The 69,344-nt window shown below is 33.9% G+C and overlaps 10 protein-coding genes and 1 long non-coding RNA gene across 15 annotated transcripts; 3 read left to right on the top strand and 8 right to left on the bottom strand.

Moving 5' to 3' along the window:
* Window positions 1-9,609: 9,609 nt before the first annotated feature.
* On the bottom strand, window positions 9,610-18,718 carry LOC132708562 (dihydropyrimidinase). Its single transcript, XM_060680933.1, has 9 exons — window positions 18,532-18,718; window positions 14,962-15,241; window positions 14,739-14,903; window positions 14,430-14,680; window positions 12,601-12,833; window positions 11,200-11,536; window positions 10,298-10,513; window positions 10,114-10,240; window positions 9,610-9,748 (listed from the first exon to the last, which is right to left on the bottom strand). The coding sequence occupies exons 1-9, from the start codon at window positions 18,568-18,570 to the stop codon at window positions 9,672-9,674; spliced, it is 1,725 nt and encodes a 574-aa protein (XP_060536916.1). The 5' UTR covers window positions 18,571-18,718; the 3' UTR covers window positions 9,610-9,671.
* A 526-nt stretch (window positions 18,719-19,244) lies between these two features.
* Window positions 19,245-21,129, top strand: LOC132708563 (UDP-xylose and UDP-N-acetylglucosamine transporter-like). The gene is made up of 5 exons (XM_060680935.1): window positions 19,245-19,636; window positions 19,712-19,928; window positions 19,990-20,127; window positions 20,180-20,380; window positions 20,460-21,129. Exons 1-5 carry the CDS (start codon window positions 19,554-19,556, stop codon window positions 20,856-20,858), a joined length of 1,038 nt encoding a protein of 345 aa, XP_060536918.1. The 5' UTR covers window positions 19,245-19,553; the 3' UTR covers window positions 20,859-21,129.
* Window positions 21,130-21,315: 186 nt separating this feature from the next.
* On the top strand, window positions 21,316-22,160 carry LOC132708564 (plasminogen receptor (KT)). Its single transcript, XM_060680936.1, has 4 exons — window positions 21,316-21,512; window positions 21,561-21,691; window positions 21,815-21,924; window positions 21,993-22,160. The coding sequence occupies exons 1-4, from the start codon at window positions 21,429-21,431 to the stop codon at window positions 22,130-22,132; spliced, it is 465 nt and encodes a 154-aa protein (XP_060536919.1). The 5' UTR covers window positions 21,316-21,428; the 3' UTR covers window positions 22,133-22,160.
* A 2,473-nt stretch (window positions 22,161-24,633) lies between these two features.
* LOC132695688 (striatin-interacting protein 1) lies at window positions 24,634-28,393 on the bottom strand. 2 transcript variants are annotated; one of them, XM_060660104.1, is made up of 12 exons: window positions 28,147-28,280; window positions 27,728-27,847; window positions 27,392-27,675; window positions 27,164-27,339; window positions 26,794-27,107; window positions 26,354-26,731; window positions 26,058-26,302; window positions 25,683-25,910; window positions 25,452-25,623; window positions 25,191-25,395; window positions 25,042-25,136; window positions 24,634-24,982 (listed from the first exon to the last, which is right to left on the bottom strand). In XM_060660104.1, the coding sequence occupies exons 1-12, from the start codon at window positions 28,147-28,149 to the stop codon at window positions 24,824-24,826; spliced, it is 2,379 nt and encodes a 792-aa protein (XP_060516087.1). In that variant the 5' UTR covers window positions 28,150-28,280; the 3' UTR covers window positions 24,634-24,823. The 2 variants fall into 2 exon arrangements, with proteins under 2 accessions (XP_060516087.1, XP_060516086.1); XM_060660103.1 differs by having other exon boundaries at window positions 24,635-24,982; window positions 28,169-28,393.
* Window positions 28,394-28,788: 395 nt separating this feature from the next.
* On the bottom strand, window positions 28,789-32,021 carry LOC132695488 (protein MEMO1). Of its 2 annotated transcripts, none has more exons than XM_060659764.1 (6): window positions 31,841-32,021; window positions 31,676-31,775; window positions 30,984-31,277; window positions 30,620-30,839; window positions 30,453-30,557; window positions 28,789-30,396 (listed from the first exon to the last, which is right to left on the bottom strand). In XM_060659764.1, exons 1-6 carry the CDS (start codon window positions 31,887-31,889, stop codon window positions 30,259-30,261), a joined length of 906 nt encoding a protein of 301 aa, XP_060515747.1. In that variant the 5' UTR covers window positions 31,890-32,021; the 3' UTR covers window positions 28,789-30,258. The 2 variants fall into 2 exon arrangements, with proteins under 2 accessions (XP_060515747.1, XP_060515748.1); XM_060659765.1 differs by having other exon boundaries at window positions 31,676-31,757; window positions 31,841-32,020.
* A 145-nt stretch (window positions 32,022-32,166) lies between these two features.
* On the bottom strand, window positions 32,167-34,194 carry LOC132695487 (exonuclease 1). The gene is made up of 3 exons (XM_060659763.1): window positions 33,222-34,194; window positions 32,885-33,169; window positions 32,167-32,832 (listed from the first exon to the last, which is right to left on the bottom strand). The coding sequence occupies exons 1-3, from the start codon at window positions 33,978-33,980 to the stop codon at window positions 32,167-32,169; spliced, it is 1,710 nt and encodes a 569-aa protein (XP_060515746.1). The 5' UTR covers window positions 33,981-34,194.
* A 259-nt stretch (window positions 34,195-34,453) lies between these two features.
* LOC132695490 (uncharacterized) lies at window positions 34,454-37,375 on the top strand. The gene is made up of 3 exons (XR_009617842.1): window positions 34,454-34,550; window positions 34,607-34,730; window positions 36,977-37,375. It is a non-coding gene; the product is annotated as an uncharacterized LOC132695490 (long non-coding RNA).
* Window positions 34,527-35,601, bottom strand: LOC132695489 (RNA pseudouridylate synthase domain-containing protein 1-like). Its single transcript, XM_060659766.1, has 4 exons — window positions 35,395-35,601; window positions 35,099-35,342; window positions 34,770-35,046; window positions 34,527-34,714 (listed from the first exon to the last, which is right to left on the bottom strand). Exons 1-4 carry the CDS (start codon window positions 35,560-35,562, stop codon window positions 34,567-34,569), a joined length of 837 nt encoding a protein of 278 aa, XP_060515749.1. The 5' UTR covers window positions 35,563-35,601; the 3' UTR covers window positions 34,527-34,566.
* On the bottom strand, window positions 35,803-36,646 carry LOC132695673 (uncharacterized). Of its 2 annotated transcripts, none has more exons than XM_060660078.1 (2): window positions 36,442-36,646; window positions 35,803-36,347 (listed from the first exon to the last, which is right to left on the bottom strand). In XM_060660078.1, exons 1-2 carry the CDS (start codon window positions 36,577-36,579, stop codon window positions 36,165-36,167), a joined length of 321 nt encoding a protein of 106 aa, XP_060516061.1. In that variant the 5' UTR covers window positions 36,580-36,646; the 3' UTR covers window positions 35,803-36,164. The 2 variants fall into 2 exon arrangements, with proteins under 2 accessions (XP_060516061.1, XP_060516062.1); XM_060660079.1 differs by having other exon boundaries at window positions 36,472-36,646.
* A 3,722-nt stretch (window positions 37,376-41,097) lies between the features above and the next one.
* LOC132695853 (carboxypeptidase N subunit 2-like) lies at window positions 41,098-54,494 on the bottom strand. 2 transcript variants are annotated; one of them, XM_060660388.1, is made up of 4 exons: window positions 54,364-54,494; window positions 45,128-45,455; window positions 43,275-43,344; window positions 41,098-43,201 (listed from the first exon to the last, which is right to left on the bottom strand). In XM_060660388.1, exons 2-4 carry the CDS (start codon window positions 45,444-45,446, stop codon window positions 41,347-41,349), a joined length of 2,244 nt encoding a protein of 747 aa, XP_060516371.1. In that variant the 5' UTR covers window positions 45,447-45,455; window positions 54,364-54,494; the 3' UTR covers window positions 41,098-41,346. The 2 variants fall into 2 exon arrangements, with proteins under 2 accessions (XP_060516371.1, XP_060516369.1); XM_060660386.1 differs by lacking the exon at window positions 54,364-54,494 and adding an exon at window positions 54,015-54,235.
* A 940-nt stretch (window positions 54,495-55,434) lies between these two features.
* Window positions 55,435-58,471, bottom strand: LOC132708536 (insulin-like growth factor-binding protein complex acid labile subunit; the record flags this gene model as incomplete). Its single annotated transcript, XM_060680884.1, has 1 exon — window positions 55,435-58,471. A coding segment is annotated over one exon (1,719 nt), but the record flags the coding sequence as incomplete, so codon positions are not given.
* Window positions 58,472-69,344: the final 10,873 nt, after the last annotated feature.

Genomic DNA, 69,344 nt, shown 5'->3' with positions numbered 1-69,344 from the left:
ATAACACATATATGGGTATATTAAGCACGTCACATCACATTAAAATACAGTGTTTAAACAATACATTTAAAAAAAAATCATCTACTGAGTAAAGACATCTAACAGTTAAAAAGGTCTTAATTCTTTTCTTAAACACAGATTAACTATCAGTTTCTTCAAAGCATTTACAGAAATTTAAAGCTATGTTATATACTTTCAAATACCTTGGGTTTTGTTGCCCGATATGCAGTCTAGAGAATGGAACGTCCAAGTAATCTCTTTGCCGTGTGTCATGTTCGTGCGAGTCACATCTCCTATTCCATCTTATCATGTTACTTTTGACGTAAATCAAAACGGAATAAATATATAATGATGGACGTGTCATGATCTGAAGTTCCTTAAATAATGTTGAATGTTGTTTTTAAAAATAAAATAAAAATAGGTACGATTTTTGACTTTTTTAAGGCCTGTGGATACTCGCCCCGGAGGAAGCTCAAATTGACTAAATATGATAGAATAGGAGCTATAATATCTTTAATAGAGATTAACCAAGTGCCCGGTATTTTATCGATTCCAAATGATTTCTTACGGCATACTTTTCTAATTACTTGTCTTATCTCTACTCTTGTAGTAGGGTAGAGTAACATCGAGCTTGAGTGTATTTTAAAATCAGGCGTTAGATTTTGAGGCTGCTTGCTATTGTTAGCAAGATCAGCAAAATATTTGTTAAAAATTTCACAGATTTTGTATCCGCCTTGTAGTGTTTCACCACCAACGATTATGCTGGTTATAGAAGAGGATTTACTTTTATGGTTGCTATTTTCGCTGACTATTGCCCAACTTTCCCTACTTATGTTATCAGATTTCATTAACCTTAAATTGCGGTGAGTTTTCTTTGCGTATTTAAGTTTTTTGTTGTAATGGGATTTAAGTCCTTTGTATTTTTTATTATATAGATCATTTTTTATTCTTTTGTTTACTTGATGCATCTCGTGTACCGCACGACTCAGCTCTCTTAATTCTCTATTAAACCAATAGGTTTTCTTCCTGTTCGAGACTTTTCCTCTTTTTGTAAATGGAAAACTTGATATAAATATTTGTGTCAGTTTTTCGTAAAAAGTGTTAAAATTTTTATCTAATTCGTCAGATTGAATATTGTAGAGAAAATTATTCCAATCTGTGTTGGATACCAAATCTATAAAAGAATTTACATTATTTTCGCAAAACTTTCTGAAAAATCGTTCTGTGCAATTATTATGACAGAACTCCTCAAAAATGAAGAGCTGAAACGTGTGGTCAGAGATACATGCGAGCTCATCATCTGATTTAATAATAAGAGATTAAGGAATGATATTACAGTCCTTATTCTACAAATTTATATCAGGTGTTAATATACCGTTACTGCAAAAATGCTTCAAAAAATCTTTGCCAATTAGTTTATCATCAATCAATCAATGTATTGTTTCTAAGTACAATTGTTCCTATAACAAGGTTCTCTAAAGGATAATGGTATAAGATTATCCAGTTTTTTTCCACAAAAACTTCAAATCTTTAAAGAGAATAGTTCTAAATAGTTTTAACCTTGTTATAACAGAGACATCTAATCAGTACATGCAATAAAGTTTAAATTTTCGTAGAGTTTACATCCAGTGGAAAGTTCAGTATGGTTGAATTTATACGTGAATTTGGCTGCAGCATTCTCATATAACTTCTTTATAATAATTAGAGAATGTTATTAATGGAGAAATAAGTGTTAGAGATACAGCGTGTTCCATTTAAAATAAGCTCCATATCTGCGTTTTTATTTTTTCGTTTAATTCGGACAAAAATTTACAATTATGAAAAACATAAGCAAAATGTTGAACCAACTAAACTGTTAAAATGTGACACTTTATAGATGAACGCCCAGTATTATCCGTTACCCTTTATGCAAACAAAATTTTTAGACTGTGGAACAACACATAGGAGTAAAAACAACTTCGCAGCTGCTGATGACGATAAGATAAATCAATCACGAATATTAATAAAATTACATTTTATTTGGGCGTATTTTTCGTTTTAACGATGTTTTAATCAAGCGCGGGATAGAACCGTATTGCTTCCCTTAATTACTATACTTCTAGGGTGCCTTAAAAATAACTGTCATCTGCAGCATCTTCATATTATATATGAAGTTGTTATGGCGGGGAAAACCAAAATAACCTGGAAAGAATAACCCCGTAAGAGGGTTTTGATACCGTTTAGAAATCTAATCTTTTTCATTATGGTTCGGGAACTTCAAAAAATCGATTCGTAAATATATCTCGACCCGGATATGCTTCAAATTATTAGCGATACACACAGAACGCACTGAAGATGTTGCAATACGAACGTTTTGAGAACACAATGAAAGCGTTATATCGATTTCTGTCAACAAAAAAATCAGAAGTAGTTGAAGGTAGTTTGTAAATAATTAAACGCATTTGGTAACTTTGGAGGCACAATGCTTGAAAACTCGAGCTTAATTTAAAATAAATTATGGCGCAAATCGTCCAGCTAATAAATTATTCTTTTCAAAAAATACGATAATTATCCATTCGTGTGTTTTACGCGACATTATATTATGACATTATGACATCCATCCCTTAAGTTTATGGCTAGTAACGGCGTTCCCCGGATTACTTATTTTTGATTTTATTAATGACGTACTTGCTAACATTAATGTTCAAATTTTGCTCTTTGTTGTTGATGTGAAACTGTTTTGAATAAGGAACTATACTTTAAAATTGAGTTGGAAGTTATTGCTTCTTCAAATTTTACTGGTGCTGTAACATTTGATTAAAGTATTATTAAGATTTTAAAGACCTGCGTGTAAACTTTGACACAAAACTGTACCTTAGAACCACATTCATCAAACCCATAGAGAGACATGGTGAAAAATTCAAGAAATTTTTCTACACACTTTCCTATAACATACTCCTTAATACAGATAAATACCTCGCAATGTCGTTTTCAAATACCATAAGATTCTGTTATTTTTTTACTTAAAATTTCTAAGATTTTAAAACTAGACTTTTTAAATTTTTTTAAGCATATTATTCATCCATCTTACTATAAAAATTTATAAATATATATAAAATTATTAAAAATATAAATATTAAATATACAAAATTATATTATACAAGACATAAAAAATCATAGTTAAAACACAGGGACTCATTATTTCTGAGTGACTGTAAGGCTTTGTTTCAACTAGCAACCCCAAAAGCAATAATCAAAGATCTTCTCTATCAGTTGATAAAATTATTTAATGGTATTGATTAGTCGCTCACAGTTTACAGTGAATATAGTGTACTATATGCTCTTACAATTATTTTACTGGAGAGAATTGTAGTTGAATATTGTATGAATGTTAAGATGAAATTGTCTTCTAGGTGGATGTTAATACGCTTCATCAATTATTATAAAATATATAGTTATTCGAATTGGCTTGTGCCCAATAGATATAAAAATGATCAATTTTGGCGTTTTGTGCAATTCCGTCGAGATTATTATCATTCGCGTCATAAAACAATTTCTATAGCCGAAACACATGCGTGTCAATTTTATTCGAAACTTGATTGCGAACGTTCCTGACCCGATTGGCATAAATTAACTTAATAATAATTCGTTTTTACTCGACAGTTTTTTGCTCATATTTCCCAAATCCATTAGTGCCTGACATACTTTGTTGTTGATATTATTTTTGAATGCGACCAAAAATCGTTTTGCAACGAAACACTTTCACCTTTTTTTAATAATTTTACGGCAATAAGGGGCACGCTTAAGCCACGCACATTTTTTTGTCAAACACAAATCAAAGTCTTCTACAAAAATGGATTAACCGAGGGACACATTCGACAAAGGGAACGGCTGGCGGATTTTAGAAATTTACCCCGTTTCCCTTAAAATTCTTGTTTATTTTATTTGTGCATTTGTTAGGACTCCACCCCAAATGCCGCGTGTGCCGTCAGGGGCTAAAATCAATTTAATCTCTTTCCGTTGCCATTTTGAAGGATTTTACAAAAGATTGAACCATTATTACAATGGACTTGTTTGTGGAATGACAGATATAATAAAAGACCTTAGGCCGTACACAAAGCGATTGTTCTCTCGCGTGCCTATTTTACAGAAATCTGAAAAAAAAAGATTAAAACCGTACGTCGACCTGTTTCTTTTCAATTGATATTTGTCACCGGGCTACCCCTTTTGCCGGATTTTCCCCTTTTACGTAAAATCTAACCCTCACTTTGCAATAATTACGTATTTTGATGCCATATCTAACAGCTGGCGAGATTTTGTACAATAACAGGAGAGATTAAAGAAAAACATGTCACCCGGAGTTTGTCACCTTTCTTTCGGGGAAATTAACACACACACACACACGTACAGCGTGTCTCATTGCATAACGCTAGGGTGGAAAAAAATAAAACTAAATCCGCATCATTAACCCAGTTATTCGTGGGTTATTTTCATTTATTTATTTATTGAAGTGGAGATACGTACAAGCTATACACCAAATAAAATTTGTAAAAAAGGTGATAAGGAAAATCCGCTATCGTCTTTTGTTTTCAAGCTGTATCAAAAAGTTCATTTTTCGATTCATCTCTACACATTTTTTTATATGTTTGTTACATGTTATATTTTTACTGTTTAAGTTTAAGTGCGGACACGTACGAGTGACATGGACGCGCGGCCTCTGAAGATGCCAAGTGATATTTTGGCGAAACGTCAGGCGAATGATCCTACTCCAGGGTCAAACAACGAACGGATGAACACCCGGATTACCACCAATACATATATATATATTTATAGTGTCATCATATATATATATATATATATATATATATATATATATATATATATATATATATATATATATATATATATATATATATATATATATATATATATATATATATATATATATATATATATATATATATATATATATATATATATATATATATATATATATATATATATATATATATATATATATATATATATATATGACACTATATTCCGGGATATCATCCGTTCGCTTGTTGAACTCCGACTGGAATCCTGCAGACGTTTCGCCAAAATCTCACTTGGCATCTTCAATGCTCGCGCTCCGAAAACACTTCGAAGTTGTAAAGAAAGTGTACTCCAAAATAAACATACGGGGAGTTTCAAAATTCAGTATCAAGATTATAGGGACATATTGAAATAAAACGTTTTTTTCAAACTAAAAATAGCAGCCAAAGTCCCTTACTTTTTTCGTAATTAATTAAAAAATGATTTTAATAGACTTCTGGATAAGGGTCGGAAATTCATTTTTTATTTTCGAATCTATCAACGGCGTATCGTAAAAAAGTTCAAAGGGAAAGAGACTGCTTAGAAACCACCAGATTTTATTTTTTATCCAACCTAGAAAAAAACTGCCGAAGTGACATGATATAACTGAGGAATAATAAGTATCTAAATAAATTACTGACAGTTTAAAGAGTGTCAAATTAGTAAGTAACAATATTTCAGTGATTTAAAGCACCCTTTAAATGTAGGGAATATTTTGTGGCACAAAATTTCTTCATTCAATACAACGCAGTAAAATTTGCAATATAAATTTGAGCTGAATGTTTTTGAAATAATTTGAATTTGCTAAAAAATACTTTTTGGTTGAAAACATTAAAATAAAATTGACAAATTAATAAAATTAACTCACTTTCATGTAGAGTCCATTAACAAATAAACCTCCTTACTTTAAAAGTCAAAAATGTAAAAGTACTGCTGTTGTAGTGTTTTAAATCTACCGATCGCTTCCAACCCATGACTGAAGTGGGTTCTGACGGTAAAGCAGGCTTTTTAAATTGACACTTGTGTATTTTAGAGTAGGTTGTAAAGAATTAATTAAATATATTTTCTTAAGTTTACAATGCAACGCTGTACAAGATTCTGACTTCAGAAAACGCCATTTGTTTAGAATAAGTTGTTAAAAACAGTATTTGCGCAGCATTTTTTTTTATAAAAACCCCTTTTGATTTCAGATATAAAAAAAGAAAATTCAGCTCCCAGGTGGAGTTCAGCAGGCTCAAAAAAATACAAATTAAATTTGGTCCCGACTTTAAGGCGAAAACGTTCGCTTTGACAAAATATTTTTTCTCTAATATATCGCTAATTTTGTAGCTCCCGTTTGCATTTTTTTTTTCTCTGGAAGAGAGACAAAAAACACTGGAAATAATAAAACATTTATTACGACTTTTGAAACATACAAAATTGCAATAGAAGAGAAATAATTGATATAGGTGGAAAACGTCAGATATTAAAGAAAGCACGTGTTTACCAAGTTTTAATTGCAATTTTTAAAGTACAATATAACAAACCATTATTTTTAAAAATAAACAAAAAATATGAATACATCTAACATTAAGACATACAACACCGAATAGATTTGTAACAAATTTGGCTAACTTATTTCATATTAAAATAAAAAAACGTCAACAAACTGGTAATTAATCAAAAATGTTTAATAAACGCAGCAGTTTTTTTTTAATTTTGCTTGAGATTCAAAAGATCTGGAGAATATTTCAATTATCGAAGCACGAATTTTAATGTTACGTTTAAAAACTTGCATAGTAAAAACTAACCAAAACTGCAAAAAAGGAGACGCACAGTTTAGACATAAGTATTCTTACCAATCAACAACATTAAGCGGTAAACATTTTGATTTTACTTAGGTAATTTGTACTACTCATATTATAAAAAGTTTCTAGGCAGTATTTTCCAAAAATTTTTAGATAATGTACGTGGAGATTCCGGTTAGACGTCAATTCGAAACTTTTTTTTTGCTTAAACATATTTTGTTGGCCTTTATAATTTGGAACAGTTGAAAAACATCTTGTGATATCAGGAAACACCATATATGTATATATGTATGCAAGTTTTCATTGGAAAAAAATAAATTGGGTCCTTTCTTTTGATTGCTATTTTATTATATATTAATAACAAATGTTCCAATAAAACGCTGATTTTGGTGGTGATACTGTGATATTACCGAAATCTCCCAGTACTTATTCTATGCCCGGTCCTCTATGAAATGTATTAAAAATTGGCAAATTGATGGAAGAGTGTTTCAAAATGACTCGGTCATTTAATGAAAAATGTAGGATTTAGAAACTTCAGGCTAGTAACTGGGTTTCTCAACCTATTTATTGTCAGAAAAACAAAAAATATTGCGGCTTTTTGAGCGTTCCCGACAAACTTCCACCAACAATTTGAAAAAAATTCCGGTTTTTGGATGATAAAAAAGATTAAAATAGTTCTCTAATGTGACTCATGAAAATCAAAAATCAAAATAATTAAAAATTTCTAATTACGCTGCAACCATAATTGAGTTTTCACGTTTTTTAAATACTTTTGATATAAGGCTATACACGATTACCTACCACAGTCAGGTTAAGAAACCAGCTACTAGGCTAAATCTCTCGGTGATTACCTAATAAACCAGCCCAATTAGGCCCCAATAGAGGCGATTTTCATAGAAATTGCCACTTGGTATCAAACGGGAGAATAGATAAGTACAATGGGCAAATATTTTGTTTATTAAAGATCAAGGATTAAAAAAAAAGTTTTTTTTTACTTATAGCTCAAGCTATATTATAAAGCGAGCTGCGGTTTGTTTAAATCGGTAAATAAACAAAAAAGTTATGGAAAAAAAAAACTCTAAAATGGCTGCTTTTTTAATTGAACAGCCCCATAATAAAAGCCCTGAGAAATAAAAATATTCAATATTTTTTACAGAATTAATTTGTGAATAACTTCTTAGTTAGAATAGAATAACTCATCTGAAATTGATAGCTGATATATTTTCACGGGATCGTATATACAAGTTTTTTTTTTTCAAAAAATCGCTGTAGCTTGGTTTACGAACGTTGAGAAATTATTTTGAAACTTTCATGACCAAAAATTTCCAATCATTTTTTTTTAAATATATAATATTATATAATATTCTCATGACATTAATGTTTATAAGTTTACAAATTAATATTTCCTTTTTATATGTGTCGAGAGTTTTAACTAATTTCTTCAGTTTTTCACAACTATTGAATTAAAACTGTCATTTATAAGCTACATATAAACGAGCAAAGAATTTAAGCATTGATATAACTGATAATTTAATGATATGAGCGATGATCTTATGAAGGTAAGTGATGAGTCTGAAGCTAACCCGATAGAAAATTTAGATATTTACGAACCGAGCCATGAAAGTACCAGTAACGATGATGATGACGATGGTTGTGACAGTTATAATGACGTTGATGGTTGTGGTGGTTGTGTTGATGTCGATAGTGACGATGATGATTATTGTGATGATGTTGACGATGACGATGGTTGTGATGATGTTGATAGTTATGACTGTTCTGATGTTTATTGTTGTTATAGTTGTGATGATGTTGGCTATGACAATGGTTGTGATAGTTGTGTTGATGGTGACGATGATGATTGTTGTGATGATGTTGAAGGTGATAATGATAATAACAATACCATCCAGGAGAGAATTATGTTAATATGGAAAACACGGCCCAAGGCTGTAGGTTGCTCGCAGACAACGCATACCTAGGACGTTACAATAAAATGACTAACTCATCCACCAACAGAATGATATTCTTCAGGCATGCCCACCATACTACAACATTGTCATCAATGGCAAAGAGAAGAGAATTCACAGTGCTGAAGCAGAGAAAGTCACTAAATATGAAAATTTGGCAGCAAACTAAGGTAAGGACTATTCCACTGGTGATATCGGATGAATGAATTATTTGGAAGTGTTCCAGGGAAACTTCAGGAAATTGGACTATCATAGGACACGTGCAGAACGCAATTATACTTCAGACGTGCCTAACAGTTCGTAAGTTTCTGAACGGAATCTAAGTGAAAGAAGCGTTGTTACAGCGATTAAAAAAAACTCTTCGTTCCATTGATCTTACCCAGGCCATCTTTTCAATTCATCAAAAAAACATCAGATATCACCTCCAGTTCTGGCGTTTCTATCGCATCATTTTCTGATAAGTTATTTATTTTATGTTTTAAACCATTTAAAATAGATATTTGATAATTTTCTTCTCATTATCGAGTTTTTATCTGCGCGCACGCCCATCGAGGCTTCTTTTGTTGCGTTATAAAGCTCGTCCAATATGCTCTGTTATAGCTTGTCGGCGATTAACAAAAAAGACGGTTTTTTGCGAAAACTTTTTGTTTTTAGCGGATTTGCTCAAACCGCGGTTTTTTTTTTTTTTCAAAAAAAAAAACACACCGCTTCAGCTACAAGTCAAAAAAATTTTTCTCACCTTAGCACTTCCAAAATGACATATTAGATGCTAATTGACACCAAGAGGCGGTTTCTACCAAAATCACTCCAAAGAAACCCTAATTCAATCAGCTTAAAGGCCATTTTGCTTTAAATTAGGTTACTACGCTAAACAATGAACTTTTTGTATTTATCTGCCGTCAACGAAAATATAAATAAAACAGGTACCTATAATTGCATGTATATACTATATAAAGAAAAACAAAAAAATAAATTATTCGTAAGAAGTATGTTGCTTTGGTACATTACATGAGACTAAACAGCTAAGCCAATACGGTCAAAAGCGCGAGTTATGAGGGCGAAGTCACCAATTTTGGGATCCCGTTTACCAAAACCCGGACGATTTGCCGCCCGGAGGATTCCTCACGCGAATGCACGATTTGTGCTCCACGTCCATTTCCTCTGCAATAATAAATACCAACATAAACATATTGGGATTTAATTTAGCTTAACTTGCGTAAATAGCTTTAATTATACGTCTATCCTACATGTTTATAAATATTGTAAAAAGTATATTATGTAAATGATCAGCATAAATATATCTAGGTGTTAGACAAAATATATATATTTCTAAATTTATTCTGAAATCATAATAATAATGTTATCCGGTTTATTTTTAATCATATTTGCTAAATTTGCTGTTTGAACTAGATTTGCTCCCTTAAGCATTAACATCTTTTTTTCAATATTACAGCATAAAATAATTTATTTAGAAACGCCAGTTTTGTCGAATATCAATTCCTAAAAAAAAACCAGACGATTCTTACCGCTTATTGAGAAGGTAGAGTCTTGAATATTTCTTTGTCCTTCGGGCCGGGCCCCTCTGCAAGACGGAGTGGTAACAACTGACTCGGGCAATGTCGGTGTAGGGCACGCTTTCTCGGCTAGATGTATCTGAAAAGCAATAAAACCGGTCGTTTAACTCGAAACGAACAGTAAAATGGTGATCACCTTTCTAATTTCTTGGATATTTTCGATTTCTTCATCCACAGTTCCGTTTTTCTGTGGCTTTAGCTCGGCGACTTTATCAGGCGCGTAAACGTAAGGCGGGAAGACGTGAGTGTCGATATATTTTCCGAAGCCTTGGACTGCCCGCAACTGACTTTCATCAACACAGACTCTACCGTTCACGATTACGTACTCAGGTACCCCATGACACACCATCCCCTGCGTGGGACATGTTTTTAGATATCAAAATAGGAAAAAAGTTCGTACTAAAGGGACTAAAAGATACAGTGTGTTAAAGTTGGTCGATTTATGTTGAGAAATTTTCCAAAGGAAAGCGACCATGATAACTACCTCTAAAAAATACGTATTTTTCTATTCTATTCTTCAATTGATTTCCTCGATATAAAATTCTTTTTTATGTCATTCCTTTTTATTTATAAAGTAAAAAAAGAAACATTAATTGTTGTATTACACAGGTCGATCCTTAATGAATGCGTCAAAAGGCAATCCTAGATGCCTTAATACTCTAGTGAGATATAGGTTAAAATTTGGTAATCGCAATAGTTATTTCTCTATGGGCCAAGCAGTTTTTGAAAGATCGATATGAAAAGTTGGTTTCAGATTCATCCTACTTATCACATATGGAGAGAGAGCCAGTTGCATTCCATGACCTCGCTATTTTGTTAGCGCCGTTTCGTTACTTTTTGTTAAAAATTCAAAGGTCTTATCCAACAACGCTGGTACACTTAACTACGTTTTAAATCTAAATATTTATTTACTGAAACCTACGGCAACCAAAACTTATGGACGCTACAGCTAGATCGAAAACTTCAACGTCGACATCAAAAAGACGTCTTACTGAGGACCGAACTGGCGAAGATTTAGATATAGAATTTATTATTTACCTCAAAAATATTAAAATCGACTGCTTGATGGTGTGTCTTCGCTGAAATAGTTCTGGTCGCGTTAGGATTCCAAACGACAATGTCGGCATCAGATCCCACAGCTATAATTCCTTTCCTGGGGTACAAGTTAAATATTTTTGCAGCGTTCGTACTAGTAATTGCCACAAATCTTTTCGGATCTATTAGACCAGAATGCACACCTTTCTCCCAGACAACTGACATTCGATCTTCGACCCCATTAACTCCGTTCGGGATCTTACTGAAATTGTCTTTCCCGAGTTCTTTTTGGGCCTTGTTGAACGTGCAGTTGTCACTTCCTACTACTTGCAACACACCCCTGGGTAATAGGGTAGTTATTAATATACGTGCACGTACAACATAGAGCAAAAACTCGACTCGAACGTCAAGAAAAGTTCAAAAACACCCACCGGCTACAATACGTTTCCTCGGAGTGCAGAGTAAAAAATATGTATCAATCAATCAATCAGTCAATAGCTTATAGATAAAAATAAAAGACACAATTAAAAATTATTTTCAAATGTACAGAGTGATTCGTAAATAAGTGAGAAAGCAAACTTTTTAAAAGTCTACAGAGACGAATTAACTATAATTCTTTCAAATAATATTCGTCACATGTAAATACAGATTGTAATGATGCGGAAATAATTTATTAAATCCGAGATTTAAAGAAAAATGAAATTATGAACTGGGCAACTTTGACAAAAACAATTTAAACAATATTTTACGCTAGGGATAATATTAAAAATGCAATATTAATATTGCTAAAGGTTCCAGAAAAATCACTTAAAAATTAAGAACAAAACTGAAAACTGGGCGTTCCACTTAAAAAAATAGAAGTTTGATTTTCCACATATTTACGGACCACTCTGTATGTTCGAACATGATTTTAAAATGTCACACCATGGCGGTATGCAACTGTGGAACATTTCAAGAAAACAGGAGCTTGCTCTATGTCACAAAACTTAGCGAATAACATCGAAGCATAATGAAAGCAAAACATTTGATCGGTTAATAAACACACACTTACAAGGACAAGTATTGCAAAAGCTGATTAGGCGTATTAGGGTTAGATCTGATAGGTGGCGACGTAACCAGTTTGTGATTATTCGGATCTCCTATTAGGCCGACAGAAGCGACCTCTACTTCCCCTAAGATTAGTTGACCTTTAGACTGGTTTTCCGCAATAATATCACCCGCTGTTCCCGATGATACGCGCACAAAATATATCGGTATATTCACCTGGATCCAAACAACGACAGTTTAGAACAATTTACAAGTTATTTTCAGACACCATTGTTAGTTATCCATGCACAACAAATACTGATAAAATAGAAACGAAGCCAGAAGAAAAACGAAAAAATAAACCAAAAGAAAACTTACTGTGCTAAGAAGTTCACTAAAGCAAGCGACGTAGTAGGGTCTGACCTTAAGGGAGGGCTAAGTATGTGACCGGCCGAATGTTCGAAACACGCGTGTTTACATTGTGAACCATCAGAACCAATGGCAGCTACTAAAGTTTCACCATACACTTGAGTGCCAAGTTCACGTGCTTGGTTTAAAGCCTTGCCAGCCAGTTTACTCATCACATGCACTACATATAAAGGACAGTCTACCTATAATAATACTATTTTGATTCAATCAGAGCAGTTACGTTACGTATAGTTATTAGTTATATGATAATAATAATAAAGTTTATTCGGAGAACATTAATAACAGAAAATATATTTGTATAAATTATATACAATAACCCGCAAAAAGGGACTGAAGGCAATTTAGAACTAGGTGGATATTTTTCACAAACTAGGAAATATTTGTAATAAAAGGGAGAATTATATGACAGCTTAACAATACCTTATCCAAATTTATTTGATCAGCCCCTGTAGCTCGCGATTTGATTTCAAATAAAAGTTTTTTTACAGTTTCTTCAGCAACGGCATAAAAAGTAGACAATGAAATAAAATTGCTCTTGGAATTTTGTTTGTAAAATAAATTTTTATCAGGTATGTTTAATAGGCAACTGCAAAAAAATGTTAATATTATTCGGAATATTGAAGCAATCAGATAAAGAATTTTCTCCTTTTTTGAGCATATATTGAAATCTTTAAGTTTTTACAAGAGAACCTTAAAATTGTTAAAATTATTATTTATACAGTAGTTTCGCATTTATTTTCTTTATTTATAGAATATAAGTTTGATATTTAATCTATTTATAGCTTTTTCCATATATTTCGAGCTTTCGGGGATAAACTCAGTATTGTACCTATCTATTGATAATAAATAAAATCAAATAACCTTTAATTAAATTTTTCAGGATTAGTTTATTAATTGTTTGTACATGATGTTTATTAGAGTTTACGTAAAAGATCAGTTTGAGCAAAAATGTCCTCGTTTTTACGACCAGAGTGATTAGGATTAAATTCAAAATCAATTCTTATAACCTTCGGTACAAAATAAGGATCCATAAAGATAGCGTAATACGAATATTTTGTACAGGAGAAGTCAACGATTGAGTAAAGTTTTTCATATTCAATGCTACCACTAGCATCAAACCGTCCCATTAAACACTGAAGAAATTGCCTATTCTAGTCTATAAAGTTTCTGATGCTCCTCACTCTCAATTAATTCAGTTTCGAAAAATCCATACTTAGTTCATTTTTTAATTTATTGACACCGCATTAAATTTTATGAATTTATTTGCTCAGATGTCACGTAAAAATATAACAATGTCATTTTGTCATGAACAACTAATGTCAGCAATAGACAGAAAGAGGGGTAAATATTTAAAAAGTTAAATAATTGAATATTAAAAAACTATTAGGTTTAGGTATGTAGTATTAATAAAAAATGTTGAATAATTTCAAAACGAATTCAAAACAAAATTTAAATTTAGAAATTTAAAAAGGTGTGTTTTATTTATCACGATTTTTTCAGACACCCTGTATACTTTAAAATAATTTTAAATTGTGAATCCTAACAATCTTTACAAGTTTTGTATTTACCATTTTCTCATAACTTTTAAAACCAACCAACTTTACTCTATCAGCGGATATAGAGGAAAAAAATCTTAGCAAAGAAAAAGCTTATTGGAATAGGTGGAGGTTCTCAAAAGTAGCAGAATTTCTTCTCTAATCATGCACAGATGGAACAGATCATAGAAATTCAAACACTGTATAACATGCGTTTGTGAGCAAATAGAAAAAACACCCGACCTGTTTGGCAATCACGCAAGCCCTATTCACCGCTTCTGCTTCAACTTCTTCCGGTCTTGATAGTTCGTGGCCTTCAGGGCCGGTAATTCCTTTAGCTAAAAGTCTTTCTACATTTTTAACGATAATTGCGCCGTTTTCAGCGTGAACTTGTGCGATGGCCCCTAATTTCTGACAATGGTCGAAAGCGCTATACAATTCAGCATCGGTGAACATGAAACTGTAGGCCATAAACATTTTAAAAGAATTGACGCCTAAAATGCGCACAGAAAATATAAGTGTGCGGTCCAAATAAATATTTTATCCACTAACCGTGTTCTTTACAAAGAATTTCCATTTCTTTTTTTATTTGTTCAGACCAGTGAGGTAGACAGATATGAAGCGCGTAATCGCAACAGACTTTATCATCAGCCTTTTGTCGGTAATCGTAGAAACAGTCTAATATCGATTCGCCAGGTTTTGGAAATGCAAAGTCGACTAAAATTTCATCGAATTAATCCTACGCATTCGACCCAGTCGACAAAAAACAAGTTACTAATCATGGTAGTTCCGCCAGCTACGGCAGCTTTGGTCCCTTGGTAAAAATCATCAACCGTTTTGGCACCCATAAATTCGAATTCGAAATGTGTGTGGGGATCGATACCACCTGGTAAGATGTACCTCCCACGTGCATCGATCGTTCTGGTTCCCCCTGGTATAATTAAATTTCGTCCAATTTCTTTGATCACGCCGTCTTCGATATAAACATCTTCTTCCGTTATATCATCTTCGTTTACTATTTTCCCATTTTTGATAAGGAGTCGGTTCTGGGAGCTCTAGAAAATGAGATCGCGCAGGGTAGTCTATGGACGCCTTTAAGTATACGCATTCAACGATGATATGGTGTGTCTCAAAGTATGTCGCCTTGACTGGTGAAGGCAATTATCGAAATAATACTAATATATACACTAAATATATACAAATATACAAATAAGCATGTTTTTATTCGAAATCTAATGTGTTTCTCATTTAAGATTAATCGCAATAAACTCTGTTATTTTATATGCAAATGTAAAATTTTCAATTCTTAAAATGTGCAGTACTGCATTTTTCCAGAACTCCCTATGAAGAAGGTATTGATTGTTGGTTTTAACCAGTAACAATAATAATTTTTACAAAACTTCTGGATTCCTCCTGCGTCGGTTTTTGCTTAGACTGAACCAGTTTCAGTCAAGCTCTGAAGAAGTCAACAGGATGATTGGCGAAACGTCAGAAATTTCGACTCAGCAAAAACCGACGCGGCAGGAATCCACAAGTTTTGTAAAAAGTATTACAGTAGCCTGTGGAAGTTTCTTTAAAAAATTAGTAATAATAATAATTATAAAAGCTTAATAGAACAAAATGTATTAAGAATCAATCAAGTTTCTTTCAATAATTTTATGTAATTTTAAACAATTACTCAATGAATAAAAGAAAATTTATCCAATCAAGAGTTGAAAACTCAAAAACGTGAATTGTTACTCTAAAGGGGAAAAGATCGCAAGAGAGGGAAAAAAATGGACGTTATTTCTGCTTACCGTTATTGCCAAAATCGTTGTGATATAAAAGAGTACCGATTAAAATTTAGTGATTAAAAAAATTAAAAGCTTTTGAAAAATGTAATAATACCACGGCAGTTATTTTATTATCTGGTGTCCGAAAAATATAATCAGTAAAATCTACCATTGCAGTTGTACCACTAGAGCCAGTTCGAAAAACGAATTGATTAATGAAGGTTAAGCCAAAAGCCAAGATGACATACTTTGACCCACACCATACGTATCTAATGAATGAATGCACATGCACGCTAACCTATGCCACAAATAGATCAATAGCAGATAATATTTTATTTATTTAAACAAACCTCTTAGTTGTATTCTATAAATAATCAAACAATTGTGAATCTTTCCGATTAAAAGTAACAGCTGCATGTGGCATAGACGAACTAAAACTAACCAAAACAAAAGTCGCATCAAACCGAATTATTTAATTTCATCTAAGTAATTATTATTAGAAACTAGCGTATTTTTTGAAGATTCGAATCTTCAAAGGAGAACTTAAATTTTGCTTTTTATGGCCCCCTTGGTAATTTTTAATGGATCTTCTCGTGAACGCCGAGTGAGCTAAAAATATATTTAAAGATAACAAACCATTTTCTATCCTACTATCCACCCTTACAGGGTGTCCCAAATTCCAGTCGCCTCTTGTATTTTTTGCGCTTTCAAAAAATAAAACGCACCCACGCACTTATGGTAGTTGTAGTTTTGGGTTTCAGGTATCATGGCAACTATCTTTTATAAATACCTTCCGCGCCATTTTTAATATATTTCAGTTTTATTTACTTTTTTTAACTTTTGTCTTAATTGTACAGTTTAAAATAGAACGTGTTGAGTACGCTGTCACGTGTCCCTTTTAAAATGGGAAAAAGGAAACAAAATTTAAATTTTAAAAGACATAACTAGCTTAAAATGGAATCTGAAACTGTAATTTTCGCCTGAAAACTTATTCTTCTTATCGTACCAAAACAATTAAAAACATTTCAATTATCAAAAAAACATAGGTGAAGGTAAAATAATACTGACTAAAAATTAATTTATAGGAATTTTTAAATTTTGTTATATATGCCTTAAATTTATTAGTAAAAAAGAATTTTATCAAACCGAAATGTTTCTTCAGAATTGGTAATTTAAAACGAAGGTGGGCAAATGAGTTATTTGTACGCCCAATAAACTAAACAAACCGAATTATATAACGTCACATGGAACACACCTATTTTGGTGTAATTCTCATGTTTTAAAAAATGTTTAAAATTATGACACTGGTCATTCGCCTTTCCTACAGAACATCAGCATTCTAAGTCGTGCCCTGCAGAAACCTGTTTTGAAAATTTTGTTTTTAACTGGACAGCCAATCTAGAATTATTGTAAAATTTATTTCATTCATTCATTTAAGAATGGAAATGATTAATATTAGGTAATAACTAAAACATTTCGTCTGATAAGAACCATTTTAATACACACTTTCAGTTTTTTTCTGCCTTGGACTCACTGTCAACTGCATGCAATATACTTTCAACAAATCCTTAAAACACCACCATCTAATCAGTCACTTCTTGCAATGTTCGGAATTTGCAACAAGTGAACAGAAAACCGTTACTTATTTGAAAATAGGTCAACAGTTTTAAAAGAAACTGCGCTTTGACAAAAAACGCAATTACAGTTACAAACAAAGTACCTCCAATAAAGTAGATAATTAAATGTTAGAAAGAAAGAACCACATAATCATATAAAATATTTTCTAATAAGCAAACTAGGCGCATTTTGGTCAGACAGAGCTAATTGGTTGCTTGTGGTATTTATCAATTATTTAGAAACAGTTGAAAGCCTTACAAGTACCATCCAAGTGCAAAAACGGCTACTAACGAGCCGCTACTGTGTTTTTATTTAAAGTGTTGTCTATCATTACGCTGAATTAATTAGAAGAAAATTTAAATTTCATTTACATTCACCAAAGATTACCGAACGGATATCCTCATATCTATGCCCGAATACACACACTCACGTATATATTTCTGTGATCCGACTTCCTATACTTATTTAGAGTACCTATCTTTGCGAATAAAATGGGTTTATTTATTATTTTTTATGCTTGTAAGTATATTATGTCTTCTTGATAAGTAATAAAATATTAAATAATTTTGGCAAAAATTCGGAACTGAAAATAAAGCGGCGATTATCATCATAGTGATACAGCAATTTATTAACTTCAATTAGTGTATTGCTGTTATCCATACTTTTAAAAATTATAGAAAGAACCGACGCTGGTGACGCATTGAAAAAAATATTATTTACACTTAAGCTAAATTTATCCTCAGCTAGCAACTATCAATTATTAAAAATGTGACCACATTAAAAATATATAACTAAATAACATCTAAATATTTGCCTACAAAATAAATCGGTTTACGCACACACAATTAAGGAACATCCTCCAATTCTCATGACTAATTTATTAAATAGGGCTATAATTACAATTCGGCACTTCTCTTATGGTCCTTATGCAACACACCTGTTATTCCGAAGCTTACCTGTAAATGAATTGGAACCTTTTTAACAGGGGTACTCATTTCTTAGATTTTTATTGAAGGATGTCGGCCACCTTTAAATTTAAAACACCGGTATTACGTTTCTATTGACGTTGAGCTTAAAAACCAACACTGAAATGACAACTTGCTTGCCTTTAGCTTACGCTCGCGGAGCACAGAACAGCAAATGTAGACGACCTCCTCTTGCACCGATCTATTTGATGGTGTTTTCAACAGCGCCTGCGTTCAATTTTATGGGGAGCAGAAGCGCAGCGCCATTTTTTTTATTTACTAGTTTCCTTAATATATCGAATATGGTCTTGAAGTGACCTGGACTGTAAAATATATTCACGTTCTTGCATATAATTACGTCTCCCTTTTTATAACATTGGTCCACTGTAACTAATACTGGCTTCGATGTGTCTATAACATGCATAAACTATAGCTGATCTTCACTGCAAACTTTATTATTTTAAAATTTACTGCTATAATCATCATCATCATAAATTAATTTAATAATACATCCTAAAGTTACCGCATTTGCAGAAATGAACCCCAAAATTAGAAATTTGATTTCGTATTTAGTAACAATGGTTGCTTTTATTTCTTTATTAATGTCCTTTCCATAGTGACGTCATTCAACTAGATTGTAGTGGTCACAGAACAGCAAACATCGCAACAGACCAAAATCATTTGTGATAATTATAGGCCCAGATCTTTGAATATAAAAGTCCAAAGAGGTTAATTGAATATTTGCACAATTTTTTAAAAGAATGCGGTAGTGTATGTTATTATGGGTACTCTGTGTTGACCTTGTTCGATTATCTAAATATTAAACACGAAGTGATATGAGCGTAATCATGCCCTAGAGTGGTGTCGAACCTTTAGGATACTACGAAATTAGCTAAATGACTTTGAATTGTTTATGAGCATTTGTATTTACAGTAATTAGCAATAACTAAAAAAAACTGAAGTTGAATCCTTTCCTGAAGTTCCTAAAATTGCCAGTAATTAACAGCGCGAAGATGAATGCTAAGGCTGTGTCAGCAATAATTTTTGTAATGGTGGGATGCATCCTAAATAATGTTTTCCTTGAATATATAATAAAGTAAGTATAAAAGTTTAACAAAGTCATATACAATTGTTAAGAATAGGTTTTAATTGACTTGTGTTATTTTTTCAGACTGGATGCTGGCGCGGGGCACCTTATAACATTTTCCCAGTTTCTTTTTGTGGCCATTCATGGGTTTATTTTCACATCAAAATTTGGAACTGTTACTCCAAAGATAGCATTCAAACATTATATGACACTAGTAATTTTTTTTTATATGACCAGTGTCATTAATAATTGGGTATTTGACTTTAATGTTCCTGTTCCATTACACATGATTTTTCGAGCTGTAAGTAGTCTTGTATTTTAATGGCCTCTTTGAGCTTAACTTGTTTTCATTGGTGTTGCAGGGATCTCTTATTGCAAACATGATAATGGGCATTTTCTTATTAAGCAAAAAGTATACTTGGCAGAAATATTTATCTGTTTTTATGATCACAGTTGGTATAATAATTTGTACCCTATATTCCTCTGGTGAAGCAGCAAAAGTGATTACTAGTTATAGTTTTAGTATTTTTTATAATCAACCAAAATTTTTAGTCTTGCGAGAATTGCAGTGCGGGTTCAAATAAAGGCGAGGGTTCAGAGTCAACTGAAGTTCATATTGATCAACTGTTCTGGTGGATTATTGGGCTTGTCCTTTTAACATTTGCACTGTTACTTTCTGCAAGGATGGGTATTTACCAAGAGACCCTCTATAAGGAACATGGAAAACATCCTCAGGAAGCTCTCTATTATACAGTAAGTTTTCCTTTCAATTTTCAAAAATTCAAGTTTTTTATCTTGAAAGTGGTGATATAAAATGTTAAACTTTTTTCAGCACTTGTATTCACTTCCTGGGTTTATCTTCAATGCTTTAAGTATATGGGAACATTCTGTGATAGCAACTAAGAGTGAGCCATTTATAATACCCTTCACAACTATTGTAGTTCCAATTATTTGGTGGTATATTGTTGCAAATGTTCTGACACAATATTTATGTATTAGCTCTGTGTATGTGTTGACTACTGAATGCAGTTCTTTAACTGTGACCTTAGTTATCACCTTACGGAAATTTTTATCATTAATTTTTTCAATTGTGTACTTTAAAAATCCGTTCACTCCGGCACATTGGTTAGGAACGATATTAGTTTTTGGTGGTACTCTGCTTTTTGCTGAGATACCAGCAAGAGTTTCAAATGCAATAAAGAGAGTGAAGGAAAAAGAGCGAACCGATTAAAATAATTGTCATTCCAGAAATGCACACAATTTTAGTTGTTTCCTCTGATATTTCTAGTCTTATGTGTTTCTTATAGGAATTTCCATTGGCAGGCCTAGTTGCAAATTGAGACTGCGTGATTGTTGAGAAATGCTGAAGAAAATATTAACATTACCATATAATAGATCTCGAAATACAGCTTATCTGTCAAACTATTTGGTACAAGGCACATAGATTGCCAATGGAGACCCCTATTAGATTTTGATGTTTTGTTGACATGTTAGATATGTATTTTAATTTAATAAATTAATTTGAATCCATTTCTTATATTTTTTTAATAATTTCTCTTTCCAAAAGTCATTACTAAATAAATATAAGTGTTCAAAAACGTTCAAGAAGTTAAATTTGAAAAAATTGTCAATAAAATCTAATTCGAAGACCTGCGTCAATAATCTTGGTAATTTGCCCAATTATTGACGATAGAAAGAAGAGGACATTAAGGTTATAAAATTAATAAGACAATATTATTATGACATTGTTAATGGGAGTTTCTCTTTACGCTAATTGAATATACTTTGAACATTGACAGCAATGGGAATTATATTTGCATTAAACTCAAAAGAGCCAAACCTAATCAAAGATCAAGATCTAATTACAGAACTGGATAATATAAAGGTAATTGCTATCCTGTATTTATGAGTTGAGAAGTCAGTTACTCCATAGATTGAGCGGCAGCTGCAGATGAGATATCAAATGAGGCAGAGGCAAACAGCATTAGAAATTGCCAAACAACGCGAATTGTTTTATTGGTTTGGAGCTTTTTATTTAACAAGCGTTGCTGGTGCTATAGCAAGGTAAAACAAAACAATAAGACAAATACTTTTTTTGGGACACATTTAAACTGCAGCCGAAGAAAAAACAAGTAAATAAGGAGGGCGGGTTAGGACGATGACGAAAAATTAATTATATATTTTTAGTTACAGATATAAACGAAAATCTTCATTGATTTTGCCGCTGGTTCCATTAACTTTTGTCTTCGCTTATCAAGCGGATTTGGCTTATGGTACCAAGCGTCATAGGATTTTGGGTAAGTTGTATGTTGTTGCCATGTTCTTGGTTGCTTTTAAGTGTAATAAAATTTAACATAACTTGCAGTTGAAGCTGAACATATAATGCAATTTGAGGAAGATCTTCTGGAACTTCCTCTTGGGGTGCCTACACCTTCTTCTATTGATTTAAAGAGGATGCAGAATGATGAACAAAAAAAACTGCATCCTCACTTACCCCCATTATAATCTATTAAAATAACAGTTCCCCTTGTTATACTACTGTTTCACCTGCCAGTTTTACACATTTTAGTAAGCATTTTACTTCTTCAAAGGATGATATAATACTGACTGATTTACAGCTATAATATATAGCTCACCTAATAGTCAATGTTAAAAGTATCTATAGGAAATTAATTTTAACCATTTTTTATTTTTATTTTGTAGTCTAGTTTTGTTTTTCTGTTTTATATTAATATTTTTTTTATCCAGGGTGTTTTTGTTCCTGTTTTATTGATATTTAAGATTTTTGGTTGAATTCTTTTGAATGCAAAATAGGACAGACAAAGTTTGTAGTGATATTTCACTACAGTTTTAATGTGATTAAACGCAAACTACCAATAATTTTCATTCCAAAAAGCATTAATTAGCTTTTATAATACTTGAGTCTGCCTTTATACATGTTTATATGGTTATATTTGTTAGATAATTTTATTAAAGTTGATTGGAAATAAAGAGCTGAAGAAAAACTGGTTGTTGGCGTTTAGTGGCCTTAATCTTTATTATACTTACCTTCCCTTTGATAAAAGCCTTGCTTGCTGATCGCCGTCAATAATAATAGTTTTACAAAGCGGTGTTAAAAATTAGTAGTTAATTAAGACGATATTGTTAAATTATTTGTTATAAATAGCCAGTATAAAATTTAATTTATATCTGTTATACAATAAATATTTTTATATATGTATTTTTGTTATATATAAAGGCAGCTACAAACAAAATGTGTTTTTTTGAAATTTTTAAATAATTTTTTAATTAAATTAAATTTTTAAATACATCTTTATTGTATCAAACATATATGCAACTCATATTTTTTCATTACTTAGATACCTTATTAAATGGGGCACCTATGGACTAACCTTGTTTAGTAAAATGCAAAAACTACAAAGTAAAGTAGGAAGAATTTTATTTCAACTCGATCATGGAACACCAATGAATTCTCCTTGAGAGGGTTTCTGCAACTTTTTTTCGCTATAATTTTAATTTTTTCAGTTTCATTTAATGCATTAATTTCTGGATTGAGTCGAAGTAGTTCATCCTTGAAATCTGCATCCGTATAGCCTTTTTCAATTCCTGTCAGCATGAACATGGGATCTGTTGTACCTATTTCCTTGACTTTAGTATCACTTTTATCTTCTAGGGCTAATTTTAATTTGTCTTGTGTTATACTATGACTTTGCACTATTATTGCTCCACTTTTAAGGGAGATTATATTTTTAAACCCTTCTTCTACATCTTTATCCTTTATAGTTTCTTTTAGCTGTGTAATAGTAGCTTTAGGATCAGTAACATCACTCATTCTCTGTTCTTGCCTTGGAAGATGGTTTTCTTTTTCAAGCGCACCCATTCGATATGCCATTTTAGTAAGTGTTTTTAATATTTCCATTGTTGAGCACCTTATATTTTGACTAGTACCATCATCACTCACTTCGCTCTTGCTACCTATTTCCATTGCATATTCTATATTATCAATAGCTTTTAGCACCACATTGATCATTCGGTTTCCCTCACAATCTTTTCATCAACTTCATCACATAAGCTTATGTTTGTACGTGACATTGTAGTATCCTTTTACTATTTGTTCTGTCTGTTTCTGGAGTCTTGTCCGACCTGTGTCTCTTCCCTGTTGTCATCAATCCGAATCAGTATTATTTGAGACCTTAATTGGTGAGCGTGCAATTGAATTCCTTGGCTTGAAAACTTAATCTTAGTATTTCTCAAATTCCTTATTTTGTTGAAGGTGAAAGATCCCACCCCCACTGTGGTGTTCAGAGTTTTTGTTTTCTTTTCGAATCCTTGCTTTTACCTGTTGCCTGTTTTTGTCGTCTGTTCCTACTACTCGATTTATTTCCTCCCGTGATAGATTTAATTTAAATGAACCTAAAGAATTACTTCTCTTTTTTTGCTCCGATTTTGATGACACTTTTTTTCCTACCACTATTTTTTTTCCATCACATGAATCATTCATGTCACACTTTTTACTAATATTCGGTTCTCTAACAACAAACTAAAATTTACAATAACTTGAGAGCGCTACAGGGACACGTCCGTTCGCGTCAATCTTCGCTAGCTAATAATACATTTAGTATATACATAAATAGGCAAAAGCTTTTTTTGTAAATGTTTTGTTATCTATTACCTTTTAAACCGAATATTAAGTATATTTGTTAATTCAATATTACGTTATTTGTTGATTATTAAATTTTATTTTAACATAATAAACCCGACTTGTTTTAAACTACATATATTTTTAAAATCGGGAAAGACTTTCATCCTAAGTAAAAATAAAGTTATTTATATATTGTTTATCCAAGTGTTTAAAAGAATATACTCTAAAACTTTCATATAAAAACCTTTGTCGATTTTTTAACTATAAACTCAGTACATAAGAAAGACATTAACAGTTTCGCTTTAAATATAAGTGTTTGTCTTCCACCATGATAATTTTTTAGAGGTCCATTTTAAATATTAAAAAAAAGCAAACTTAATTCAATATTGTTGTATTTGATCAAAATATGAGTTCACAATTGGAGAAAAAGTACAGTCTATAAGACGTTTACATATAATGTTGTATAGTACATTAAACCGCCGCAATAATATAATAATAAAATATTAATTTTAATGTATATATAATAACTCAAAGTTACAATAAATAATTTTTTGCTACTGATTATTGAGTAACAACTTTTCCCACTCCACTGGAGTACCAAATACCTCTTGTTCAAGCCAGAGTTGATAATGTTCCTTAAAGTTTTCAGACAGCTCGTAATCTGTTCCCAAAATACTGCTGATTGAATTGTCGACCGGCTCAAATTCGTTATCCTGAATAATAAAAGAGATCCTATCATCAAAATCAAATCAAAATCAAAATTATTGCTTACATTGACAAACGTGTATCTTCTGTTATTGAATCTGTCCACTGAGCCTCTAAGCGCGCATTCTTCCGCTTGGAAATCCCAAGGCCTCGCATCCAAATCTGAAATGAACCAAATATGAAATACCCTCTTGATAGTTGGAAAAGTATAGCAACCGTTTCCATAAGCCCAATCATCGTTCAAACGATGTCTCACTTTTTGATAGATTGCACTGATGGTCTTCATGTTTGATTTTCTCCACTGCCTTCCTAAATATTTGGTCTGCATTTTCAACAGTTTCAAAACGTACAATTGCGTCATGGCATGTCTTACTTTTAAAGTGCGTTTCAGGATCGGCGCCGATTTGAACACGACCAACATCTTAAATATAAACAATTAACCATTGACATTAAGAAAATTAACAATTACTCATGTACCATTATACGTGAGTGCTTCCACTTCGTGAGTTTATTGAGAATTCTTAGCAAATTGATACAGGAAAACATGTTTCTCCATGAAAAAGGAGCAGCGTCTCCAATTTCTAAGCTGTCTGCTGTCAGTTCCGGCTGATCACCAATTACGCATGAGGGAAAATCAAGAATGGGAATACTACAATGAGGCACCTCGCTTAAACAACGTTTCCATAGCGTCGAGCTTTAAGTACATACACGTTTTTCGCGCCGACATACGCGAGGATATTCTGATTGAAGAACTTCAAAACTAGTGGAATGCAATTCGCGAATACCAAATGCTGAGACATGAATTCGAATTGATAGATGTGATTCAGTTTAAAATGCTTTAATAGCAACAGCAAAATCGCCGACACTGCCTTCACTATTATCTCTTTGTGCCGGTTCACGTCAATTCCAAGCTTCATGGATTGAAGAACGGTCATTCTACCGCAAGAAAAATAACATTTAATACCTAAATATTATTTATTACTCAATAACAAGTATGTGTAAAAAAAATATTTTTTTACCACTTATGGTGCTCTTTTTAAATTAATTTATTAATTAATTAATATTATTATTCTTATTGCTTACGGCATTTCCTCCGGTAGAACATCCGCCATAATATTGATGGAATCGGTTTTAGCTTTTGAAGTTGGAGCTGCCGCCAACAAAATTTTTAACAGGGCAATCATATATTGAGGTAAATTGGGCAACATCGCCTGGTAGAGAATTTCAGCAGGTGTTAATTCTATGGGATCCTCCTGTGTGGACAGGGGATTCCTCGCGAGTTCTTCTTCTTTTTGTATCTGGAGTTCAGCCAGAGAAATGTACACATGCTGCAATTAGCCTATAGTTTTATAAAAGTGAAATTTCTTAGGGCAAGATACCTGCTGTAAAGTTCTGACGCCCTCATGAATAGGCTCTGGTAAACCAAATAGAGTAGTAGCATCGCCAGGTAGACAATAACCCAAAAACTTTTGCCTAGCTGTATCTAAGAAAGTATCTATGTCCTTCTGTCGAACTTTGGGCTTCCAAGGTAAGCCTCTAGGTATTAAGTCATGAGGTATAGGAGGAGAAACAGGGCGATTATACATGTTGATGTGATGGTTGCCAAACATTTGTCCAGTTTCATTACTGTCAGTCGGACGCCTTTCATCATATTCACCCATGTCAGAGATATCATCCCCATTGTCATTCCCAATACTACCTTCCATCTCCATTCCAAGAGATTCTTGATCATCCAAACTACTTTGTTTCATTAAACTCTACACCACACAATTGTACATTCATAAAACTGAGATAGGATAACAAAAAACCGGAAACTCACCCTTCTAAATGGTCTGGCATTTCTCTTTTGGTTTTGTGCTTCCAACAAATCTGAGGCACTAGCTGGGGGAGAAGATGACCTGATGGTTTTTGCAATTTCCAAAGTGTCTTCATCTTGACGAGGTAAACCAGCTTTTTTTCTTTTTTCAGCTTTCATATCTCTCAAAACATTCATCCCACCAAGAGATACCAAAATTGACTTCCACAAGAGTAGGAGAACTTTCTTCATTGGAAAATGTGGTGCTGCCCCGCTACAAAATCTTGTAACCATTCCCAAAAGTTTTATTACCAATAGATCATCTCCTGTGGCACTTCCTGAAGAGAAATGAGTTATATAATTTCATAAGTAATTTAAAAGACTTAATGCCTACCAATTTCTTCACAAAATGCTTCCACATCTTCTTTAAATTCATTACATTCTGTAGCTCTTTCATTCCTAATAACTTCCATAATGGTATACAGCACAGACAGTATAACACGCAGATCATCAGAATCTGCTAAAGAAACAGCAATTTTTGTTGTTGCCACATAGGCAGCTGTTCTATCTCTGAAAACACAACAGTCTAAACTACATCCAAACTTCAGTAAGGGAGGATTACTCTATCTCAATGTTTAGTAAATCCACAAATGCACTAAATGTGCCAAGCTGATAAAGTAACATTGAATTAATTCTAGCCCACTGTTGTTGTTCTGTGTCTGATTGCATTTCTGCCCAACACCCTTGAGCTATATATAAAATACATCTTGCACTTCTCATTCTTAAAGATCTTTCACATCTTTCTAACTGGTCTAATAGTTTCAAAATTACTGATTTACGTTTTTCTACTGATAAACATTGCCAACTAGGGGGTAAACTATATGCATCCATTTGTTCTTCAAACGCCTTAAATATTAAATATGAAAAAGCTATATAATATTTTACATCCAAAAGATACCTTAACATTAAGCTGTAGTTCTGGTTGTTCTGTATAACTATAGAGCTCTGCAATTTCATTGCCATGTGTATCTGTATCATTGTATATAAATTCTAGATCTGGACACTCTGTTCCTGTACCCTGGTAAAAAATACACAGAAAAAATATAAGTACAAACAAAAAGCGAAAGCACAAACTAGAGAGTGAAAGAGAAAAAAAAACAGTTTGATCATTGTTCGTGTTATTCTTTAACAAATATTTCCATGAAATGTTGCTGAAATACTCCAGACATTAATTCAACTCTTTAAAATGCAAAAATCAGAAATTTCAGAAACAACAAAGTCTCCTGAATATTTACAATTTCTTTGAGAATATTTAAATTTACAGCAGTTGACAAAATTTTATTATTGATTTTTAGGACAGGCATTAGAAGTAAATACCATTTTAATGAGGAGCTCTTACATCAGAATCTTGCCGTTGTCTCCGGAATATTTCTCTTAGCAGAGGCAAGGTCCTCCTTACATTGCCATTTGGATCCATTGGATTTTCAAGGGCATAATTTCATATATTAATTACTAACTGATTATAACAAAAATTTTGATGCTGTCTTAGCCATTTAACAAAACATCCCTTCTGTTTGGGATTCTTTTATGACATTGACAACATACAGCGTTTGTCATCCGTAGCTGTCAGCTAGGTTAAGAGTAACTGGCATCCATAGAACACTAACTTTAGCCATCTATACAATGCCGAAACAGCAAATGTTTCATTTTCGTATACTGTGTCCACTAAACTTAAGGCGCAAAGCTATAACTTCCCGTAGTTAGCGCTGTTGTAGGAAATATTTAAAAGTCGATATTTGCCTTCTAGAATTGTTGGAAAATTTGGTTTTACCATTAACTTATATATAAGGCTATAAAATAAAAGGCGCAGTTAATGAAAATGGCACTTAGTTTCACCCACTGGCTAAGGTAAGTTTTAAAAACTTATTTTTGGGAGCTAAAAGCGTTCCAACATTTGATTTCCAGGTATAAATCAAATAAGTTTATAAAATAAATAACAACAATTAATGAAAATGGTGTTTATTATCAAAAAGTAGGTAGTATCAATCAATATTATTATTATTCAAAGTTGAGTTTTCCCATGGTCTAAAACTAGGTAATTTAGACAGCAAACAAGTGAAGCTACATTCAGTTGACGATAATATTCAATTACAAGTCTCTTGAATGTATCTTTTACAAATTGATGAAAAGGGCAAAAACGTAAATTAATTGATTAACAATTACAATCACTTTTATTACTGAATGAATTAATCCATTTTTAAGTATTGTATTTATTCAATGACTTTTTACCCTCAAATTAGTCAGAAACCCAAAATCATATTAAAGCGCACATTTATTGTATGATTTTGAGTGTTAGTATTGCGATTTTTAATCAGTAAATACATATATCACTCCGGCAGAAATCTATAAATCAATGCAAATAATGTCCCTTTAGAATTTAATTCAATATGATATGAATTAGCCCCCAATAAACTACATACTTCGCTGAACAGTTCACAGTCTCTGTTTAGATTCATGTTTATTTAATATAAACAAATCAAAATTCACAACGCTGTTTTATGACTACTTACTAACTTCACTAAAAAATTAAAGAATGAAGAACATAGTAATTATTGATGATTCTAGGATAATTCAAAAATATACCTTATGCTGCAGTTGGAATACATTAAAAAATATATATATGCCGAACCCTAACTTTAATGTTTATTCAGAATATAAAAAATATCTAAGGTTCTTGACAAACATCATTCAGATATTTTTAGCTGATTCTGCTTGCAACAAAAAAATATTATTAGGTCAAATATATGTGATGGGAAAATCAGTATGTCTTTTTGCAACCTTAAGTAAGTTTCACTTTGGTGCTAAATTGTACAACAATTTCCATAATGAACAACTTTTGATATAAACCAAAATTGTCGGCAAGTAAGTGGGTATACAAGGTGAACAATCTCAAGTTGCGACTATTGCTAAGATCAATTAAATTAGTGAAGTATTTTTACCGCCGGTTAAAGTAGTTTCGTCAATTAAATAATGATTTTAAAAAAAAGTTTTTAAAAATGGAAGAGCCTATTTCACTTTTATCTGCTGTGCCATCAAATTGTTTGTTGTTTCTCTAAACTAACCGAAACTAATTTAACTGACTTCGTAGCTTCAATAATAAAATGGTAATAATATCAACAGTTTGTTAACCCTGTATATTTAACATTAAATAATAATAAATCATAGAATAAAAGGAATTCTTAAACAATTGTTGAATAAAACTCGTGTGAACCCTGCATTAAATAATGGTAAAGAGTAAAGAGATCTGCTAATTTTCTTTAAAAATGTTTTCTATTTCTTAACCTAATAGCTAACAAGCAATAAATGCAAAAAAAACTAAAAAATAATTGCACTTAAAGAATGAAAACATAATGAGAAAATCAATTATCATAAGTCACCACAATATTTAAAAATAACATAAAAATTAATAATAGTAAGGCCCCTTTGATACTAATCAATCACTAAAGCAGCTGATGCATAACTCACCGATGAATCATTCATATTACGACATTGGCTCGATTGTGCATATTTTAAAAATTTTAAACTAGCATTTTGACTACTGTGGTTCCTGAGAAGCTCTTGTATTGCCTGAAAAATGGAATTGTTACTTTTTTTATTCTCAACGGAAACAAAGATGTCTTTACCTGAAGTAGTATTCCTATTGGATGTCTTCCACAAATTGTATTACCATATTTTTTTAAATAATTTGTGAATTCAGTTGGGTTCAAATTTTCAATTATATTCATACCCTAAATGAAATAGGCTAATTGGCTGGCTGTGATATATTTAAGAAAGAACAAATAATACTTACAACCCGATCTAATCCTTCAATTGACTGATATATGTTCCCATAGGAGCGATCATAGTACGTATATCGGAATCTGTGCCCCCAATGACAAAAATCAGAGGATATAACAAAAAGATTTTTGGGGTCGGCCAAATATGGGGCTAAAATTCTCCCATAATATGCCTCTCTATCTGGACTTAGAGAACCAACAAGAATAGGAACGATTGTAAATTGATTTTTATAACTAAAGCAAAAAAAAAAAAAATTATATACCTACAAAAAAAAGAAAATGCAATGGTAACTCCCAAAAGGGCATATCTGCATATGCACTGAATAAACTAGCAAGCAGATGTGTCCTTTTCCTGTCTTCAAGTTGGTTCTAACTCACTTTTCCATCACTTTAGCAATGTAAGGAAGGTGCATTTCTATGCTATGTTCATTTTCATCAATATCTAAGTCCATCCATTCAAACTGACCTGTTTTTTCAAGCTCATTATTAACTGATGTATCTATGTGTAAGTCATATAAAGGGGTTTTATATTTTTGTGCACTAGACAAGGCACAACCTGACAATCGGACATGATGAGAAGGACCAAGCACAAATATTCGGCGAACAACCACGGGACTTATTTGTCTGTAGGCATGTCCCCCACAAGCCCCGCAATACTGATAACCGGCGTGACTAAAATTTTTCATTGTTACATAGTTTTCAAAGGCTCTCTACTTTAAAATTCAATTTAGAGAAGTACATAAAAATCTAAAACACAAACAAAACCCCTTACACAAATAGAGCTAAAAGTTTGCATCTCTGTTCTAATTTAAACAAACAAATTATTGTCTCTAAATGGTTAGGGTAGATTCAAGGATACGACCGGAGTCAAAAACATTTTTCCTGACTGGATATTGAGGTTCATAGATTCCTCAGTCACAAGCAACTGTTGTTACACCAGTTTTAATACATTCACAAGCACTAAAGGAAGGTCTAAATAAAAAGGGAAATTTATAACTGGGCCAGACGTAGTACAACAATCACAACCAAATCCAAAACCTAGAATTTGAGCAAGGATAAACAAAACTTACGGGGCAATAATGGCCCTAGCAGGGCCATGCGTTAAATCTGCTTGATTTAACCAATATTCAAGTTGCCTCGACAATTCACCCCCTAAAAAATTATGGAAACCTCAAAAGTTGGACGAAAACCAAATTAAAAGAACAGCTGATGGCAGATACCCCAATCAACCTTACCAGAATCGGTATACCAGCTTCCAGCGTGTACTGCTCTTCTCACAGGCATGGTGTCAGTCTTTTGGGTGCAACTAAATTAGTCTAGTTGTAAAAAATAATTTATTTACGAGTTTGTTAAATAGTCAAAATTGAAAAAGATCACAAATAACACCCTAGCGCATTATGCGCTTTGACAGATCGAGCGCATGCGCTTATTTGTCCGAAAATTCGGAGATTTGGCAATTTATTAGGCAGTGTTGTCGAACTTCGCTACATGGATGGTTATTTAAATATTTTATTAACAAAAATATAAAAAAAAATCCGACAATAAAATAGTTACAAGTACGCTACTTGTTAAATGTACCAAAAAAATTATGCAATGTTTGTTGCCCTATTCGATTTTTTTGTAAACCAACAGATCTACAGGATGAAAGTTTTTTCTTCTTAGTGATATTACTGGTTACTGTATCTTCTTGCTTCTGAGAAGACTTTTCATAATGCACAGCGTCAACATCTATTATTTCAATCATACTCTCATTTGTTCTAACTTCTGTTAGAATGTCTTCCACCCTTCTTTTTTTAACAATTATTTCTGAGCACTCTTCATGTAATATTTCTTTCAAATCTTCGTCTTTCTTTGGTTCGAAGAAACGACTTTTCACGACAATATTATCGTCTGCAAATGTATTAGGGAATTTACTTAATTTTTTCTTCTTTAAAAATGGATTTTGGGATATTATTGGAGAAGTTTCTGTATCACAAGCTACATCTGGTTCATGTTTGCAATAAACTTCTTTTTCTACTTTTAAAGCCCTGGTATAGATTGACAGTTCCTTTTCAATCTGACTGTCTTCATTTATTTTTTGTTTTTCAAATTCGAGAGCGGAGGTCTTTCTAGCACTTTCATTGGTAGCGGATAAATATTTTGTGAAAGTCCATTTACTGATTTCCTTTTCTTCTTTAACTGATATTCTTTTTTTACATACTCCTGACCAAATACTGTAAGGGTGGTTCTAAAACAAATGCTAAATAGAAAAATAGAATAACCAATCAATAAAAAAATACCGGTGAAGGTATCCAGTTATCAAATTGCTCAAAGTTGTTTGGGTTAAGGTTGCCAAGAGCTATTTGGTATGCTTTCTCATTGTCAAAAAATTCTCCAGAATTTTTAAGATATTCTTCTTTTGTGCCAACTGATTCAGGACTTGAAAGATGTGTTAATGTTTTCCTATGAGGATCAAAAACAATTTGATGAAGAAATGTGGCATTGGCTGTCATAACTTTTTTTCTGTATTCATCAGTAATAACTAGATGTTTCATGTTAAGATATCTTGGCAGTTTGTCAATAAACTAAAAAATTATAAGCACAATAGATTATTGTTAATTATGACACTCCATTTACCTTCTCCGGATCTGTTTCTGCAGTGAGCTTTAAAAATGTTTCTGCTTTTTTTAGACCAATTCCATGGAGAGAATCAACATAATCACACCCAGAAAGTATGCACATGTATCTAAACTTCTCAAAAGTAAATTGATCAGGTCTCATCTTCATGGCTAAATAAATTTTCTCAGTTTCCACTAACCGTCCGTGACCATTTAAATCCAATTTATATAATACTTTTTTGCAGCCAAACAAAACTAAATCTGAATCTTCTGTTATTACTGCGTCAGCAATACCTTTTAAATTGAAAAATGCGAGCTGTGCATCAGATTCATATGGTGCTACAATACAATCAACATTCAGTTTTCTACATTCCACTATTAAGTTATAGGCCATTTTTGGAGTTATATCAATGGACTGTTTAAGAAAATTTCTGGCTTCCCCTGTTTTCCCCAAATGTATCAGTTCTTTTGCTCTTTGCTTTGCCTTTTTTCGCGAATCGCGTCGTCTAGCTTCCGTCTCAGCTTTAGCTGGAAGATTTCTGCCATCGAAAACCATTATAGGGTGTATGTTGTATGAAAGCAATAGCTTCACATACTTCAGGCAATATTTCACATACAAGGGACTATCTTCTCCTCGCGCAAGTTGTTCCACACACGCGGTCGCCCCTTTGTGAAGGAAACAGTATGAATCAATCGCTAAAGTTCCTCCTCGAAATTCCGATACATCGCAAGGTCTTGTAGCTTTTTCGAGATAGGGAAGCAATCCCTGAATACCCATTTTCTACGTTGTCACAGACTATGTACAATCAAATTAACTTATTACTTATACTGCATTATTTAAATATTTAGTTTCATTCATAGTAAGGCTACATTTATTGCAAAATTAACAAAAACGATTCAAAACCAAATCTAGGTACCTTCTCAAATGTGAGGTTAATCGTTGACAATAAATTTGTTAATCGCGCCAAAAACTGAAACAGTCACAGACAACAGCGACAACACACACCGCGCGCATTATGCATTTAACAATTAAGGAAATGATGAGTTTTTTTCGAATGCCTTCAATAATAATCGTTTCAAAAATTAGTACCACATTTAATGCAATGACATGAAATATAAACTATTCCAGGCTACGTGTGGATTAACCTTTAGTGGGAATCAAATCGGTAATGTTGGCTGCATTTTTCATGTTGGTAACTATAAAACGCGGCGAATACGAAGTCAAATTTTGATATACTGCGCCTTGTATTTGAAAAAAAAAATGGAGTTCCTTAACTTTATTTACATAATTTGTGCAAAATGATTTCTGAATTTCAAGCAATATTTTAAAACGGATGTAATAAATAATGTAAGAAAGACAAATTTCAAATCTTTGTTTCAATAAATTCATCAATTTTATTGTAGGCCGCTGATATTGTCATAAGAGTTCTAACTGAAGACCAGTTTTCAATTCCTCTGTATGGATCGTCTGTTGCAATATCTATATCTTCTATGTGATTTGGTAGTCTCAGCCTGCAAAAAGGGAAAAGTAAGTATAGCTAGTTGGAAATAAATAAAAAGTTGTTACCTAATACAGTGCAAATACATTTGAGGGGGTTTATTATCTTTCCTGTTACTATATGTAAAATCTCCAACTATTGTATGGCCTACTGAAAAGCAGTGAACTCTTATTTGATGTCTCCTTCCAGTTATGGGTCGACATAAAACTTTCGTTGCAGGATACATATCAAATAATCCTTTTTCAATGGAAATTAATACCGTCCTTGCACACCGTGATTTACTACAGAATGCTGCTTCACTTATGGTGCACATTTTTTGTATGTCTTTATATCTTATGTCCTCTCCTGTACTTAAAACTTGTTAATTCATTGCCAAAAAACAAACACAAAAGCGAACCTATTGGAATGTTAATGTCCAGTATTTCTTCAGATAGAGATCCCCGCACTATAGCAATATAGTATTTTCTAGCCACCCTAGTTGAAAACACCTGTGATACAACTTTACAAGTTTTTTTATTTGTTGGAATACATAAAATTCCACTTGTGGCATAGTCTAGCCGATGAGGGTAGTAAAATTCATGATAAAGCTTGCTATTTGCTATATTTGGATATTTCCATTTAAGAAATGTTTGAACCGTCACCTAATTATGTTTAATAAAGTATTTTGTTATTAGGCCTTCCTATATACCATACCTCTTTACTGTTGTTGCTATTTATTTTAAAATCTGTACCTTTATTCACAATTAAAAAGTTTGAACTGGAATAAATAACTTTCGTTTTCGTCCTTCTAAATTGAAAGTACGATGTTAATAATGTTCCTATTTTTATTAAGAGGTAAAGGGGAATAAATAACGCTGCCATAATGAAAGTTGGGTACCTTAAATTTTACGGTAGGTTATAACCATATAACCACAGTAAAGCTAGGCTATGCTTTGAGCCACAGCATATTCTGCGAGTTTTGTAAGAATTGAGTAAGGACAATGAAAATTCCGGGGATATTGCGGGGCCATAAATTATGTGTAAGAGACTATTTTTATTTTTTGAAATGATCACTAAATTACTGATTTTTATAAGAACATAAAAACGGTTTATATGCTTTTGTATGTTTTTATTTATAAGTATGTAGGTATTTGATCACAGGAGTTTAAGAAAAAATATAATTTAAAATTAAGTACTTCAAATAAATATTCGTGTAAGAAATGAAAATTAACAAAGGTTTTTACGATATTTATAACAACATTTTAAAATATAACATATTTGAAACTTTTTCTATTTTCCAAAAATTGTTTAATTGCGTACAAAATTTAAAGCAGGGGACTATCATACATATTTCGAATTGTGGAAGCCTTTCAGGTTTTTCAACAATGTTCACAATTGTTACAAGTTTAACGATATGTGATTTTTATTTAATAATGAGTTTGTACAATGAGTTAATCTTTAGATTTTGAAGTTTCTTAGGCAAACTAATTTTTTTGTCGAATTTCGTTATATCGGTCTTCTCTGGTGCAAAATTCTCTGTAAAAAGCATCACTGCGGACTTGAAATAATGGTTTTCCGTCTCTTGGTATTACCGGAAAACAACACCAAAGGATAAATGCGACGAACGCTACGAAAGTTCCAACTAGTAAAATAACATCTTCCACAGTCTGAAAATACATCATCGGTTAGTCTTTATATATGCTTTCGCGAACCTTTAATTATATTTGGCGTTTCTATGTAAAACTAAAAATGTGGGATTACCATGCAGTAATAACAATTATTAACAATTACCGACTCTTTTCCCCAAAAAACATTGACGAACAACCATCCCAATTCTTCTATCGGCTTGAAGAGTTCGTTAACTACGTCATAAGAATACGACCCTTCGTTCATAATCATTATCGTGATGGTGTTCTACATTTTTAAGGATGTTGTTTGAGTTCAGCGGTCGTCATCGCGAGTAACATGTGACGGCTGCGGTTATTTATGAATGAATTCCGCGGGATGGTTTCCCCAAATTATTGATTTTGAGGATTCCTATGCATTAACCTGCCATCTGGTTGCTGCCTCTCGCTCTAAAATTCTTCTAATTGTGCTTTATGTTTCCGTTACGTTCGTCGGACCAAAACTTAACAGATGGAGCCACATGGACCGCCACACAATATGTGTAAAGAAATAATTGTTTGTTTTCCATTATTTTTTTTTATTTTTTGTATTTTCTTCTCCAATTTGTGCGCTTTAAGCTTTTAAAACTAATTAATCGATTCGTGTCAGTTTATTTTTCATTTTATCGCAGGGGATTCGAGGTCATTTGGAAAATGATTTCGAAATTAATTCCGCCGGGTCACCTTATTACTGACAAACAGGAGGCCTCTACTCGACAATACATTGGTCCTTCGTCTTTGCTTGTCCGGGGAAACTTTTACACGGTGCCCCGGCCCGTAATTGCTAGTGCGAACCTGAAAAGCACTCGACGTTTCCATGCCCTCTCAGCTTCCGCCTAATTAGAAAGAGAAAGGTACGCTACTTGTTATTTTGTATCTTTCGTATTCTGTTGTCGCCCCTCGAAACTAATTAATTTGTTTTTCAAAAAAATATTTTGCTGCGATATCTTTAATAAGGCCGAAGTCGATTTGATATCGCACAAAAAAAAATCGTCCTTCCCCGTCGAGCTGCTCACACAACGAAAAAATGTACGTCGTCAAAATAAAAAATATAATACTTATTGAGTAAGAGTTTTAATTATTTATATGGTAATTCCTGAAGTCTATATGTCGCGTACATAAAGCTCCCAATCGATTATGTGCCCAACGATATACAGGGTGTGGTACTGTTGATGAAACATATATTTTTTTCTTGACGCTGCGGCTTATCGGGTTATAAATCATTTTTGATCTTGAAAAATTGACATTATTGAACCGTGCAATGTTGTGTATTCCATTCCCATTTAGTTGATCTACCTGTGTTTAAAATTAGAATTATAAGAATAAAAATAATAAATATTTTATTTGCAATGTACAATCATATCAACCAAACACTAATTTCGACCTAAATATTGACAAAAAATGAGGATGAAAATCAATATTTACAAAGATGCTAGTTCGTTCCCCTTGTTAAAAGATAACAATGAAGAAATATACATGCGTGGTAAGCAACACCATACCTTACTGTGCAACAGTAATAGTGTTGTAAAGACTATAGATGTTCTACGAAAAACATCTTCTAAAAAACATTGAATTATATGTAGGTGGAGAAATGTAGCCGCGATATCCGCATATCGGTTCGGAATTTTAGTTTTCGTGACAAATACGAGGGACGTTCGGATCGTATTATGTAGCCGAGTGTAAATTCCTTCTGTCTGCCATACAAAGCCATTTGATATGGTCCAATTTATGAGACAGAGGCTGACAACGGCGGATACCATCTAGAAATCTTAAACAAGATTTTTAGACACCCTGAATTTTGTCTGAGTCAACCTCACCCAGGTATAGGCCGTGGACTGCGTCAGCAAAACTGAAGTGACTAACCACAAGGTAATCTGTTTTTTGGATTTTTTGAGTTTTCTATAGAAGAAGTTTTTTAGATTTCCATAATCGCGTTGAAAACAGTTGTTAACGTGAGGCTGAAACATTAAAGTTGAATCAAAAACTAAATCCAAGTTGCGACATGATTGTGTATATAGAATAGCGTTAATATTTATATGTTTATTTAGGCAGTATTTCCCAAAAATTAAATAAGTCGAATTAATTAAGAGGTTATGTTTTTGCGAAAATTCAAATAATCTAATCTAATAGCGAGGTGCTCGTTTAATTTTTTTTTAAGCTTGTGTGCCTTCTGGCAGTGATTTATCGAATTAATTATATTACAAGTATTACTAGAAAAGAAAAAGTCGTTCATTGGGATAGTTACTTATGAGTTCAACTGCTGTATCCCCAAATCCAATATAGTGAAAAATTGACAAAAGTGACTTATAATTTACTCTATCAAAGGCTTTACTAAAGTCAATAAGAATCAGAATTGTTGCTTTACCTCTGTCAATCGTACGAATTATATCATTATATATGGAAAACAGCAGAATAGGCAGAATACTTATAAGTCTGAAATCATTATAGGTTACTAGATTTTACTTTTTGTTGTTGAGATTTCGATAGTCTTTCAACAGTTTCTAGAACATCACGGATCACTCCTTAAGGTGGTCTATAAAAAAAACCAACAACATAGGTCTTACCAAGAATTGTAGTTATTATTCGGCGGTCGTGTGTTTGTTAAAAAAATGACATGACACTTCAATACGAAATATAAGAATACTTCATCTTCCATCGTGTTGCTATGGATTAAACTGCAAGGAATGGGTCACATTTAAAATGCAAGACGTTGAAACGTTCTTGCAAGAGTTAATGAAGAAAGTATGTGGGAAGCTGACCATATACAAAGAAACACTGTAGAGCCCCTCATTTACCGCTATGATCGGAACACGATTAAAATTCTCAAATGAAGTTGTATCGCAAATAGTAGATTTTTTTAAATAATATTTATTACAATTTATTTATTTTCATATTATACTTACCTCCATATGTATTTATTATTTATGTATAATTTATATCTCAATTATTTGTCCGCTATAATTATTATCTTGTATAATTATCATTATATTTATTATTCTATTAAAGTATATGTAGTCTTTCTATTGTATGCAAATTAAAACCGTTCGAGTTGTGTACATCTTAAAAAATGCAATACGGAATATAACGGTACGATTTGTGATGGCATTGGTGGCAATCAAATGCCAGACAGAATAAAATAGATTGTTCATCTTGCTTTCACTTTCACTTCAGCAGAAGTTGTTCCGCCCTAAATGTCTATTTGATCAATGCAAGACAGCCGTCACTAACGATCACGATTTTATTACTTGGGAGTAAGAGAGGCAGAATAAGTTGTATTTGGTATTTATTAATTTAACTAACACACTCACACTCAGATCAGGGTGTGTTCCTTAATGATTAGCGAATATTTAAGTAGGTGAGTCTGCATGTTACAGTTGTCCGAAAACTCTGTCCATATAATAAAAATTTAAAAAATACTAAAAACATCGGAAAATTAAAAGAAACATATCATACCGTATAAAATATTTTTTCTACTCCCGTCTGTACCTAATTACACACCGATCTAGCGTGTGTGACTTTACCACGTCAGTTTTATTTCCCTAGGATCCGAGCCACTTCGGACAATTCTGATATTTTATGGCACGAGTTTGAGAGCAATCGGATGTTTTCGGAGATATTTCCAACGCCTTGAATTTTGACGTTTGTCAATTCAGACAGTCATGTCAGTGAATGTATTCGTGTTGTTTTGCGAAAATATACCCAACAACTAACAGTCGTAGAAAAAGTATAATATGCAACACGTTCGGTAAAAATTTTAAGTCACTCGTATATCAAACACTCACTCCGCTGCGCCCCGCTAGTGTCAAACTCGTGAGTCAAATGCCGTTTACCGCACTTGTTGTATAATGTACTATTCCATAGCAGAGCCAACTACCAGAAAATCATCTTTCGTCTACATTAATAACAGTGGTGGTACCGTTATATCAAGTGTGTTTTTTCCTAGTATTCTTTTATTATATTTTTTGTATGTGCTATACAACTGATCCAATTTTTTTTTGGTAGCTGTCTGGAGAGTTGCCTTCCAAACAGATACTACTGCAGTATCATCGTTCCTTGCCTCGCTTACAATATTTTCATTAAAAATATTCCGAAATTAAATATACAATGGTAAGGAGACTATCTGAAAACTTGATAGCAAATGGCAAGTTTGTTTTGTAATTTTTGACAATTTTTAATAACTCACATTTTAGATAATTTTCTGGGTAATTAAACCGCTTACTGCGCAGCCAATTGATAATTTCTTCTTTTCTTGTTGATGCATTTGGTATAGTTTCACTAAGTCTAGAGTGATATCGTGCATTATCCATAATAATTAAACACGGCCTTTCGAGTTTCGGCAATAGTTGTTCAACCCCTGTTTTGTAGTGGAAACTACTGTAATTACTCGGTAATTGGTGCTATCTCCGCCGACTGTACTACACCGGGGCGTAATGGACGAATGTAGAACACTAGCAGGAAAATGGGTGGGTTTTGCCATTCTTAGTATACGATTGGAAGCAGCTCTCTTGGTTTATCATTGCTATTTACTTGAACTTTATGATATAATCCTTAAGTTATCCACCCTGTTATTGAACATTTACATTTTATTACTCTTTCGTATTAATAAAGTCTTAAGCGAAGCAATTTTAATTTTATTTTCCTTGAAAAAATGTATACTTCATTTTTGTTCGCATTTAACGAGTTTTAGGTGCCAAACCGTTTAATGGCGGAGTGACAACAGAAAGCGCCGCGTTTAGAAATGAAACAAAGCGAGAAAACAAATTATTAATTTTTATTTTCTGCGTTGGTATACAAATTTTATTACAGCCTTTGTGCTCACGACGCTAAAAAAATAACGCAAAACAGTCTTATTATAACGACGAACTATCATAGTACTATTGGAATATTCATTAAAATACTTTGACTAATAAATAGAATATACTGATCCGTTCACGTGCCGCATACGTGCAGGGCGTCTCGCTTTACTATTTATTTTTCCACCCCGCAAATATGTTTTGTTCGTCTAATTGTTTTTATTTACGTGCCGTTCGATTCGTTTGCGTTTCGTTATTAAAAACAACACACCCACGACGGTGATGAGGGTGACGTAGACCACGCATGCGTTAATCGCAGCCGATGCCCAATTGTTCGGGCCGTGTTCGGCGATTCGTATTTTCTCTCCATCGTCGTTCGCCGCCCTCGGCGCTCTTTGCAACGTAAAATCCGGCGATGGTTCGCAACCGGACTCCCTTACGTACTTCGCCCACGTGCGATTCGTAGTCGACACCGTGCGTTGCTGCTTGAACGGTTTCCGTCCCGTCGCAGTTTTATTCATCACCAACGGCAACGGCACTTTTTCGTCGTAATTACACACCAGCAACCTCTTGCGTTTGGTTTTGCCGACGGTGACGTCGGCAGCGCCGAGAGTCGAGCCCTCCAAGACCCCCAGGTCTCCTTTTTGCATACGAGCCCAGTCCCACAGATCCGCTACGGCGCAGTCGCACTTCCACGGGTTTCCGATCAGTTTGAGTTTGATCACTTGCGGATTGAGGGACAGTTGTTTAGGCGAGAACGTGGTAAGGTTGTTGTACGTCAAGTCCAAGACTTCGAGTTTGGGCAGCAGTTCTAAAAAGCGCATGTCGGTGGGCGCGGTAAAAAAATTCCCCGCCAACGTCAAGCTCGTAATGTTCCTCGTCCAATAGAACGCTTCGGGCGGTAAGAATGTCAAATTGCAGTTGCTAAGGTCCAAAGTTTGCAGACGGGATAGTTGTTTGGGAAGGAGCGGCCCTGTTTTGGACACGCGTAGCGGGTTTCCGGCCAACTGAAGTTCCGTCAAGTTGGTGTAAGTGAGGTTGTTGAAAAACAAGGTGGCATTGAGCGGGCGGCGCAGGCCGCAGAAGTTCAGCTCCAAACTTTCCAAGCGGGTCAGATTGCCGAACAGTCCGGCCTCGAGATTGTTGAGATCGTTACCTGACAAAATCAGTCGACGCATCGACGTCATCTTCGAGAAGGACGTGGGGGCGATGTGCGACAAGTTACTGTAGCCCATGTTTAGATATTCCAAAGTTTCCAGGGGTGCTAATAATTTAACGAACGCGTCGTTCAGCGGATTGTGAGATATGTCTAACTCCTGCAAACTTTTGAATTTATGGAACGTATCCGGCAAGCGTCTCAGGCCGCAGTTGCTCAAAGATAGTTTTTGCAAGTTGGTTAAAGGCGATAGCGCAACTAATAGATCGGACGCGAACAGGGTGTTGCCCGATAAGTAGAGGCTCCTTATTTTGGTCGCGTTCGCGAACGTATCCTCCGACAACGGCACCGTGAGGTTGCAATAGGACAGGTCGAGCGTGTCCAAGTTTTGCAAATTCTTTATCGTTTCACCGACATCCAGTCCGGACAGGTCGTTTTCGGCCAGAATCAACTTCCTCAGGTAGTGGTTTTTGTCGAACATGCTCTCGGACAGGTGGTATATGTGGGAATTCCTCAAACTCAGGTATTCGAGCAGTTGCAAATGGGAGAATACCGGCGCCCATTCGGTGTGTTTCACGAAATTGTTTCCGATTAGTTCCAAGGTTTTGAGATTCTGTTGCGCCACGAACGTATCGTCCGTAATTAGCGTTAAATTGCAATGATTCATCTTGAGCGTCTCCAGGCTTGTCAAAGGTTCGAACGCGCGGCTGTTTAGCAAGTTCAGCGGGTTCTCGGATAAATCCAAAGTAGTCAGGGCCGATATATTTTCGAAGAAGTGGTCGTTCAGGTATTTCAACGTGCAGTTACTGATATCCAAGTATAACAGGGTGCTTATCGACAAGAAAGGCCCTTCGACCGGCTCGAGTGGATTGTTCTGGAGTTCTAATGTTATAAATCCGGCCGAATCTCTGTAAATAATATTGCGAAATGCTTAGCATTTATTTATAGCGAAATATTCCGGACTATTCGGTATTGACTTACTCGAAAAGGTCGGGATCCACTTTACTGATACGGTTTCCCGAAAAATCTGCATCGATCAGGTAGTGCAAGCCTGGAAATAAAATTAATGGTAATATTTTTGGCGATTCGCAAAACTGACCGGGCTTGGCAAAATATAAACGCCCTAATTATCGTTTTGTTTTAATACGTAAGCAAATCGATAATTGAACTCGCGCATCCAAACAATAAACAAAATTGTTTTTTATTTTGCAACGACGACGGAACATAATTCTCGATATAATCGAGAATTAATTAGCTTATTTGCGGTACATAATGTCGGATAGACAGGGTGTCTCATCTCAACTTTTGGTCAGTACACCAAGACGAGGTCATTTCATTTTACTAAAAATGTGGCCAGACAAATATAACCGGTGCTCGTCAAATCTTCATTGAAGGCCTATTCCCGGGTATTAAGGTGCCTTTTAGAAAAGGTTTGTTAAAATTTCAGTGATCTATACAGGAATTATACTATGAGAAATTCGAATGTTTTTGAAGATAATTGTGGTTGAATGATAACGCATCTTTGAGAATACAAAAAATCATCACCAAAATTATTGAGTTGAAAATAGTTCGACAGTGATAAAGAAGGAACTACTACATATAGGAAATTTAGATGTACCAAAAAAACCTGAAGAAATTTTAAATACATATTAAGAAAATTTAAGGAAATATTTGGTGTATTCACTTTTGGATTATAAAAGGTGCCCGAATTATACGATATCGATACTAACTTTGGAATTTTAAATGGAACATGCTATATTTCATTGTATTGAAAAATTAGCATATTAAGAAAAGCTCCCAAAATAAATATTAAGCTAACTAGTAATATTCTGAAAAGGAATTTTTATACACAAGATTTAGGTTTAATGAAATTTTGTGATTTTTGAGTCTAGAATTATACGAAGTGCCTTCCTTTACTTCATATTATTGTATATTATAGTAAAACGCGCATAAAACCCTCTATATTTATTTAAACAGTACCGGAACGCTTAAATATCCCCAAAACTGCCTAAGCTGCAACGACAAAATTCAAAAATGCTAACGGCGATGGTGTCACATTTACCACTTTTACGTCACGCGTCATAATTTTGTTATTTTAATTGAAATGTAACGTGTCACAATTTCAAAATTTTGTTTCTATTAATTACTGAGCCACGATAACATCGCTTTTTCAGTAAAACTGCCAAAACTAAAACGATAAAATTCAATACGAGATGAGACCTTACAAAAAGAAATAGGGCATTTCATTAAAAATAACAAAATTATGACGTGTAACGTAAAATTGCTAAATCTGACAACATTGCTGTTAACATTTTTGAATTCTGCATGTTCAAAAATTCATAGATATTGAACTTTATCATTCCAGCTTTGGCAGTTTTTGAGATAATATAAATAATAAGCTAAAAACGCAATGAAATATAGGGTGTTCTATTTAAAATTAATCCAAAGAACTTTTGTATAAGAATTTTTTTCATAACTATTACACGGTTTGAGAAAAGCATATTAGTGAGCACTTTATGTGAGACAGTCGGTACATTTGGCACACCGGTGTTCGGTGTTCGTGAGTGGTTAACAAAGAACAATAGATCCATAACTTTGCGTTAAAATTGATACCAACAATGAAAGTGGCTTAAGCATTAAGCAAGAGATTTTATTACTCTACCCTTCTCTGAAAGAAAGAGTGGAAAGATTAGGAATAACCACAAAGAAATGGAACTGATCCTTTTGGCATGGCTACCTAGCGACGGCGAGGAAGAACCACCACAAGAAAGGGCTAAGGGAAAAATCGCGTTGTTTCCGGAGAACGTATAGCAAATTATGATTGAAGTTCAAACCTTGAAACGATTCCTTTTTGAGTTCGTTCATCGCGTTGTCGGCCATTTGCAGCCGTCTCATTTTGATGTCGGCGGGAAAAGGTTTGATTTCCGATATCAAATTGTCGTTCATGTCCAAGACGTAGACGTTCAAACTGAGCTCGTCGTATGGAATTTGCGTTAAATTACTGTTTGAACAGTCCGTCACCCAGTTGATGCGGAAATAATGACAATCGCAATCATCGGGACATTCCAGCTCGGCTTGTTCCCCGTTGAACGAGTATCCAGGTGAAAAGAAAACCGCAGACGCCAACATCAGATAATACCAAACCGGAGGCATTTTCGCTTTCTGAAAAAAGATAAAAATGTTTTCCGTGATTATTGGGACAGGCATTTTGTTCAATTCTGGGCGGAAAACAATTTGTCCGCTGTCTATGCAAATGCGTCATTAATAAAAGGGTAAATTCTAGTGGGAATTGGGAAGAATTCCTCCAACATGCGTAAAATTCGAACGATTTAATATTCGATTCACCGTCGAAATTCCTATCGCGCTACAAGTTAATGTTTTATTCATGGCGTACCATCGAGGAGTTAGTTTATTGCAATATTAAAATTGTAAAAATTCGTTCCGGTCGGAAAAATGTATTTTCATTTTCTGGAAACGTAATTTTCGCGCGGGGATCGATTACCGAGTAATTAAACCTAGTAATCGGTTGATAAATAAACGCGAGTCAGTCCCCGCCACCGATCGATCGTATTGATTACGAATTTAATGCTAGCAAGCAGATTTGCGTCCGAATGTTTCTTTTGATCGCCGCCATACAGATTCATACGGTCCAGTTAACTTAATTTGACGCATTTGATACGTTCCAATTCTTAAAAAGCAAATTACCGTATTGGCAATATCTCCGCTTACTTTTACGCCCGACGAAAAAGTTTAATATATAAATTCTAGGGCCAGTTTTGCCAATTAAATTTTGATTGTGTGTTGCGCTGTTCCCTAATTTTGTTAAATTTAACGCTTCGTTGCACACTGCCGTATATAATGAGAAATATTTACCGTTCGTTTTTTTTTGTATTATCATACGGGTTCGATTCTCTCGATTTTTGTGAAAATAAACCAAATTTTAGGATTTCCAAAACACGATCCATTATAGTTTTACGAGGTTTTCTTGATTTTTTGCATACTATACTTTTTCTACGACCGTTAGTTTTTGGGTACATTTTTATTTATTTTATTTATTTATTTATTTATTTATTTGGAAGCAATCGGATGTTTTCGGAGATTTTACGGCGCGGCTTGAATTTTGACGTTTGTCAATTCTGACGGTTATGTCAGTGAATGTAATATGCTCTCCTAAGCTTATAAATAGGCAATTCCACGAGAAATCAAAAAACTTCTTTGTAACTCCCTGGTTTTACCTCAGTTGAATAACTGCTATGCAATCTGTAACCCTTGTCTTGATTCAGTACTTAAAAGACGCGTATAAAAACTTCAAAACCTAAGGTTAATTTACGGAGTTTAAGGTCGGCACCGTATTTCAAATTACATGCTCCATATCTATTTAACAAAATCTCATTTAGAGTCTAGGTCTACTTACTTACTTAATTATTAAAATATAGCACGATTATGATTCATTACACACCGATATACTGTGCGGGAAACGTCGCTTTACCGGATCCGAGCCACTTCGGATATTTCCGGGATTTTACCGCACGGATTTGGGAGCAATCGGATGTTTTCGGAGATTTTACCGCACGGTTTGAATTTTGAAGTTTGTGAATTCTGACGGTCGGTCATGTCAGTGAATGTATTCGTGTTGTTTTGCAAAAATGTACCCAAAAACTAATACACAGAAAATTGTTATGCGATATATCACATACCGTTCGCATGAAATTTAATGGTTTTTACAGTTTTTATATTAATATCTTGCCAAGACCAATTATACCATTTTCAAATATCCATGTCTCATCAGCACAAAAAAAAACAAAATTGAAGGTTAGGACTCGCTTTTTCTTGCTTAAAAATTTAATCCCCCTAAAAGCTCTATCCTTGGATGATTTTTCTGTCCGAAGTGGGAAACGAAACTGACGTGGTAAAGTGACGCTTCCCGCACCCTAGATCGCTGTGTAATTAGGCATTTTACAGACAGGAGTAGAAAAAATAAATTACTTAATGACCAATTGTAAAAGTTAAATAAACAACATAAGGTTTTATGACAGATCCAATAATACATTCCTCTCTGTCTAACGTACACAGTTAAAAAAAAACGAGTAGGTTTAATAGGCAATTGGTAAATATATTGTTTGAATGGTACGAAACTTAGTAATCCGATAATCTGGTTTTATTTTTAATTTTTTAACGGTCGTAGAAAAAGTATAGTATGAAACTCTTTATCTCACTGGTTTATGAAAGATTCGCTCCGCTCGTGTCAAATAAACTCGTGACTCAAATACCGTTGACCGCACTTGTTGCATAATATACTATATTTCTTAACGATGAACAAAAAAAAATACAAAATTATATCACGAATTACATTGGTAGCAAAGGGCTAAGGAAGTCCAAAATTTAGCATAAAATTGTGGGAGTGGGATGGGATTAAGGAGAAGGAGGTATCTAAGTAAAGGATTAATAACGTCTAAAACGAAAATGAAATCTTGCTGGCATTCGTTTTGTTACCCAAAAGGCAATTTTTATTTTTGATTAATTATATTTGCAATTTGCAGTGAGAAATACCTTTTCAAATGCTCTTTTTTTGATGCCGTCGCACAGTAAGAAGACCCGGTCTACCGAGATTAAAATTGTGGACATCCGTTGGAAATCTAATTTCGTTCCCGCATTGAATGATTTTGCAATAGAATAACGGGGCGTGAAGTTTATATCGATTAAATATTTTCAACCAGCCTGACCGAACCAGATATGGTGAAACATGACTTCTATTTCTATTTCAAGAAAGGAGTTTTGAACTCAAAATAAATAAGAACTAAAAGTTCAGATTTTCACGAAATTATATATTTTGACATGACAATTGTTTCGACACAACCGTGTCTTTATCAAATGTTTTATACAATTGTGTGTGTTGTCGAAACAATTTCGTGAAAATATGAACTTTTAGTTCTTATTTATTTTGATAAATGGATTTTCATTAAGTAAAAGCCACCTCAGTTCAATATTCGAGTTTTGAACTTTTTGAATTCGATACAAGGCATGAATACGCTATTACAATGATTAAACTGTGATAGTACTAGAGTATTGCAAAGAATCCTTTGAGTAGCGACGACTTCTATAAATTAGGTTATATATTAGATATTTTGATTTTCTGACTACTCCATTATTGATAAATGAAAGTCCTACGTCACACTAATGTAGCGTATTTTCTTCAGTTTGGAGTTTTTGTAGTTCAAACGAGGCATTTTGTAGACGTTATTTGTTTTGAACGACCAAAGTTATAATTGTTTTGATAGAAAACAGCGAAAATAACTATATTAATATTTAAAAAACATTTTTTTAAAAAGTATAGAAATGCGCACGTATCGAGGCGCAATGCAAATATTTTCTATATGTGCCTTGCAATTTTTAATTTATTTAATGCGTACTGTACGTTGTGCAATATTAATTTTTTATTGTGCGGTGTATCTGTTAACTAGGAGGAAATTGTGCCATTGACTACATCTATTCGACGCATACCTATGTGTTGCCTTGCTTTCTGTGCTGTATTATTTGCTAATAACGTATGTATGTATGTATGTATAACCTTTATATTACCACACGACGGGAAATTATGATTTTCTTACGCGACGTTCGGGGCTTAGAATTTAATTAATGTTGGAACAAGAAGTTGGAAGACCACGTACTTCAGATACGTGTTCCCCGGAATGACACAATGACACCGGTGCAGGCATTAATATGTAGCGAAGAACAATTTCCTTCGACTCGGCACAGGTGCGATTTCAGTATTCTGGTTCTGGTTATAACATCCTCGATGTTAATCGCGTCTTTCCCTCCACGTATCGTTCCTAATACGCGTTTACCAATTAATTCCAATAATTTAATGAATTAATGAATTAGCAGCTTCCAGGCGTAACGCGTGCACACGAGATTTTATTAAATAATAGCCGAGTGGAAGAAAAATACGTATAAACTTTTAAATCCGCTTAATGCAGAAGGCCGGTCCCGCTTGCTTGACCGTTCAACTCGGCATTGTCGAATACGAATTTAAAGGATTTCATTTTATTTACAAAAAGGTTTCATTCATTCAACCTAAAGGAAATTTTTAAACAAGAGAGACGTTATATTTAGCTCTTAGACTCAGAGAGTCTCGTCTTGTCTGCTATTAACTATTGCGACATTGTTTACTTTCTATGCCTTGATAACTGCACTGCAATTCATGTTGTAGGTTTATTTAGGGGTTCCGTAAATATGATGAATAAATTAGGACGGCTGAGGATTAATAAGGTATTTACGTGAAAAATTTACTGAATTTTTAAACAAGTCTCTTCTTCTCTTGTTCGTTCGTTCGTTTAGGAGAACTTTTATCTCTAATTCTGTTGTTACATTTACAGTAATATGAATGACGATTTGAAAAAAATCTCTGTTGACATTTTCCGAGATTAAACTAAAGCCTCTAAAACTCTCCTCTTAAAGTAAAAAATATATATATTTTGCTATTAAATATTTTTATTTTTTTTATTTGTAAAAAAAAATATTATAATTATGCCGTAAATGTAACCTTTGGTTGATAAAGTCCTGTTATTATTATTACTGTTTAATTTTCGATTATTTTTTAATATCTTCAAGCAATCTGCATTGGAAAATAACTCCGGTGTATTTAACTTGGGGAATCCTTCCGCGTTTTGCAAGTGCAAGCTCGAGCGATAGTAAGCGGATTTACACATATTTTTCTGAATAAAATTGAGCAAAATACATTCAGTAATTGAGTCGATATTTTATAATTTTATGTAAATTTCCCAGAATTAGAGGGTCGGAAAGTATTAAAAATAACTCGTAGTGGAAAATGAGGGTTTCCTTGGAAGATCTGTGGAATGATGAGATTTTTGAGTTAAGGTCATACCATCATAATTAGAGTGGTCACAGCAAATTAATACCTAAATAAATGAATAGTCTGTGCATTTTAATATTTTGCATACATTCACAGCGTTTTGTTTAAACAATGGTTAGTCATTTTTCGAATAGTTTTATGATTCACCGCATTCCCGTTCCGACTTTTCAGTCAAAAGTAACAATGCGACATTCAAGGTTCTGGTAAAAGCATTTTTAAAGTTTATTCATCGCGCTATCAAAGTTATGCGTCGTTGCCATGCTTCTAACTCCGTTCGACTAGACTGAAAAACGCATTAAAAGTTGCCGCGATATCTTCTCGGATTCTAAAGGGCATTTCATGCACTGTTAGATAGCGAAATGCAGATATTTGCTGAATTAAAGCCGCCACTTTGGGTTTTTACGATTTCACTCCCCAAATAAGGTAGTTTTGTTTTTTTTTTCAGTCGAGGCGCCTTGTCGGAAAAATAACGGACGCTAAAAAAAGATGAGCGAATTTACTCGAAGCCTTTACAAAATGTGAAGATTTTTGAGCGGCCCTTTTTAATTTTTTTAATAGCTTTTGAACTGATTCTGCTACTTGGTTAAAAGTGTAAATAAAAAGCACACTTTAAATAGACGCTGTCACGTATAGAACTTACAGTTCTAAAAGTAAAAGTTTTGAAGCAGCGCCGGATTTACATTCCCGGGAATCCCAGGGCACTCAAAAATCGCCCCCCCCCTTGAGAGCTTTTGCCTCTTTTTATTGTTAAAAAACGAACGAGTATAATAGGATATTTATTTTAAGAAAAGTATACCTTCTTAATAAATTGAACTGAAAAGTAGGTATCTAAATGTTTTATTCAATATCAAAATATATAAGTGTATCAAAAGTCGAGGAAACAAAAATATACACAAATAAGTATTTTTTTTTATAAAGAATGCCATTTTCTTGATTTGGAATTAAAAAATTTCTCAATAATAGAATCTGTATTTTTCTTTTTATTTGATTTTAAAACAGAAAATAATCTTTCTCCTTACTCGCAGGAATTGAGTAAATTGTGTAAATACTAGAAAACACTGTGCTGAAGTAAAATTGATTTTCTCTTTAGCTTTATTTACAGATGATTTAAAAATAAAGCATCCTTCTCCTTGTTATTACTACGTAAATAGACACATAATTTTATTTCAGAAAAACGTTAACAAGGTAGATTTTTGTGTAAGCTTTTAATTTAACTCTTTTCAAAAAATTATATCCTAACGATAACATTTTAGCGAGTATCTGATAAAACTTTTTGGTACTATGCAATTATTTTTGTGTAATTCGAATCCTTCTTTAATCCTTTAAATAAGCGAAAAAACTGATACTATGATATTAAGTCAATAAAACAATTCTAAATAAGAAAAGACATCATAATACACTTTCAGAACACATATTTGACGTTGCCAGTAAAATGATCGACTAGTTACATGATATTTAAATTAAAATTAAATTTTTATTTTAAAGCTTTTTTGTGTACGCTGCGGGGCCCTACATCATTTAGGGCTCTAGGGCAGTTGCCCCTTTTGTTTTGTTTTGTGTTAGGAAGAGTTGCGAAATGCTGCTGCTCTGGTGTAGCGTCCGAATTAATAGAAAAGAGTACAGTGACGTCATCGTTTCCTGAGCAAAACTGTAATTCGCTAGCTTTACAGTCCTTACATACCATAAAAAACAATAGGTATTAATAGACTTCACTGTCGAAGTATTTATTTATGAAGTGCAACTTTTAAGCTGGAGCCGTGTGCTAAAACTGGTAGGACAATATTTAACTTCAATGCTCAAAAGTCTTGAAGAATCATAATAAGATTAGACCTAATTATAAAGTGTCGGTGCAGTGTGAGTACTTATGAACAAATATTCTCGAAATTAAACTCGAATCCGAACTTTTTAATTGGTTTTACGTTTAACCCGATATCTTGATGGTAATTAGAAAAGTTTCGTCTTTGCAGTAGGAACACGAAAAATGTACACCGCGCATTTTGATTTCCGCATCGGTTGTGCGATCGGAAATAAAGGAAATAAAGATAGCGGTCGCGCCGTTGTTTGCAGTTTTAAAATTAATTAGACGCCGAACCAGATTCAATTAAAAAAAATTAAACTATCCTCGTTGCTATACGCGCGCGCGTGTGTGCGTGAGAGGAAGAGAGAGAGAGAGAAGTCGGCCATTGGCAGATAATCGATACCGTGAAAAAAAGTTCGCTGCGAATATCCAAATTTAATTTAATTTTAGGGTCATTTGGACTTTTACAAAACTGGCCTACAACGTTACTTCCAGCTGCAGATTTAACTATTTTTTGGATTCCCTATCATCGCTTTAAAGTATGATTCGTTTCTATTTTTACGCAAAACATCGGGAAATAGAGGAGAATTATGTACCGAAAACCTCTCTAATTGCGAATTCCGCATCGCGGGAAGTGATAACTAATTACAGAGAGATGAGGAAAGATCGTTAACGCTGTTTCGGTTTATTAGGCCTAAAATTGTTAAAATCGATCTCATAATTGGCAATTTAAGTTAAATGCGTCTAGGGCATCATGTTTGGGGTTCGGTTAAAGCCCGAATCTCTGTGTCATTAACTCATTTAATATATAGGGTATTCCAAAAAAAAATGTGTAAAACAATATTTTTATCTTTTTTGTTAAAAATTAAAATAGAAAAATAAACTATTACGGAAGTTTACTATTAACGAAAGACACTGCATAGTTTTTTTTTAAATCGTTTATCTTGATTTAAAGAAAAATTTACGGAATGACAAATGACAGTTTCATTGCGTATCGGCAAAAGAAGAATTATTTGCTCTCAAACAGTTTTATTTTGTATTTTATCAATCATCTCGTAAAGAATTACATTTTAAAAATAGTTTGTTATAAACATTTCTGAAACTAATTGATTAGTCATGTGTCAATTATGAATAAATGAATGGAATACCTTCTTACAAAACATTTTATTGAATCAATATAACTCAATTAAAAACATGCATTGCTTTAGCCTTAATTTCTTTAGTTGGAAACGGTATGTATTGTGAAAAAATAAAACAAAATAAAAATTTTTTTCTTTATATCAATATCAATATAATTCAAACTCATTAAAAATATTGTAATAATGTATTGTAATATTTTATTGTTCTATTTTCGTTTATAAGATATCTCTAAAGGTTAGATTTTGATCAAACATTTATATAACAAACTACCCATTATTTAAAGCAAGGAAGCACTCCCGTAAGTTTTTCGATTTTTTTTGAAACTTATCTTGAATGAATCTGAATGAAATGATCTACTTGCCTTGTCTTAAAGGCGCTACCGCAAAACTACGTAAAAAAGTATATGTGCTAATGCTTGCCCGCTTAAAAAATGACTAGTGCTGGAAAGTGCGGTTTTCAATACAATATTTGCCAAAAATATTAACAGGATCTTTGGCACCAATTTGCGTGACTGAAAATGTTGACATTTCGAAATATATAATTTAATTATACTAAATTTTTTAAGTGAACAATGTTTTGCGATGAGTTAATCCGGATATTTAATAATGGCCAGTTTCTATTAAAATATATTTTACTTTATTAACGTTTTGTGTTCGTGAGATTTTTTAAACTAATTTCGACGATTTAATTAAACAAGTATATAATTCAGTCATTAAAAGTTAGGAATTAATTTAGGTCTAGCACTAAGCAAATGCTACATAGGTTGCAACGGGAGGTATTTAAACCGGACGCCCTTGGGATGTATATGAATGAATATTTGCGTTGTCCGACTTTACTATATTCGTAATTTAGTACTGTTATGTATATGGACCAGTGTACCAATTTTGATAAAAGCATTCAATTGACTTACATGAAATAAAGACACTACAATGGTAACTGCAATTTTGCTGTTACGCGCCATCAACGTGGAGGTTATTTGGTCAGTAATTTGCCGTTGATGGGAGTGAATTTGTTTATTAGACATGAGGAATTAACCTACTGTCATAATCCAAGACGGATCGCCAATCTGAACCCGATTGTGTAAATATAACTTGAAATATTCGACCGGCAAAATCACCTTCATTAAGTCAACCATTCATCGTTTTTCTGCTATAGAGAACAATCACCAAAGGCGTACGTGTGCTCGCGTCTGTGTGCGTGCGCGTGTCGTTTTAAAAAAAAATGTATTCTTCACTGAGGACACGCTTACTTTTGCTTACCTTTCCTTATCTTATATGTTGTTAAAGCACGTTTCTAAACAGCACTTGGCGCATGACTACACGCTATTAACACTGAACTGCACTGAAATGTTTGCTTTAAATGAATATCGACCCGTCCGCTCCTACTCGTGCAATATCGTGGAGTATACTCGACGTTGCCAGATTGTCCGAAATTTCCTCGAAAATCTGGTAGGAAAATATTGAAGGTCGGCCTTATCGAAAGAAAAGATAAATTGTTTTGCGTTTTTCAATAGAGATTCAATTCAGGGAAGAATTTAAGAAAAAAAAATCGGGAAGCGTCCACTTAAGCACGCTCCGGGGTAAACTTTAATTAAGAGCTTTTCTCTGAAGTGTTCGGTTTCTAAAACGCCACCCGCATAAAAAAAATTGCCGCGAGCGGCCAAACAGCTCGAGATTTAATTAAAAATGCCCGATTTAGTCGTTGATAGTTGCAGAAATGATCCGCATGTCGGTAATACGTGTCTATTCGCCAACATCGCATGGAGTGCTGTCCTTGTTTACGCTCAGTTCGTTTCAGAATCCCATACGATGTTGAATTAGGTGTCTTCCAAAACTCACGTACGTGTTTCTTCCGTGATAATTAATAATGAGGTCAATTAAAAAGAAACAGTAGATTGTTTTCCCTTTAAGTAAAAATACCCTGTGCAGTTAAATCTCGTTTCATCTAATATGATTAGCAGAAAGCAGAAACGGAAGCAAGAGTCGTTCGTTGTGCACCTGCCTCTAACTGGGCATCATTTACACAAAAAAGAGTTCCTTGACGGGATTTCCTATTTGCGTATAAATATTTTTGGGTGTTTAGGGTATCGCGTTACGTTCGGATGTGTCGACATTAAAAGTTCAAAAAAGTTTGCTCACGGGAAAAGTTTAGAGCATCTAACTTAAATATATATCTCGGAGAAGGTAATATAAACAACAAAGTTTCCCTCCTATGCCCCACATCATGAATTTTGCATATTTTGAAAGTTATATTAAAAGTAGAGCTATAATTGCTTCTTTGCCGCATAGGTTACTACTACCTACGATAAATCAAGCGTTGATATTTGCATTTTGTATATTCTTTATTATATTCATTATTTGAAAGTTTTGTAACATATATCATATAACGAAATATTTAGGTACAGAGTACAGAGTACAGCTTGATATACAGATAAATATGGACATGAACAGTACTTCGAATAAACCTAAATACATGAACTTTGTTTAATTTATACATATGCTTATAGGTGTGAAAATATTTTTTAGTATACCATGGTCCTGCAAAAATGGAAAACTGTTACGCGAACAGAAGCGACTTTCTATGGACTTTGGCGGAACATTTCATTTTAAACAGGTCCCTGCAAGAAGTTTTTTTATACTCCGAAATGGGATTTTCTACAATCGCTTGACAGCCCCATACTATTTGTTATTGCACCTTGAACTCATAATCTACTGATTAAAATATCGGCAAATAAAAACTATTTAACAATTGGAACGGGTTAAACACAATCGCGAATTCAACGTACAACACAAAACAAATGGAGTCCAGCGAAACTCATCATCATGGAAGATCATCATTTGTTTAATTTACATTATTTAATTAGGGCCAAAAATAGTATTTGTTATCAACATTGTTAAATACGCTGGTCTCTAGGCCTTTGGATGTGTATACCCATCCGTCGCATATAACCACGTCACCATAAACAATTAAAAAAATAGATATTTTAATCGTCACAATAAAAGAAACACGTTTCTTTATGCGTTATTTCATTTTCAACCTTCCCGTGTGAGAAATGTGGAGTTTTCATGAGGTGAGTCAAAGCAAGACTTAATTTGATCTCGGGACAATATATAGGCAATATGTGTACTTATCCAGGATATATCGAGCGATATATATTTCCCGGTTTTAAATAATAAAAGACTTACGACCCCCCTTTTTGAAGGATATATTGCCTCAGTATTTTACTCCAACGGCTCTCTTTTTGCCTCTTCTCTAAAAAGTTAAGTGGTATGCGCCAAAACGAGATAAATGCGTTGCAGAAAATTAGGGCTCAAGATAAATACAAAAGGATTTCTGTTTTGCGAAATTGGGGTGAATAAATAAGAACCATCACTTGTCAGGCAAGGCGCCCGATTTGAAAGCCGATGTAATTTGACAAAGAGTTCAGAGAGTTAGACGACCGGAACTCGCCGAGCGCGCACGACATGCCGCCATCATTGATTTTGCTTGATTCACGAAAGCCCCCCGTTATTACTCTTTTTTTTTGTAATATTACAATATCTATTTTTTGTATAAATACTTTAAAAAATATTTAACATGTTTGTTTACGAGTTACAATAAGGAAACTCATCGGTGAAATCATCTTATGGTACATAAAATTGAGGGCGTTTAAACGTAGACAATGTGAGGCCTCTCTCTGGTATCGTTTAATTGGTCGTATATGTTCATACTTCCATTACACTGCTGTGCATACGTATCCCACAGCGGCACGTGTTTGTATTTCTCCACTTGGCCGAATTCGTACGGTGTCGCTTTCCTCGGCGGCGGGCATGGGGGCGGTAGATTGTAGCAAGAGGGCCTTACGATTTTCGGTAGTTCCTTCTCGATTCCTTTTTTGGTTTTCCTCTTTGGTACGAAAAATAACACGCCGGCTATTATAGCTAAGATGAATATTAGAGTGCTCGATACCGAAACAATGGCCACCCACCCTATCGAGCAGTCCATCTGGCTTTGACTAGCTTGTATTAATTTCTTCCCGTTCAAGTCTTCCGGACTGACACACGTAACGTCGTTAACGTCTAGTTTCAAATCATTGGTTTTCTTCGCAAATATTGGATTGGGGGTTGTGGTTTCCACAGTGTGGCTGGAGTTGGTGCCAGCTTTTATTTCCGTTTCGCGTAACAAATTCCAAAGCCATCCCATCGAACAATTGCATTCCAAAGGATTGCCTCCAACTTTCAACTCTGTCAGCTGGTCTAACGGGAAATGGCTAGCTTCCAACGTCTTGATGGAATTGTACCTCACGGATATGTACCGCAGCTTCGGATTGCCGTGGAACAGCCGCGTGGGCAATTTTCGAATTTTGATATTGTAATCCATGCTTACTTTCTCCAATTTAATGTTGTCGACGAATGCCCGACCGTCTATGTATTCCAAATATTCCAGCTGATTCAGCGAGAGATATTTCAGATGAAAGAGACCTCTGAACGCGACTGCAGGCAAAGATTGAAACGAATTTCCGCTGATTTTCAAGTTCGTGAGTCTCGAAAGTTTCGCCAGTTGGGCCGTCGGTAGAGTCGTGAGGTTATTATCGCTCAAATCTAAACGATCTAGTTTCGGTAAGCTAGCGAACGCCGCTTCCTTTATATCGAAAATAATATTTTGCATTAACATGAGCGTGTGCAGTTCCGGTAAATTTGGCACTTTTTTCTCTTCGATCGTTTCGATTAGATTCCTGGATAACGAAAGATATTTTAAGCGGAGCAAATCCGATAACGCGCCAGGTATTTCCATAAACGAGTTGTCGTCCAAATGAAGTTCTTGCAAGTTAGTGTTCGATTCGAATAGACCGTCCTCGAAATAATCCAGCTGGTTACCGTTGACCTTCAGCACTTCCAACATCGGCAGCTCTTTAAACGAATTGGGAACGATACTTTCCAGTTGATTGTAACTGAGATCCAGGTGGGTGCATTGTTTCAAACCTTCGAACGTTTCCTTGCCGAGCGACTCTATCAAGTTGCTGCTCAAGTTTAAGTACTTTAAAGTGCGTTGGGTTCGAAAGTTGCCGTTCCCTAGGGATTTGATCTTGTTCCGCGATATATCGAGGGTAATGAGCTTCTCGTAAAACGAGAAGGTGTAGTGTAGTTGGACGATCTTGTTGTTCGCGAGGTCCATCGTGTGAAGTTCCGGATTGAGTTGGATCGGCACAACTTCTATTCCTGCTCCCGAACAGTTCGCCCTCAATATTTCGTTCTCGCATTTGCAACCGAAAGGACACAGTACACCACCAGCCGGATCGATAACTGATAGAAGACATATGATCGGTACAATGGTGGTTATCCACATCGGTTGGATCTTCTCATCATCCATGGCCAGGACACTGCATGGTCACTAGACCTGCAATAGAAAACACAAATATTAGTTTTTGAAACACAGAATGTCATAATAATAATTTTTATTGTGGTTTTGGATGCAAACCAATCAATTAGAATCCAAATCTAAACATAACCGCCTTATGGCGGTAATATTTATCAAATCGGTTAGTGCACCGTCCCGCTGTCGAATGCAATTTTTAGCGTAATAAATATTCGATCAGGGCGTTATATTTCTTTATTTATTTTCCATTTTCGTATGGCTTGAATATTCGATTGCCTTCGGCGTGTTGCATATTTACGATCACCAACACGCGTCGTATTAAATGCGGTTTTGAATTAAGACGGGGTTTTTTTTTTTCATCGAATCGGACCCGTCGAATTTTGAGACTCATTTAATAGGAAGCGGTTCTTTTTTATAACCGGGAAAAATCAATCGGATGAACGTAATTCACTTAACATAGACACAGTGAACTAGTTCGTTTGGAATCTAGCCAATTCCTTTATTGAACGTCTAAACTAATGCACATAATTTTATTGTCCTAATTTGATAAAATGCATCTATGTGATTAAAATGTCGTTGATCCCCAACCCGTCGAAATTAAAACCCGGTGGAATAAGTATGTGTTATTTGCATATTTTAAATATAATTTTGGAATTTATTTATTTATTTATATTTTACACGCCATTCAACAGGCCGACACAGGTACCCCATTATATAACTACGAGCTAAAGAAGTTTATATGGGTTTGTTTTAAATAAACTAAGACTTAACTGAAACATACCTATATCTATGCCGTTTTGAAGAACACGATTATTATAAGTCCTAGCACATCTTATTATAGGAGAGTTAGAAAAGTAATTCGACCTAAATCGCTCAATAGAAAACGTTCGCACTCGATATGGATTAGCGTTAAAGCTCAAGTAATTTATACAAAAAGAAGATTCCACAAGATTATTTACAACTTTGTAAAGAAAAGCAACATCGAAACAGTTTCATCGAGTTTCAAGCGACTTCAAATTGTTATATTTTAAGTTTTCTTCGTACGAATAAAAGTGCCGATCTCTGTTGTATCTAAAGTTTACTTTGTTAAAGAGTTTTTTTGTATACTTTCTACTCTGATGATATATTTATTATAAATACAGATATACTGAAAATATTTCCAAAAAGTGCGACCTTATTTCGAGTTGTTACTGTCTTGGGGCGAACTACAAATCTGCTATTCTGAAGTTATTGATATTTTTTGAAGCGATAGAGCCCAAACCATTTAACGAAAGACGCTTCAGTTACAAGTTTTTTCAATTAATTGACTACCCAGTGTATAGTTGCAAAAAATTAGGTTTAGTCTTGCGCGATTTCTAGAGCGGAATGTGCCTCGATTCGGAACAACGTTAAGATTTTTGAGTTCAAACGCTGTCGCAACCCCAGACGAAGCAAGCTCTTTGCGGATCTATTTTTAATGGCGAATAAAGTGCTTTATTAGCAGTAAGGCTGGTGGTGCCTCTTCTGTTTAGACAGGATCAAAATTAACAATAGGAGCGTGAAATGAGTTCGCCAAAACCTTTCCTCGACAACCGTGTCACGTGACGGCGATGTTTGCTCAATTTATAAATAATTGGCCGTTAGCTACAATATTTGTATGACGAATGTATGTAAGGTTAGTTTCCTTAGTCTGATTCTATTTACGTTGTCGGTCACAGGGATATAGGTAAACCTTGTCCAATAAAATTGGCAAGGGACGTGAAAGGAGGAGGATGATAGTTGTCCATATTGAAAACGAAGAGGGATTTTTTAAAGATGGTTTGCTAAATTTTCAGTCAGTCCATGAAGAGTATCTAGTGAAATTATAACGCAAATTCACGATTTATAGAGAATACTCTCTCTCTCTATATATATATATATATATATATATATATATATATATATATATATATATATATATATATATATATATATATATATATATATATATATATATATATATATATTCACGTATTGATTCACGGATGGAAAAATGTGATGACACTATACTCCGGGATATCATCCGTTCGCTCGTTGAACTCCGACTGGAATCCTGCATCCGACTGGAATCCTGCAAATCCTGCATCCGACTGGAATCCTGCAGACGTTTCGCCAAAATCTCACTTGGCATCTTCAATGCACGCGCTCCGAATATATATATATATATATATATATATATATATATATATATATATATATATATATATATATATATATATATATATATATATATATATATATATATATATATATATATATATATATATATACTCAACACTGAAGAGAATCTGACGTTAATGCGGTTTATATAATCCCTTTGAAATTATTAAATCCGTTCGGGGAATTTAAACCATTTTTCGGATTGTGCGGTTATGAAAATCTGTTAAAAAAAAACAGCCAAAACGAACTGAATTTTAATTAAATTCGATCTTTTCCGGTAATCCGGTTGCATTAAATCGGAACTATCGCCCACGTTATTGGCCGTATCCCATTATAATCAATTCCTCAAATGGTTCGGGCGTTTGAACAGAAACTGCCGTCGCACCCTTGATGAGCTAGTCACCTTCTTTCTTTTTTCGAATCTTGATTTTCATCGTACACTTAATTCCCTTAATTTTGTAGGCAATAAAGTCGAAGTTGTGAAAATTTGTACCAGTCATGATCTAAACTAAGGCTGTCTCGTCGGGTGACGGACCTACGTCAGTGTGTTCGAAATTTAACCTCCGCTTTTGCCTTGAGCATTCGGTTATGACAGGCCCCTCACTAAAACTAAAATGTTCGGGTTTAAATGTATCAAATTATTAAATCTCTCTCGAATATCGGTTGTGGCAAGTTACGGTCCAAATGTAACGCTTTCGAGGGAAATAACAATAATAGTCATTATTGTCTATTTACTGAATATAACGCGACAGTCGTGCATTTGGCCGAATTTTGTGTCTTAAATGTGCCTATTAATCTCCTTATATTACACTCTGTTGAAATAGGAATATTCAATTATTGGGTCGGTAAAGTATTATAAAAATATTGTCGTGATTTGTGTGTCTTCGTTATTAAGGGAAAAAGTTTAACAATTCAAAAATTGAAACCAATGCAAGTTATATAACCTTAACCTAAGAATGTCGCCATGATTATTAAAAATAAACAAGTTTATGTCCAACATTACCCTGAAATTTAAATTAAATTATAAACGTCACTTTACCATTAGTTTCGTTTCCCACGGATCCGAGACACTTCGGACATTTCCGGGATTTTACCGCACGGATTTGGGAGCAATCGGATGTTTTCGGAGATTTTACCGCACGGTTTGAATTTTGACGTTTGTGAATTTTGACGGTCATGTCAGTGAATGTATTCGTGTTGTTTGGCAAAAATGTACATAAAAACTAATACACAGAAAATTGTTATACAATATATCAGACAATTTAAATACTATGCTATAAGCATAGTATAAGTGTGCTATAACTGCTATAAGCTACAATAAAAATCTAGTGGACTAGTCGGTTATAATTTAAGTTTCCCACAGAAATTTTACATACCGTTCGCATGAAATGTAACGGTTTTTACAGTTTTTATACTAATATCTTGCCAAGACAAATTATACCATTCTCAAATGATGTCTCATCAGTACAAACAAAAATAAAATTGAAGGTTAGCACTTGCTTTTCCTTCCTTATACTATCTTAAAAATTCAATCCTCGTAAAAGCTCTATCCTTAGATGAGTTTTATATCAATTATTTTTCTGTATAGTAGCATCAAGTGCGGTAAACGGCATTTGATTGACGAATTTAATTAATTATAATATTAATCAATTAATTATTCATTAAATAAAAATATTATATATTTAAATAAAAATTTTATATATTCGTAATTTATATACGATCGCCATCGCTTTAGCAAAGCTAAGAGATTCGCAAGATTTGGAATGAGCATTTCAGAAAACAGAACTTGCAGGAGTTGGATAAAAAACACAAAAAAGTTACAAATTGAACAGCTTTTTATTAAAAAACATCTTGGCACAAAGCCCCATCGATTAGATTAGGGCAAGCATTCTCTGTTTCGAAATTCAACTTGCGCTATTGAATTGATATATTGGATACGAAAGGCTTTTAGTACCGGATTTTCTATAGGATGTGCCTTTTGAAAAGCATTTTCTTATCTGAAGCAATTTTGGGTATCGCCAAAAGTGTACGTAGTAAAGTTTCATAAATTTGAAATTAATATATATATATATATATATATATATATATATATATATATATATATATATATATATATATATATATATATATATATATATATATATATATATATATCAACCCGTCAAAAATGTTGTTGACATTTTCGATCAGAAAGGTCCATAAAAAGTCCTGGCACGTGTAGGGGTGCGAAAAAAAACACGTCGACATTGTTAGGTAAAAATTTCGTAAACCAATTTGAAATTGTTAATGCGCTTTGGCTTTAATGGCATTTTTTACCCGCACGGGGTTCTTGGGGTAAAAAGGAGAAAACGTGTGCGTCGAAGAAAGTTGAGCAATCACCGTTGATTACCGAAGGCATTCGAAGACCGCTCTCTGAGCGGAATGTAATATTTCACTTCCACGGCTCGCTTTTTTTATATTCGAATCCTGTCAATTGGGAAACCATCACCGTGATATATTAAATTTGAACCGTGTAAAAACCCCATCCACCGAATCGTTTAAGTTCTATATCTCTTCCCGTTTTACTTTTCCCTAAATACTATCATTAGTGCCGAGAGCTGTGCCCGTTTAAACAGCGAAGCAATAATTTACAAGAACTTTCTATCGTTATTCCTCCTTTCCCTCGGTGTTTGAAGATAAAGTCAGTTCTCGACGTTTAAATTTTATTGTACGCCGCGTCTGTCCTCGGATGTGGATTGATTAATCAGGATTTTTGAATTTCCGATGCCCTCCCGTCCGGGCTTAAGTTTCGTTTTGGTTCAAGTTCGTCGGAGTAGAATGTTTTAATAAAATTTCCATCATACAATCGTCAAAAGTACAATAACGCGGGGATATATATTTTGTTATTGTATTTTTCGTTTAAATAAACACGACCTCGGCGCGTTAACAAAATACGACCCCAGGGATACTCGTAGTACATTTCCATATTTATTAGGTTGCGAAAACAAATAAAAGAAAATCTGAACTTGATGGAAAAAATGCCTAAATTGAAAACGCCGTATTTTCAAGCCGACCGAATAAACGTTTCGTCAGACGACGGTATATGTCGATCCCGAAGTTTTCTTTAAGTAAAATATATTAATCGCGGCGGGTCGTTTTCGGCAATCTTCTCCATCCATTCGTCAAATTTCATTCAGCTACTCCGCAGATAAACTAGCATAATCCCCGAAAATATGAGTTATGATTTTCGCTCTCATTCGTACTTCATTCTCACCGATGAAAAATCGACTCGATTTTTCATTTCCAACAGTTTATGTATCCTTTTGCGATTCATTCCGCACTCATAACATCTTTCATTGGTTTTGTAAGCAACCTCACATTCGAAAATAATATATCATCTCGTTTAAAACTTCAAAAGAGAAATTGAAATTTCTTTAAATTAATGACGATTGTTTTTCGCCCCTTTATGCTGTTGGCATATTTTAATCCTTTCAAATAACCAGTTTAAATTCATTTTTGCTTTATTGCGCATATATGAGAAACGAGAAGGAAGCGTAGCGAAACATATGAAAATCTCATAAATTTGGAATTGTTTACCATTGTTTGTCAAGCGGTATAATTCGGTTACAACCCGAACTTAACTGCTGACCTCGATGTTGATATTTGGATTGTGCACCTGTCCCAGTTAATCGATTTGATGAGTACAATACCCGTCCTTACCACATTAACCCCGTTTTTGATCGCCAAAAGCGATTCTACAAAGCCATTGATAACCTGTGGCCGATCAAAAACCGATTCTATTTCAGCTAGAAGATTAACACGCGATTTTTTAACATCACTTTTTTTTATTGATCCGTCGATTCGAATCTATTAAACTCTATATTTCTATCATCTTTATCCTATGTGTATTTTTAATTTAATTCCCATTTAAAATAATCACCGTTTTTTCTTATTGATCAATCGATTCGTAACCATTTCTCTTTCCATATTTCCATCATCGTGAACCTAAATGTATGTTATATTGTTTTTTGACTTTATTTTTTTTTTAATTTTTCCAAGAAACTTCCACGTACTTTTTATAAAACTTCTGGATTCTTCCTGCGTCGGTTTTTGTTTAGTCGAACTTGCTGACGTTGCGCCGATCATCCTGTTACCTTCTTCAAAGCTTGCCTGAAAGTGGCTCGTATTTTACGCTGTACCTGCTTTTATATTGTTTGAGGGGGTGGAGCTAAATGAGGGGCATAAACACCGCCTCGAATGACTGATTCCTATATGGGTGACAGGTAGAGACCTGAGTCGCGATTAACATTGTTAGGTTGTTTATAGATTTCTATAGACTCTCGGATTTTTCGTTGGAAGAATTTTAGTTTTGGTTAGTTTTGGTTAGCTGATGAGTTTATTTGTCTTAGTCGTAAGGCTCTTTCGTGTTCTTTGAGTCTAATTGATAATTTTCTTCCGGTCTCTCCAATGTATTCCTTGCCGTATATGCATGGAATGCTGTAAACTCCTGGCATCTCAAATGGAATTTTGTACTTGACGGACCGCAGATGTTGAGAGATTTTTTGACAAGTGGTAAATCTGATTTTGACGATATTTCTTTAGAACTTTTGGTATATGGTCAGTGATGTTTTCAATATAATTAAGGACAACAATGTGGGATTGTTTGAACCTTCATTGCTATTGAAAGGTTGTGGTGAATAGTATTTTGTGATGGAACGCTTAATATCTTTAATGTTGAAATTATTAAAGAGAAGAGCATACTTTAATTAAAGACTATAGGAGTTTTTGTGCGGTGCTAAGAAAGCTTGTCGCAGATATGAGATCATCTGCGAATATATTGAACAGAAGTGGCCCAAGGTTAGAAGCTCGAGGCACACCAAACGTTGGAACAAAAGGAGCTGATCTAAAGCCCTCAATTTTGACGAGCTGTCGACGATGCACCAGATAGGACCTTAACACTGAAATCGGCGTATCGGAGAAACCAATTTTATTGAGACGCTTTTGCAATCAGTAAGATAAAGATGAACTTATCTAATATAATCTCCAATATTTTCGTTAGTTCGTTTTTGACATCACCTTTCACTATATTTCCATCATCTTGATCCTATATGTATATGTCTTTTTAATTAAAATCCAATTTCAATTGTATTCGTTTTTGACATCACATGTCTTTTATTGGTCAATAGATTCGAATCCATTTGTCTTTCAATATTGCCAGCATCTTGATCCTTGAACATATGCGAAATTCTCGCTAAATAGGCCTACAAAAATATGATACATTTTTAATGAGATCGAAAACCCTCTTTAATATACTATTGGAAAATGAGTAAATTAGAGGACAAATAATTGTTTTAGCGGGTTAGGACCGTCGGTTAAGTTGGTAAGCAGTTCCCATATCGATTACTTAGTAATGATTTTGTTTAACATGACGAGCAATGTTGAACTCCTCAAGTAAATATACCGCCTAACTTTGTTATCGGTCTCGAAACAAAGCTGTAGACTAAAATCACGCGAAGTTAGTCAAACCGGTGCCGGTTTGTTAATAATTCCTCGATTTTATAGTGTCTGCTTTGCTCGACGTATTAATCTACGTATTTAACTATATGTATATTTTGGCGTTGTAACCCGTAAACTTTCTAAAGGAGACGGGATTCATCCAACACTTCTGGGTGGCAACTCGAGGACGCCAGATTTAAGGATATGACAAATTAATCCGAGTCCATTAATTTAATTTTAGCCATTGTAACAGTTATCCCCGGGAAAGTTTTGGGGTTAGGCTATTACTCTTAATGCTGTGCTTTGTTTCGACATGCAAAAAGAACTACGCACACACAGGCGCACGCAGAGAGAACCAAATATATGGGAATACGATGTTTAACCTTTAAAAATCGCTAGGTAAAAGATTTTATCTTACCCCGCCCGTAAATCTATCGTCGTTATTAAATTCTTTTAAAATTTTGCATTTTGCGTGTGTGCTCGTGGCAGTGCATAAAATGTCTTGATAAATTTCTTGACGAAACTTTCCCGAAGTTCGGTCGGTTTCTCACCGACTTCCTCTAAAGATAAATCGAAATTACCTTTTGATTTTATGTTCTTCATATTTTTTTTGGAATTTTTGCCGTTACAGTCGCAGTAGTGTTTAAATTGAGGCGATAGGTGCCGTAAGTGATTTTGCTTGGTTTCGGTTAAATTTATTATAACGCGAATACTATTTAGAAAAGCTGAATATGCCATCGAGAATTGCGTAGAATTGATAATTGATAATGACCATAATGTCTTAGAGCAAAACTATTTGGAATTCAATAATAACATTTTGGAACTAATGGTCCAATTATGGGCGACCCATTAAATCTGATATTAGCTGAGATTTTCGTGGATTCTTTGGGACAAAAAATATCTAAACATCAATTATTTAAACACTTTCTTTGGCACAGATACGTGGATGACATTTTAAATTGCTTAACTGATACTGATAGACAGTCATCCAATTTTTGTAATCTTATTTATAATTTGCAGCCGATTATTAAATTTACAATATTGATTATGACCATCTATACTGACATAAATTTGCGCTACTTTTTACAGCACTATTCATGGCAATAAATTATACAAATTTTACAATAACGATTAATATCATAGACAAACGTCTTAATAAATATATTTTAACATATATCGGAAACTCCAGTGAAAAAGGGTCCAACTTCTTAAATAATATAAAAAATGGCGTTTAAAATTAACAATTCCTTAGGAAAATTTATTAAAAATCATAAAAGTCCAACAAATAAAATCAAAAGACCTGAGGTATATAAACGTTCTAATCGTTCATCACTGAAAAGCTATGCTAAGAAAATGTATTTGCATTTTGAAAGTAAGGCTTTTAAATTTCCCCGAGTATCGGCTGAAAACTTTTAAAATGTAGAGGAATAAGATACTGAAAAATAGGGTTCGTTGTAATTTTTATTATTATAGAAAATTAGTGACATTTTTCGTTTGTTCTGGTTGTGATTCATAAATACCCGAAACAGCGCCGGTCGGAAAACTCCGGGAAAATTGAACGGGGTACGAGATTTTGATCGCGCGAAAACATTAATCGCCTGAGACCGATTCGTTAAAGAAGGATCATTATATTGCACATCTATTCAGGAAAAGCCGGGAAAAGGATTAAATAACCTTCGGGATCTATGTAGGCCGGGTTTCGGTGTCATTTTCGGTAGTTCGCGTATCGGCTAAATTGGAAGAAAAACTTAATTTTGTTTTATTAATAACGAAATATTTTGCGACTAGCGGCGAAGAAGAAAAATGTTGAAAAAAAAAACTAATAGGTTTCTTGGGCAAGCATAGGTCTTTACCGAGCTTTATCGTGGGTTGGATCAGAAATCACTGGTTAAACCATGAGATGAGGTTATATGTGTGATGTGTTACCATTTTCTGTTGTGCAGTGGGTGGAATAGAAACGGTCCAAAAATTATTCGGGTGTATAACTTTGGCTCTTGGTCTAATGGAGAAAAGTGATTACGAAGAGGTAGAACGGTAAATCTCCTGGCCATTCCTAATTGAGAAATATTGTTATTTGCAATTTAGGAGCGCTGGTGATTTATTTTCGTCGGTTTTGCATATGGAGTTGTCCGGCAAATCTTTTCCCACCACTTATTGATCAGCAGATCTTTATAATGCAGTAGTTTTATTAAATTTTTATTTAAATCGTATATATTCGGAGCCGGAAAAAAATGGAAAAACGGCGCATCCACGTTTTTTTTTATTAAAAATGCGTTGTTTTGATCGTGTTTGAGAGGAAATGTGGTTAGCAATTTTTCAAAGCCGGGGATCTATCGGTCGTGTATTTTATTAAAATTCGTATATTCGCCGACGTGACGCCATGATATATCTTTGTACATATTCGTGTAAACTGACAAGAAAATTTGCTTTTGCACGTTTGATAAAACGAAAATAATTTATAATAGAACGTATCCGAATAGTGGTTGAAATGATCAGATATGGCCGGGTCGTAATAGGATATTTCCATGATTTATATCCACGTATCTTCCTCGGGAATATTTGTTTAAAAAATGCAATATCGTCGTAAATAAACATCCGTTCCTTGACGGTGGCGACGCTTTGGTCATGGGGTTTCGTTATACACGTATGCATAAGAGATATTAGGTAGATTTTGTTTTTAAATTGGTGTAATTGGAGCTATTCGCTGAATCAAACATTATCATCGATTGGCGTGCACTTAACGAAATTCGGTTGTACAGAGATGGGCAGCGCTAACTTGAAATCGAATTCTATTGAAAACATTGTTGGGAAATTCAGGAAAACTCATTTCGGGCGAATACAGATAGTCCTAATCGGACTTTGCACTAACCAGAATGGGTTCCGTGATTTTGCGCGGTACATAATGGTCTACACGAGGCGCGCTTGGATTTTTTCCCCGCCAAATTAGATTTCTATTAAACGACCTTTCTTGTTCGACTTCCAATTTCTATCGGTTTTCCACACCCCCTCCCGCCGGGCTTCATATTGAATTTTCTTTTCTGTCCAAGTGCTGCGGAAACGATTTTCGGGATGCGGATAACAAAATGGAATGTGTTTTTGTTGAAGCGAATTAACTGGAAAGTGTTATCCGTTGGATTAGCAAATTGTTTTATACGAGAGTGTAGAGGCTTTCAATGCGACTTGAATTAATTGTCCGCCGGCGAACAATTCTTCCACCATCCCGTCCGATATA

This window comes from Cylas formicarius, unplaced genomic scaffold, assembly GCF_029955315.1.
Source record: "Cylas formicarius isolate icCylForm1 unplaced genomic scaffold, icCylForm1.1 PGA_scaffold_12__32_contigs__length_19106922, whole genome shotgun sequence".
Taxonomy (NCBI): Eukaryota; Metazoa; Arthropoda; class Insecta; order Coleoptera; family Brentidae; genus Cylas; species Cylas formicarius.
The sequence above is the reverse complement of the archived record's forward strand: the minus strand, read 5'-3'. Positions and strand labels throughout refer to the sequence as shown.

Bases quoted from the DNA above. Each gene is read 5' to 3' on its own strand.
- LOC132695487 (XM_060659763.1), bottom strand. From the start codon at position 33,980: ATGGGTATTCAGGGATTGCTTCCCTATCTCGAAAAAGCTACAAGACCT. The intron at 33,170-33,221 runs GTAAATGGAGTG...ATAATTTTTTAG, and splicing joins CAGAAACAGATCCGGAGAAG to TTTATTGACAAACTGCCAAG. The intron at 32,833-32,884 runs GTATTTTTTTAT...CATTTGTTTTAG, and splicing joins ATAACTGGATACCTTCACCG to AACCACCCTTACAGTATTTG.
- LOC132708563 (XM_060680935.1), top strand. From the start codon at position 19,554: ATGAATGCTAAGGCTGTGTCAGCAATAATTTTTGTAATGGTGGGATGC. The intron at 19,929-19,989 runs GTAAGTAGTCTT...TTGGTGTTGCAG, and splicing joins TACACATGATTTTTCGAGCT to GGATCTCTTATTGCAAACAT. The intron at 20,128-20,179 runs GTGATTACTAGT...CAAAATTTTTAG, and splicing joins CCTCTGGTGAAGCAGCAAAA to TCTTGCGAGAATTGCAGTGC.
- LOC132695853 (XM_060660386.1), bottom strand. From the start codon at position 54,128: ATGTCTAATAAACAAATTCACTCCCATCAACGGCAAATTACTGACCAA. The intron at 45,456-54,014 runs GTAAGTCAATTG...ATCTTTTTTCAG, and splicing joins TTGTAGTGTCTTTATTTCAT to AAAGCGAAAATGCCTCCGGT. The intron at 43,202-43,274 runs GTAAGTCAATAC...TATTATTTACAG, and splicing joins GTGGATCCCGACCTTTTCGA to AGATTCGGCCGGATTTATAA.
- LOC132695489 (XM_060659766.1), bottom strand. From the start codon at position 35,562: ATGGCAGCGTTATTTATTCCCCTTTACCTCTTAATAAAAATAGGAACA. The intron at 35,343-35,394 runs GTATGGTATATA...AAACATAATTAG, and splicing joins ATAGCAACAACAGTAAAGAG to GTGACGGTTCAAACATTTCT. The intron at 34,715-34,769 runs GTAACAACTTTT...CCCTTTTTGCAG, and splicing joins ATGTATTTGCACTGTATTAG to GCTGAGACTACCAAATCACA.
- LOC132695673 (XM_060660078.1), bottom strand. From the start codon at position 36,579: ATGATTATGAACGAAGGGTCGTATTCTTATGACGTAGTTAACGAACTC. The intron at 36,348-36,441 runs GTAATCCCACAT...ATGTATTTTCAG, and splicing joins ATAATTGTTATTACTGCATG to ACTGTGGAAGATGTTATTTT.
- LOC132708564 (XM_060680936.1), top strand. From the start codon at position 21,429: ATGGGAATTATATTTGCATTAAACTCAAAAGAGCCAAACCTAATCAAA. The intron at 21,513-21,560 runs GTAATTGCTATC...GTTACTCCATAG, and splicing joins CAGAACTGGATAATATAAAG to ATTGAGCGGCAGCTGCAGAT. The intron at 21,925-21,992 runs GTAAGTTGTATG...CATAACTTGCAG, and splicing joins CAAGCGTCATAGGATTTTGG to TTGAAGCTGAACATATAATG.
- LOC132695688 (XM_060660103.1), bottom strand. From the start codon at position 28,246: ATGGATCCAAATGGCAATGTAAGGAGGACCTTGCCTCTGCTAAGAGAA. The intron at 26,732-26,793 runs GTGAGTTTCCGG...TGTGTGGTGTAG, and splicing joins ATGCCAGACCATTTAGAAGG to AGTTTAATGAAACAAAGTAG. The intron at 25,624-25,682 runs GTATGTACTTAA...GCCTCATTGTAG, and splicing joins TATGTCGGCGCGAAAAACGT to TATTCCCATTCTTGATTTTC.
- LOC132708562 (XM_060680933.1), bottom strand. From the start codon at position 18,570: ATGAGTACCCCTGTTAAAAAGGTTCCAATTCATTTACAG. The intron at 14,681-14,738 runs GTTAGTGGATAA...TGCGCATTTTAG, and splicing joins AATTCTTTGTAAAGAACACG to GCGTCAATTCTTTTAAAATG. The intron at 10,514-11,199 runs GTAAATAATAAA...TGTCCCACGCAG, and splicing joins TCGATTTTAATATTTTTGAG to GGGATGGTGTGTCATGGGGT.
- LOC132695488 (XM_060659764.1), bottom strand. From the start codon at position 31,889: ATGCCTGTGAGAAGAGCAGTACACGCTGGAAGCTGGTATACCGATTCT. The intron at 31,776-31,840 runs GTAAGGTTGATT...CCAACTTTTGAG, and splicing joins AAGCTGGTATACCGATTCTG to GTTTCCATAATTTTTTAGGG. The intron at 30,397-30,452 runs GTAAAGACATCT...TCCATTTTTCAG, and splicing joins CAATAGGAATACTACTTCAG to GCAATACAAGAGCTTCTCAG.